Source organism: Rhinolophus sinicus, linkage group LG10 (assembly GCF_036562045.2).
Source record: "Rhinolophus sinicus isolate RSC01 linkage group LG10, ASM3656204v1, whole genome shotgun sequence".
Taxonomy (NCBI): Eukaryota; Metazoa; Chordata; class Mammalia; order Chiroptera; family Rhinolophidae; genus Rhinolophus; species Rhinolophus sinicus.
This window is the reverse complement of record NC_133759.1, coordinates 78,236,905-78,297,852: the sequence shown is the minus strand read 5'-3', so window position 1 is coordinate 78,297,852 and position 60,948 is coordinate 78,236,905. Positions and strand designations below refer to the sequence as shown.

The window sequence follows — 60,948 nt, the reverse complement described above, 5'->3', positions numbered from 1 at the left end:
TGTCCACAGTGCCTTCCCAGTACCAGTGAGGCTGAGTGGGCATGCAGACCCATGTCTCCTGTCAACAGAACCATCTCTAATACGGCTGAATGGAAGTAGCACTGGAGCCCCTCGAGGCTGTCCCCAACACCGAGGACAGCATCTGCCTAGAGTAGGTGCTCAGCAAATGTTTGATGACTGAAGAAATGAATGAATGCCCCACTGCCAGAGAGATGGAAAATTTAGACTGCAGCCTGTGGAGGTTCCCGGGGCACTTTGCAGTGGAGGGGCTGTGAGGCGGAGAGACCAGGAAGGCATACTGAGGGCTTATTTCAAGGAGAGAACCCCTTGTTACAGATAAGACTGAACGTTTTCAACTTCCCTGTGCCTGAGCAATGCTGTGTCTTTGTGCTGGGTCTGTCAGGGCAGGGGATTTTCAGACATACTCTGTATTATTCAAGGGGTGGGTACGAGGGAGGGGAGAAATCAAGGAAGACTCTTCCTTGGAGGACAAAAGAAGAAAAAAAGGAATCTAAGGATATTTTCCCCCACTGGGATTTAAGCCAGGAACGGTAAATCGATTCATCTGTATGTCAATTCTGAATGGCTGGTGGTAGCTATTCAGGCCACTGTGTTGAGAGGGATTCTGAAGCTGCTCATCAGGAAAGGGCTCTGTGATCAATTAGGGATGCCTGTTATGGGCACAGAAGTGGGAGTGGCCTGATGGACACACGCCACATAACAGCGGGAGAGCAATGACCTCCCCACATTGTTCTGGTGAGAAATAAAATTTAGAATCATGACATCATTCTAGAGAACAGACTGTGACCAAAGTATTTTATTTTGTTTTATTTTCTTCTCCATTGAAAAACAAGGCCCAGACAGCACCCACCCCACCCACACTCAGTGCCCACATCTGAGAAGCTCAATTAGTACGTGTGGCTGGCAGGGCAGGGGCGTGCCTACAGGACCTCCTCTGCCTCCACTGCCCTTTCATCCTCTGTGCCCTCCCTGCTCACCAGGCCCACAGCTGGGAAAAAGGAAGTGACACTGCCATCCTTAGTTTCTCTTCTCACTTGCATGGAGTGGGCTCCTGTCTGGGCTGGTGATATCGACAGGGGTCTAAACAGAGGGAAGGATGAGGGCAGCGGGTGTCTCTTGGAAGCCAGGCAGAAGCATCTGACACAGAAATGACCTGAAGCTGTTTTTTAATGTTTTTATTTGGCAACTTAAGAGACAACTGCAGTTCCTTGGTGATTTCCCAGTGAGTTGACAGTGGTCATGGGGGCAGGGTCTGCTTTGCCCCACCTTTTCCCAGGCGCCAGTGCAGATCTGAAACGGATGGTGACCGATCAGTGGTCCCTCCAAGGTGGCAGCTCAGTGAGTCCAGCTGGGAGGGGAGGAACAGGTTGCTCACAATTGAAAAGGAAGGGACTCTGAGGTCAGCAGGTTCTGGAGACACGGCTGTCAGCAGCAACCTGTAGTGGAGTGAGACCCTGGTTAGGTGACACCCTGGCCAGGTGACGCTGGCCCTGAGGAAAAAGGAGGAAAGATAACACTTTCATCTAAATGGGGTTATCAGTCAGCAAGACCCAGGAGTCAACCCATTTGTAACTGTTTCTGTGAAGCAACAACTTGCAAAATATCAGCGTGAGACAGACCGGTGAAAGGCTATGAGGTTGTCTGGGTGATTTGTAAATGTTCAAAACAAGACGTCACAGGAGGGAGACTATATCTCCTTTCCTTGAAAATAAATTTTTCCTGAAATTGAAAGTAGGCCATTGAGGTTTGGAGCATGAAAGCCATGGCAGGGGGCCAATCAGCATTACTGCAGGAAGGTTCTGGAGGCAGGGGATCTTGGTGGACAGGTAGGAATGGTGCAGTTGTAATCACGGGCCTCAGACAAGCCCCAGAGCTGACCACTGACCAGTGGTTGGGACCTCTCTTCTCTCACCAAAGGTCATCATCCTCGTATTTTCTGATTCTGATTTCTCCATATGAACAGATAAACTAACCACATCACAAAACAACAACCTCATGCAGTGTTTCCTTGGTTACAAACGGCCTTTGGGTCACTCATATATTGACCTGGGAGAGAAATAACTGAACAGATGAGTGAAAAGAAAGTGTTCTTCTTACGACGTCGTGGGAGTTGGGGGAGCTCTGTGTCTGGGTGTTGGAAGGAGGCTGCAGCTGCTGGGGCTGGACTCTCTCTTCTGCAGGAACTTGGAAACAGTTCAACATCATTCCCACCTCCTGTACCCAGGGACGCTTGAGATAGTCACCATCCTCTACCTCTTAGGGACTGCAGGCTCCCTAGTCCTCTAACACACATCATCTCACTGTCTTCAGTCTAGACTATGAGGGAGGCACTGGTTTCCATGTCGTCAACGAGTGGACGTCACCGCTGCCTGGATGCAGCATGACCTGCCTGAGATGTCAGAGCCACCTGGCAAGTTCAAATCCAGGACTTGTTAGAGAGCCTTGGTGTTCTTAGGTTAGAGCAGGAAGTTGAACTTCTTGGGTGAGGCTTGTTCAAGATGAGGCTCTAAAGAATCACCGGGAACCCCCTATTCCAGCTGGGGGGCACCAGCCTCCTCTCCATACAACAGAGGAAAGGCAGACAGATATCTGTGCCTCTTGTACTTTCAGAGCACTTTCAAAAGAAAAGCTTCCAGTTGGGGTGGTCACTGCCCTGAACGGCCAAATCCAGAACAATCAGGATTTGGCTTGCTAGAAACTTCTTTCTTCCTCCTCAAGTAGCCAATCACCAGGGTGGTCACAAGTGGCAGGGTACTCGGGCAAGTATCCAGCCACTCTGGGCTGTGCCAGGTCTTGGCAGTAAAACCACCTTGCAGCTGAAGATTTAAGGACATGGAAAAATGGTCCTGGACTATTAAATGGGAAGAGCAGATTATAAAACTCTGCGTAAAGTAGGCTCCCATTTGGGGGTACACATAAAAAACACTTGGGAGAATAATAACAAAGTCTTGGGATTATAGGTATTTTTATATTGTTCTTTCAGTTTATTTGTAATTTCTATTTTTCTACCATAAAAAATGCATTGATTTTATGATGTCACTTTCACCTCTGTATGGCCTGTGCCTCTCACGGAGCCCGGTAAGGCAGGGGTGAGGGTGGCAAATATCTGAGCATGTTTTTAAGAACTGGGCAACTACTCTTCCCTGCCCTAGACATAACCCCAATACAGTAACTTGTCACCTAAAATGTTTAATTATGCAAAATGCATTGCTACCCTTTTCCTTTTATAAGAGAGGGCAAAAAGCCAGGAAAGCTGTGAATGTGGGTGCTTTAGTAAAAAGCTGAAAGGGTTTGATTTAAAGCCAGCATCTAGGGCTGTCCTGGGTTCACTCTAGTCAGTGTGACCACCCTTTCCCTGGCTCCGGGGTCTGGCCCATCCAGGCGTCCTAGCAGAGCTCAGCTGCCTGGGGAAGTGAGGCGGGAAGTTTGCTAGACCTTCTTGACAAAGACCATTTTTCCTGAGAGAATTTGCAGTCACCACAACCAAAGCAAAATGATTTCTCGGTGACTAGAAAATTCAGTGACTCACCCCATTTTGTCTTCTGAGCTTTGCAAGTGACCTGTTTGGGGCCAGAGAAGGAGAAACAAGAGAGGAAAAGATGAGAAAGAACTGAGGGGATATTGGAGGGTGATCATCCAGCCATTCAACTATGTTTCCAAGTGGCCATTTGTGTGCCAGTCTCCGTGAGAGGCACAGGCCATACAGAGGTAAAATAATAGTCACAGCTCTCTGGGGACATTCTCGTTGGCTGGAGAATGAGGAAAATCATTATGATGCAGAGGGTTGTGGTAGAGGTTGAGCAGGGGCTGTGGGAGGGAGCCTACAGCAGGCACAACTCCTCCTGGCTGAGGCATCAGGGCGAGCTTCCTGGAGGAGGAGACTTCTAGATGAAGGCCTGGATGACAAAGAGGAGTTGATGAAACCAAGAACAAGGGGGAAGGTGTGAGAAGAGGGTGTCGGTCAGGGACAGCATGTGAAAAGACCCAGAGATGACAGTGAGGATGGTACGTATGTTTAGGAGGCGGGTGAAGACACGGCAAATAAGGACTGATGCTTTACCTAGAGGGCAATAGGGGGCCATTGAGGGCATTTGAGCAAGGGACTCTCTTGCTTGGATTTCTGTTCTTAGATCCCAGAGGCTGCAGTGATCTTTCTGCAGTGAAAAGGGGAGAAGGGGAGGGAGAGGATAGGGTCAGAGGCTGTCTCCCATGGCTCGGGGAGCCCATGGGTGGCTCTCAGAATCAGGCTCTGAGTTCGGTAGGGAGGTGGAGAGATTGTGTCCGTGTGACAGGGGTGGGCATCCTGGTTTGAGTCCTCACTTCTGAGCCTGGGTCACTAAATTTGTACAGTGAAACTACCCTTCTCTCCAAGGGCCGTCAAAGCTGCTGAATGAAAAACAGGTAGGTGAGCTCGCTGGAAACAGGTAAGTTCTGTGCTGATCTCAGTTACTGAGCCCTCGGCTCACCGCCAGTCACAGGTGGGCATTGGAGAAGGGCTTTTGGATGACGAGAAGAGTGGCAATCCTAGCCCTAGGATTAACACAGATTCGATAGGAAATGAATGACAGAGGAACATTTTCATGGCAAAGAGAGTTTCAAGATCCAGGACGCACACCTGGCTGGGCAGTAAGCACACTGACCTGGCACTCAGGGGCTGGTCACGGCGTGGCTCCCTCGGATGGCCTGCAGCGAGAGCTCATATCCAAGGAACATGGCCGCGCTCATGGGGAAACCCCGCACAGCGTTCACAGTGATGCCTCTGAAAAACACCTTTGGCAGGAGGTGACGTTATCACAGGGGACTGATCTACACCCTCTGCAGGGCCACCACCGAGGGGCAGAGAGAGGGCTGGCGGTGCTGCCCACTCAGGCCCCCTGTCCCAGGCTGGACCCCACAGAGCCCAAAGGACCACCTGAGACGGTGGAGACCTCAGGTGGAGTGGAGACCACCTGAGAAGCCCCAGCCACACCCGTGCCCTGACCCGGGTCACATCTGATGACACTTTGCCTCCCAGATCCTGGTCAACATGCACTAAATACTATGGGCAAGCTGTTGAGTCCTGCAAACACATATATGCTTGCTTAATCGCTGCTCTCTCTTGTGAATACACATACACATGCACATGTGTGTACATTCACATACATGATTCCAGGGAATCCAGGAGTCAGAGCGCTCCGCCCCACTCGCTTTGCAATGGTGGACAGAGCACCCAGCCATGACAGATGCTGTGGCAGGTGCTTCCCAGGACATCCCTAAGGGGTCGGCTGGGGGAGAGCTCAGGCTGTGCTTAAGATCATAGACAGAGTTGAGGCACAGCTTTGCCATGTCGTAGCTGCGTTACTTGGGCCAATGGCAACCTCTGGAACCTCAATCTCCCCAACTGTACAATGGGGGCAATAATACTATTGACCTGATGCAGCTGTTGAGGGAATAAATGAGGTGATGCTTTTAAGCACTTCCTCGGTGCCTGCCATGCAGTAAGTGCTCGTTAACTGCTGACCATCACAGCACCGTCCTTACGACCAACTCCTCAGAGTAGCACTCAACCTCGGTCATCGGTATGTGTGCCCAGGAGTAGCGGTCTGTCTTGTGAGCTGCTAAACTCAGCTTTTAATACAAGAAGACTGTATTTGTCCTTCATCACTAGGGAATATAAGATGCTTCCCTTTCTGAACTGCCCTGCCTGATACTGGGTAGAGACACTGTGATATAGCGTCAATGTGATGTAGTTCCAGCCCTCAGGAAGTTTATAACCTACTCGAGGAGCTAAGCCCCATTCAGGAATAACCACAATATCACCTAGAATGTGATGAGAACAGATAAGGGCTTTGGTGAGGGGTGGGGTGTGGTGGGGGGAGCTGTCCTCAAATGTCCTCTCTGGGAAGAGACAACACATCTAAAGGCAAGTGCCAAACCAAGCATAAGTGGCCTGAGCCCTGTCACGCATGAGAACCAAACCCGTTAACTGACTCCTGGATAATTTAGTAAGCTTATGAAATAGAACTGGTACTGTGATTTTAAGAAAGCAGAAATCCAACCCTTTGCATTTCCCCAGTTTCCTTGGTAGTCAGGGTAGGTGGAGGCCACTGTCATTGGCCAGGACATCAGGTGGCCTTCCTTCAGGAGACGTACCTGCACCTAGACGCTCTATGGCAGCCTGGGAGATGAAGCTTTATCAGGAAGGGGAGAGAAGGGCTTTGTGGACCTGGGCGGAAGCCTCGGCCCTGGGGAAGGGATCTGATGGACCAGGATCCCAGAGGTGAGTGAGCAAGTGGCTCCCCCAAACCCTGGAGCAATTCAGGTAGGGGGCAAGCGGGACCCTTGTAACCTTAGCACTCCTCTCTCGTGTCTAACCTTTCTGGAATTCCACCGGCTCACCCAGAGTGACTGAGGAACAGCAAGGAACTGGGTCAGGCTCCAAGAGGAAAATTCCACGCTAGGTACCCACAGAGGCTCCCCATGGCTCCAGGCTTGGCTCTGCAAGGCGAGGCGAGCCAGGCGGGACCCAGCATGGAGTGTGATCTTCCTTGAGCTGTGGGCCACTTCAGACCGAGATGTGACCCCCCTCCCCACCAGCTGTGGCTACTCTACTGTGAGGCCCAAAGGTGGCAAACAAAGCATAGGCCTCTGGCTTTTACCACGAGCTTTCAGAAAACAAAAAAACTAGACCGAGTCTCTCCTCGTGAAGCCTCAATGGCTCCCTACTGCCCAAGTTCAAGTCCACACCTTCCTTGGCCTGTCAGGACTGACATCCTCTGTTCCTATATGTTCTCTGGGCTGCCTCTTACACCCGACACTCTGGGCAGGTGAACACCCTGTCATTCCTCCTGCGAGACCAGCTCTTTCCCTCACTGGCTCTCTCCTGGCACGCTCCCCAGACCTGGCTGCACCTTCTCGTAGTTCTGCCAGGGCCACCCCAGTTGGATTATGGCCCATTGCCTTCTGTGCACTCCGTATTTCTGCCATCACACCACTTCTCACACCATCTTCCAGTTGCCCGAGGCTTGTGCAGCCTCTCATTAATAATAATCCCATTGAGGGTAGTGAGAGCAAGGCTGCGTGTGTAGCTTACCTCTGAATCCCCAGCACCTGCACTGTGCTTGGCCTAGAGGACCTCCATAAATCTTAATAAATGAATCGATGGATGGATGGATAAGTGAATGAATGAATGAATGAATGAATGAATGAATGAATGAATTCCTTGGTGCAGAAAAGAATGGTCTCTGAGCTTAAAGAGCCCTGGTGGTGGCTGTGATAAAGGGGTATTCCTGGAGTGCAGGGAGGGTTCCAGACCCCCGAACAGCAGAACCAAACAGCAATCACCCCTGGTGCCTCAGGAAGCTTCTCTACTACAAATGTTCCTCCCCATCTCGCCGTAGCGTCATCTAATCTCATCCCACTGTCATAAGGCCCTTCACACCAGTCACCTCTGTGGAGCTAACAGACACCAAGTCATTCCTCCAGCCTCCTTATTTCCGATGGCAACTCTCCAAGGATGAGCCACAGCCCAGTGGCCCATGCCGCCCCTCACAGCAAGCAGAGAATGGATCCCAAATGACCAGGCCTTTCTTCTGTTATGACTTGGGAATGCCCTGCAAGTCCATGGATGTCTGATTCCCTCTATCATGAAGGCTACTTTATGGGTAATCGTTAAGTGAGTTACAAAGGGCTACTAAGCATGGACATTATTTTACTCCTTTCCAATCAATTCTTTATTACCACTGAGTTCTTCTTCCCTGGGAAAGTGGCAACAAGTTGGCACAGGGCTTTGTACTCTGTCTCAGTGAGCTGCAGTAACACTTTGAGAATGGATACTCCATAAAGGCAACTGGGACTGGAGCCATCCCTTGGCCCTGGGAAACTGCGTTCCTCCTGCTGGGGATATGACTGGGAGACAACTCAACTTTCCAGGACTGGGCGGGATTTTTTTATGTTACTATTTATGTTTATATGCAAACACACGTATAAATGTACTTAAATATGCATACACACATATATGATTGCACGGGCTGTAAAGATTTTTGAAATATATCACAAGAAATAACAGTGATTGCCTTTGAGAAAGGACTGGTACCCACACAAGACACATTTAGATGGCAGACCCTCTTTTACGTTTTGAAGCTTTCTATGTTCATACACAATCCATTTTTATAACCCACTAATAAAAACAGTTAAAAATTAATCTCAGTCAATGAAGTGGTTAACGAAGCTGAATATTGCTGTCTCTGCTTAACATCTGTGTCTGACTATAAATTATGGATCAAATGTTATCAAGATTAAAAAATTGATCATCTGGCCTCGGTTGCCCTGTAGGACTTTTTTTCTTTTTTCTTTTTCTTTTTCTTTTTTTTTAACAGAACACAGTAATTTTTGGAGGAAATAATATCAGTAATATATTCTGCCTCTACAGACTTTTTTAGAATTGTGACACATTAATATTTTGGATAACAGACAAAAATATCTCATATTAAACGGAAGAGCTCATTTGAATCTCTCCTACATGTCCCTCTGTACTTATTGGTTGAATCACAAATTGTGCTTCTGCCAAAATAAACAAACAAACAAACAAATAAACAAAAAACGATGGCAGATACCAGGAATCCATCTCCCCACCTGGACAACAATTGTACTGGCAGAATCTGTCAGATGTAACTATTTTGGAATTCTAGAGTTTATTGAAGGCTTGCAACTTCCAGGGGAAGGTTTGGACAGTAAATCATGATTAAGTTCAGTCAATTTCAGCTCTTAGCACAACAGCAGTTACCCATCCCCTGCTCAACCCCTGTGCAGGAAGCGGTGCATGTGTTTCTGGAGCAATCTGCACAGTTTACAGGGGCCAGGATAGGCAATAAGGACCCTGTCCTCCCAATATTGGAGATCTGTTTCTGATCACTGATTGCTGTTTCTGATCACGGAGGTGCAAAGAGAAGGGTGGTCTTTGTTGTTTCGCCTGCCACCATTGATGCAAACCCCTCCCCCTCAGGCTGAAGTGACTTCCAGGGGATTTAAAGGGATAATGCCCTCCCTCTTCACTTTTCTCTTTTTTCCCATTTTGGAAAGAAGACATTAAAGACTAGGATAATCAAAAGCAATGACATGTTTGGGGAAAATTAGAAAGTGACTGTGCATGCCCAGGGAAAGGTGCAGGCTCAGAAAATACATAAAAGGACCTTACGTTCACACGTGATCCTTGGCACAGAGACAGCCTGCAACAAAAAATCTATCATTTGGCCTTAGTTGCCCTGTAGGACCCTTTTTTTTTTTTTTTTTTTTTAACAGAGCACAGTAATTTTTGGAGGAAATAATATCAGCAACATATTCTGCCTTTACAGACTCAGAAAAACAAAATAATAACAAAAAACACTAAACCCATGGAAAAAGAGAAGAATCTGATTTCCAGAGTAACCACATTATTAGATTCAAATGTCTAGTTTTCAACAAAAAAATCACAAGGCATACAAAGAAAGGGGAAAGTATGGTCCATTCAAAGAAAAAAAAAATAAATCAATAGAAACAGTCCCTAAAAAAGACCTGATAGCAGATATACTTGACAAAGACTTTATAACAACTGTCTTATAGATGCTTGAAGAACTAAAGGAAGATGTGCAGAGAGTGAAGAAAATGATACATGAACAAAATGGAAATATCAGTGAAGAAACAGAAAACTCAGGAAAAAATAAATTGAAATTCTGGAGCTGAAAAGTACAATAATTGAAACGAAACATTCACTGGAAGGATTCAGAGCCATATTTCAGCAGGAAGAAGAAAGAATCAGCAAACTTTAAGATAGGACAATGAAAATTACTGAGTTTGAGGAACAGAAAGAAAAAGATTGAAGAAAAGTGAACAGAACCTAAGGGACCTATGGGAAACTATGAAGTGGATCAACATATGCATTGAGGAAGTCCCAGAAGGAGAAGAGAGAGAGAATATTTGAAGTAATAATCGCTGGAAACTTCCCAAATTCAATGAAAGACATGAATATAAACATCAAAGAAGCTCACAGATTCCAAAAGATGAACTCAAAGAGACCCACACCAAGACACATTATAATAAACTTTCAAAAACAATGAGAGAATCTTGAAAGCAGCAAGAGAGAAGCGATTCATTACACAAAAATGGTCCTAAATAAGATTATCAGCAGATTACTTATCAGAAACTTTGGAGGCTAGAAGGCAATGGGCCAATATACTCAAAATGCTAAAAGAAAAAAATAATCAACCAAAAATCCTATATCCAGCAAAACTATGGAGTGAGGGAGAAATTAAGACATTCCCAGATAAACAAAAGCTGAGGAAGTTCATTATCACTAGATCTACTCTGCAAAAAAAATGGTCAAGGGAGTCCTGCAGGGTGAAATGAAATGACACTGGACAGTAACCTGAAGCTGTATGAAAAAAGAAAGATCTCAATAAAGGTAAATTCATAGGGAGAGTGACATCAGCATCATGACAGTACAAGATGTCCCCGTATTGTCCCCATCTCAATAACAAAAATTCTACGAACAAAAGTGCCTCTATGGGAGTTGTGAAATCTGGCACCATCTGCCAAGGGACCCAAGAGAAATGTCTCCCATTTGTATATCAGGTAATAGGCACAGACCTCAGTACTGGTGGTAGCCTGTAACTGGCTCCACCCCTCTTGGTCATGGTCCAGGAGCACCTGGAGAGCACTGCCTTGGGCAGTCACCCACAGATGACAGAGCCTTTGTGGAAGTCCAAGTTTCCAGAGGAAAAGTTTCAGCACTCCACTGGAGCAAAAAAAATGCAAGTTCAGATACATTGGAGTGGGCAGTTAATAAATACTGCAGATTTAGGACAAGGAAGGCACATGAGAAAAAGCCCAGAGCTGAGTAGTAACATTAACTCTGATAAAATTACTAACACTAATGCTGATGACCAATGGCTAACTCTTTCTAAATGTTCTCTATGTGTGATACACTAAGCTAAGCACTGTTTATATGTCTAATTTAATTTCACCCACAAATACCTCTGGTGTTCATGGTAGGGATGGTTATCCTTGGAGAAACGGAGCACCTGAGAGGTGAAGCAACTTGTCTGGATTCCTCCAGCTCACAAGTAGCCAGGCCTGGCTTTGAACTCAAGCCTGCTGACTCTAAGAGGCATGTCCAGAAAATTTGGGTGCAAGAAGGAGAAAAGAGAAGGGAGACAAGGCCAGGTTGGAGGCTGCCTCAATAGGTAAAAGCAGAGGTGATAGGGTCTGGACTTCCCTGGGTGGAAGAGCACATAACAGATGAAGGAACTGGAACTTTTCAGATGTGATGACTGAGGTGGTTCTGGGACTTCCCACTTAGAGAGAGGGCAAAGCTGAGGTACCGAGCATAGAGTGAGGAAGGACCTCCCAGCCTATCTTGATAAGAAGGCAAGGTTTGATGACACACAGACGTGGGTCCAGGTCCTAGCTCTGCCGTGTACTAGCTGTTTGACCTCAGGTGGGACGCACACCCACTTCCTCCACCAGCCTGGGGCAAGGACTGGATGAGACAAGTTTCTCTCACAAGGCTTGAAAAATAGTCACTGTCAGCACCTCAGTTTTCCTTCTCTATAATCTCACATCCCCTAAAATGCCTGAATCCCCACCCCTTCCAGGGACTGACACTGACCCTACATGACTACTGTCAGGCTTACTTTAAGACCGTCCTTCTGGTAACTCTGGGAGATACAGTCCAGGACACCTTTGTATTTGTTTAAATAAACTCCGTCAGCTTGGAGTCGACTTTTCACGACATCCATAGGAGTCGCTGTCCCCCAAGAAATTGCTCCTGTAAAGAGAGAGACAAACAGGAGTCAGGGGCTGGCTGATTGGGGTCTGGAGGGGACCCTGCAGATTCCCACCATTCAGAGGCTTAATAAGCTGCCAAGGGAAGTGGAAAAGCTCGGGGTTAGGACCTGTGAAGGCCATTCCTGATCCTCTTGCTGTGGGACTTTGCAGAGTTCTCCCACATCCACTAGGCCTTGGGGTTGTCCTCTTCATGGGGCTGTGAGGATAAATAAACGGATGCCTGTGAAGCATTAAGCACAGTGCCAGGTCCATAGCCAGTGCTTCATAAGCAGAAGCCTTGTATCCGCAGCTTTTATTGGAGAAACAGGAACAGGCCCCACCTGTACTTTGCAGCACCTTCCCAGGGCACCAGGGGAAAGAGCCCAGGGGAAGGCATGAGGCCGAAGGCTTGCCACTCCCCAGAGGCAGGATTTACGCTGCACATAAAGAAGCTAAACAAACACTTGCAGGTAGGTTGCTGGCTAAGGCAGGGCCAGCCTGGGGCTTGCAAGAAGAGCAGGAACAGGTCTTTAAAAATCTCTTCTCTTTTCCAGATATATGGAATAGGAGACTTGGGACCACATGCCCCTGGGTCATCCTTGTTGGATACGCTCGGGCACCCTAGTTTGAGCGCTTCTGTGACTTTAAGGGACTCCAGGACAACTCCACCAGGTTATTGTGTAAACACAAAAACTGGCACATTCTTGGATGGGGAGAGAAAAACAAACTGATGCAAAGTCCAAGGCAGCTGGTTTGGAAGGTTTTGTAATTGCTGTCCAGAGGCTTCTAAAAGAGGCCTTCACCTGCCCCAGGCCCTCCATCCTCCCAGCCTCCAGCCCCTGTGGTGTCCTGCCCATGGCCTTTGGGGAGCCCTCTGGACTTCTCCTCCCTCCTGCCTCCTGCCAGGATGATGCGCTGCCTCCCTGTCCCTCAGCTCACAGGCCAGGGTATTACAAATCGAGGTTTGCCTGCCAGGCCACTCACACCTGCTGTCACCAGAAATGAGACCAGATGGGGCCTTGTTTGTCCTATCTGCCAGCACGTACCTACTGTGCACTTACTAGGAGGTGACACAGGCCAGGCCTCAGACCCATGGGGGTGGAGGGAGAGCACTGGTGTTTGGAGGCTAAGATGTGGGCTCTGTTATGTGTTGGCTGAATTTCAAGCGTAGCTAATTATGATGATAAGGAGGAGAAGGAATGATAATTTTCTTCTCTCCATCGGATCTTTCCCATCAGCATGAAACTTGCCATGTTACCAGCCTCCTTAGAAAACAATCCTCCCTTGAATTCCATGCCCTCTCTGGCTATTGCTGCATTTCTCTCTGCCCCATTACAGCACAGCCAAACCCCTCAGAAGTGCTGTTCTCCAATTTCTTTCATCCTACTCTCTCCCTCGAGCCCACTCCAATCAGGCTTCCACACCCTTCTCTTCACCAAAATGGGTCTTGTCAGAGTTCCCAATGACCCATACATCACAGAGGCCCTGTGGTGGCAAAGAGACCCCTGTGGCTGGAGCAGAGCAAATCAGGGGACAGGAGCAGAAAATGAGCACAGATAGGTAACAGGAATCCAGGTCATACAGCAACTTGAAAACAACAGATTTCATTTTCAAAGCTCAGCGACAGGAAATGGGGATGCAGGATGGTTCTGAGTAGGGAGGTTAAGTAATCAGTCCATGGTCACAAAATGAGTAACTGTGGACTTGAACTTGGGTCTTTCTGACTGCAGAGTCCCAGCTATACTGTCTGCGCTAGCTGTATGACCTTGAGTGGGTCACTTCATCTCTCTGAACCTGAGCTTTCTAATCTGAAAAATGCGGAGACTGAGTCCTACCTCCTGAAGCTAAGGAAATCTCACATGAGGAAAGTTTGCAGTGTGCTGATAGTCAAAAAAGGTGAACCATGACAACAGATTTCATTTTCAAAGTCCAGCGATACTTGCAACAGAATAAGGTGCTCAAAATATGTCTTCCGACTGAAAGTTAAATGGGTCGAAATAGGGACTTGCCATCCCCAGAGGTCCAGAGGGAAGGGGATGGGAGAAAGAGGGGGGACTATTCTCTAGTCCTAGCCCTTCCTCTGCCTGACATAGTAGGTACTTAGCAAACAATTCTTGGGTAAATCGTGCCCTTCCCTGGGGCTGAGGAGGGCATGGTAGACTCCCCAGCTGTCCCACTGCCATGGCCAGCACAAGGACAGGAATCAGCGCTGCTGCCTTACCTGCCATACCACCTGCCAGCCACACGGCACAGGGGCTGGGGCCTGCAGAGGCCTCGGGTGTGATCCAGTCGTTCAGGAGCACATAGGGGATGAAGTAGAGGCAATAGCCTGGCACGTCCCTCAGCAGCATGGCGCTGGCTCCCCGGTACAGCCCTGCCAGGCCCTCAGTTCGCACGATGGTTGCAATGCAATGCACAGGTCCCTGGTAGGCTGGCTGCTCCCCAAGAGCTGCTGCCCTGGGCTTCAAACCAAGATTGGCTGCAAAGACAGCGGGGAGAAGATGACAAGTGACCCGGGGCAACAGAGCGGTCATTCTCTGGCACTGGAGCTAGCCCATGGACCGTTCCCACACATGGCCCATTGGTTTTTACCAAACCTTCTGACCTTCTTGGCGCTCAAACCAGGATTCTGAAATCCCAACATAGAGCACCTGCCAACATGTGTGACCAGAAGGGAGACAATCCTGGCCAGGTGATAAAGCACCAGTTGCCTTGAATGTCCAGAGGGTATCTGGTCAACCATTGTTATGCTTTCTGAGCAGATGTGACTGCAGAATGCCTAGGAGCAAATATGACAAGCTATACCGATTTCACACACTGTGTGTGTGTGTGTGTACACACTTGTGCACAGTGTGGTAAAACAGTATGTGAGATTTGGACCCAGACTGTCCTGGTTCCAAATCCTGGCCCCACCACTTACAAACTTTCTGTCCTTGGTAAGGTCACATTTTTCAGCCTTTTATTTAAAAAGAAGACAGGCCTATACTGTAGTGTATACTTGAAAGTTGCTGAGAGTAGATTTTTAAAGTTTTCACCACACCCACACTCACAAAATGGTAACTGTGTAGGTGATGGGTGTGTTAACTACCCTTATCTTGGTAATCAGTTTGCAATATACACATGTATCAAATCCTCACATCGTGTACCTTAAACTTACACAGTGTTCTATGTCAAATATATCTAAATAAAACTAGAAGAACATGTTTAAAAAACAAAAGGAGAGCAGGTTGTTGTGAGTATAAATACATCAATACCGACAAATGCTCCGTGTGGTTCTAGGAGCTTGGCAGGGATGCAAAAGGTATCCACAGATTATCAGTGAGACCAAGGCGACTGGCATGAGTCAGGGGCAGGATGCACTGGCTGCAGGGCTGGGCAAGTTCTCACTGACTCACTCCAGCCCCGGCCACACTGTGCCCTGAAATACCTGTCAGGCAACTCTGGTGCCATCGGCCCCTCAAAGTCCAAGTGCACAGCTACTGTCTCTGTCTGACCTTGGGGGTCTCTGCCGGCAGATCATGGGTTACGTCTGTAGCTTCTTCTAGGGGTGTAGGTCGCCAGCTGGCAGTGACTCTGTCTCTGGCATTTACTCCTTCCACGTGGCTGCCCCCGTCTCCCTCTCTGCTGCTCATCTCTGCTGTGGACCCGTTAGCATCGCTTTGACTTATGGGCAGAGAAAACTCCCAGTCCCCGTGCAGATAAAGCAGACTCTTATTCTCAACTTTTTCCCTTCTTGAAGAACTAACAGGACATGTCCAGGAAAGAGATAAAATGAAGCTTGCCTTTGACCACACTCTGCCAACAGAGACCCTAGCGGTCAGACCAGAAGACAGCAGTCCTGTGCCCCTGGACTTTGAGGGGCCCATAGCACCAGTGGTGACAGACAGGTGTTTCAGGGCACAGCCTGGCCAGGGCTGAAGTGAGTCAATGAGAACATGTCCAGCCCTCCAGCCAGTGCATCCTGCACCAGACTCATGCCAATCATCTTGGTCTCACTAATAATCTGTGGATACCGTTTGCATCCCTGCCAAGCTCCTAGAACCATGCTGAGCATGTGTAGGTATTATTGCAGGTTTAATTCCCAATATGTACTACCTCAATTCGTTTTTACACATGCTGGCAAAGAGGCAGATAGCTTTCACTACAGAGTTGAACTTCTAAATCCCCTATGGAGGTCCATCTTTATCAGAGGACACATTATGACAAAATATTCAGCTGCATGACTCCACAGTCCAAACTGGAGCTCTGGGAGTAAAGTACAGCCTGTCCTTTCACATATCCCAGAAGTAGCTGAGGTCGAGGGCGAGGTTTCTATTTGCCTAGGAAGTGTGCTTGAACAAACTAAGCCTGTATTTTCCTTTTGTGTGGGGACAAGAGAGTAATGAGTGCCATGTGCGTTAGGCCAACTGCAGTGCGGGCAGGAGAGGGAGTCCCATTCACTTCTATAGTGCATCCCACAGGAAGTGAGCAGGGGTGGTGGTCACTTAGGGGGGCGCAGGGCCCTCTGAGCTCAGAGCAAGATCAGACACTGTGGTGTTTGAAAGCCCACTGAGAGGTCACTGGGCACCCCTTCCTCTCCCAAATCCATTGTGATATTGCTACGGTCATCCCGGGGAATTTTGGCATTAGACAGAATAGATGTAATTGTTCTGACAGAAAAACTCTGCCTGGGCCATGCTCATGTCCAAGTGCAGTGGTCTGGCCCAGGAACCAAAGTTTTCAGGAATCAACTATGGGCACAACGTGGCTTTCAGAAATTACTGATTGAAGGAGTATGTCTGATAACATTCTGCTTGCTTGGATATAGCGATGTTGAACAAAGGACTTGCTCAACCGGCAACTAGTTATGTCAACAAAAAAACCTGAACTTGTTTCCTTTTGTTTCTGGGGTGAGCAATAAGGAAATTCTTTCACATTCTCCCAGGTTTGTTACATGAGCAATCTAGCTTTTATTGCTCAGGAATGATCCATTTACGAGTATTAAAGCAATACAATTGTCAGGGTGAGTACCATCGCCTGCAATACTGACACGAATCTGAGCTGGTGGCCAGTGCCTTCTGTGCACAAATTGATACTGCAAAGCCCTTGGAACTCCTTCTAACTCCCCCATCTTCAATATTTAAAAAAATAAACAAAAAAAACCTTATTTGGAAATAATTTCAAGTTTGAAAAAAATAACAAAAAACAAAAATTGTACAAAAAACACACCCTTATATACCCTTTAATCAAATTCACCTATTGTTAACATTCTACCTCATTAGTTTTATGGTTTGTGTGCTCTCCCCACCTACCCACCCACCCACCTGCTTCTCCCTCAAACATGTGCGTGCAGCTGAATAGAGCAGATACCACTGTCCCCACACATGAACTTGCCTGGCCCGTGTTCGTCTCCAGGCAACAGTGGCCTGACCTGGAGTCAACGTTTTTATGAGTCTGTTAGGGGTAGGACATGGCTTTCAGGAGTTACAGACAGAAGGACAGTTACTGATAAGGTCCTCCCAATCTGGAGGTGCCAATGCTGGGAAAACGCTTGCCAAACCTTGAACCAGCCTTATCAACAAGACCTAAACCACAACCAAATCTGCACTTTTTTTTCTTTTTTCCCAAAGTAAGCAATCAGGAAATTCTTTTGCACACACATACATATTTTTTTTCACACATACATACATAAGTTTATTTTCTGAACCATGTCGGGGTGAGTAACATGCAAACGTGGGTCTTTACCCCCAAATACTTCAGTATGTGTTTGCTAAGAATAGGGCTATTGTCTTCCCACAGTACAGTTATCGGCTCCATAACCTACTCTGACAATAGTTTTATCTAATGTACTGTCTACACGCTCATCGTCATTTGATCTCATAATGACTTTCATAACATTCTTCCCCCTCCCCAGGACACGATCCAGTCTAATCAGGTACTGCATTGAGTTGTCATGTCTCTGTTGCTTCCTTTACTCTGGAGCCTTTCCACAGCCTTTCTTTGTTTTTTTATGACACTGACCTTTTTAAGAGTACACTGCCTCCTTTCTTGTAAACAGAACTTTCCTCATTTGAGGTTTGTTTGATGTTTCCTTGTTATTACGTTGAGGTTATGCATTCGTGGCCGAACCTCCTCCCCATTTTCACCTCTTTCCCCATGAAGATCAATCACTTTCAAGAGCCCGTGGTCTTCTTCTCTGGCCTCCTGTCCTTGTTGTATAGTTTGTTTTTAAATCGAGGTATAATTTACATTCAATAAAAGGTGCAGCTTGTAAGTATACAGTTGGTGAATTTTGACAACTGCATGACCTCTGCTACCATATCCTACTGAGAAAATGACATCTTATGCTTGAAACAAACTGTTTTGGTCACAGCCCACTCAGGCAGAGCAAAGATTACAAGCCTACCTACCCTCTCCTGCCTTTCAAGGTGAAAGAACTCTGTGACCTCAATGATGTGTTGTTTAATGAGAAGCAAATCTTTCTTTTAGATGATGGTTGTTACATACGTTATGGCCATTTTTTTTTCATGTGTGTGCTATTGTGGGAAACACACAAAAAAATTTACTTACCTATTCTAATAACTCATAGTAGCTTCCTGTCATGTGTGTTTTCTAAATCCATGGACATGGAAAGGATAACTGCTGCTCTATGGGTTGGACCCATTTTCTGTATTAAAAAGGAACTTTTAGAGGAAGCGGGGGGCCCCCAACCCATTCCAGAAGCTGTACCCCTATTATGATTTATTCTGGTTACTGCCGTTTTCTGAGTGTGTGTTTTGCCCTAACTGATGCAGTGAATTTCCTGGTGGCAGGAAGCACACACGGTGGCATGTCCCAGGGCACTGTGCCCACATGGGCTGCACAACCACTCAGTGAACACCTGAGCTTCTCATCAGGCAGATCTCAGCACCGGCGCCTCCCAAAGCGTCAGCATTCACCCAAGCCTGGCCCTGTCTGGTCCTTGTGCCAGAGGCTGTAGATACTAAAAGAAACTCCCAAACCATGGTCCGCTACCTCTGGTCTGATAATCTGGAAGCATCCAGCAACTGGCATGTCCGTCCTCCAGCAGACAGTCTGGGTATAACCTCTGTGGTGTGGGTTTGAGCAGGCTGATGTAACCCTACATTCACTTTGCCAGGATATTAGCAACCGGAAAACTCTTGCCCACTTCCTGTTTCCAAAGGATCCAGCAGTTTCCTCGTGATCTGAAGGGTCCAAGGTATGCAGATGGTTTAGTAGAAAGAACTCCTAGATTAGGAGCAACTGGGATTTGCTTTGCTGCTCAGTGCTATGCAAAGGGCTCATCCACACTGAGGCTCAGTTTCCTCATCGCCTACAAACAGGGAAGAAAAAACGGCCTGTCCACCTCATCTGGCTTTTCTGAAAGCTAAGTGAGAATGTTGGCAAATGTACTTTACTAAAATGCGTGTTGTGCAAATGTACTTTACTCGAGGCAAATAGTTATCATTCCTAATTTTATTACCCTGTTCTGATGTGACCTAGGATTCCGGAAGTGCCGGACCTGCCAACCTCAGGCAGCTGTGGCCCGCTGCCAAGCCTACTGTGGGAGATTGTGAATGCCCGCACGGGGCCAAGAACTACCCATACTGGTGTCAAGTCCAGAAATCAGGACAATACTTGCTCTTGTCAATTGATTCAAAGAACAAACGAATGAGTCACCAATGCACGGAACTTGCACGAAGGTGTGCTATGGTGTGTGTCCTTTATTCATCTCTGGTAGCTACGTGAGACTGCAGTTTGAAAAAGACTCAGTCAAAAGGTCCAGAATTCAAGGACTCCTCCCGAACTGCATGGCTATATACCTGGCTGCTCCTCAAACCTTCTCCTTCCACTTTTGGGCTGCCATTGCACCAACCCTTACTCCCTATTGGCAGCCCACAGCCTACTTGAGAAGCAGGCCCAGGCTGTATGGTTCTGGATTGTCTGCAGTTTTTTATGCTTCTTGTCATGCTTCAAGGGTTCCTGTCTCCCTTTAGGCGTCCCCTCAGGGAACGTAGCATCAATATTTCCTGCTCTACACTAAGGAAGTCTTGGAAAATCCACTGTATTAGAAGGCTCCTCCTCCCCAAGGCCGATCTGCCTGGGGAAGAGTTTTTCTTGGCAGCCACACATCTTGATGATAACAATAAACTATGTAGCCAAAGGGATCGACTGATGTATTGAAGGCTCTGAGGCACAGTCGGTGACCTTCCCAGACAGACATTTCTGGCGAGTCAGGGAAACCGGACAAATGGTTTCGCCCCATTTGTCACCGTACGGATTCTTGGGTTCAAATGGGATTTCTGTTCTGGTGTGTATTCGATGATCTCGCCTGCCCAAATCCACCCCTCAGCTAACCTCTCTTCTATGACCATCTAGCCCAGCTTCTCTCCTCTTAGCATGTCCAAAAATTAGGACATTTTCCTCTTCAAATACTGGCCACACTCTCTCCCCTTCATTCAATTCAGATGATCTTGAACATGGTAGAGCCAGGCCTTCTGAGGCAAGCTCCTTCAACTTCCTTCCTCTTTCCCTCAAAATTCTCTCTGAATTGTCTTTCCTTCTGCTCTCCCAATATGGAAAAGAAAGGCTTTTTCCTTCTCCACCCCTTGGTCTTTATTCCCAGTGTCACCCCAACTTCTGCAATTCTCCCCCTTTCACTGAAATTCCTGCCCCTACTTTGGTGACAGGAGTCTCTCAGGACCCTGTTTCCAAGGGCAGTTGAATGAGCATAGACACATCACATAAGCTGAGCCTCAGTTTCCTCACCTATAAAGTACAGAGAATGAAAATGCCTACTTCATAGAGTTATGATGATTTAATCATGGAATGTGTGTCAGCGCAATGCACACTGTATGGGCTCAAAAATTGTTAACTACTTGGGCAGCTGGTTGGCTCAGTGGTTAGAGCGCAGTGCTCATAACACCAAGGTTGCCGGTTCAATTCCCACACGGGCCAGTAACCTGCGCCCTCCACAACTCGATTGAAAACGACCTGACTTGGAGCTGATGGGTCCTGGAAAAACACACTGTTCCCCAATTTAAAAAAAAAAAATTGTTAACTACAGCTGTGAGTGTCATTACAGTACTCTGCCCCTTCCCAAACTTTTTTTACAATTTTCCTGTCAGTGTCCACCCTCTTCTTTCTGGCAGCTCACCTGGCCTTTGCACCTAATGTCATGACTTCCACCGCTATTGCTATGTCTGCCTATCCCGTCTGCACCTCCAGCCCTGGCATTCCAGCTGCAGCCCAGGCACCTCACACAACACGTGCCGAGCTGAACTCATCATGTTCTCACTCGAGCCTGTCCCTTCAGCCCGGTTCCAAAGCAGCAGCAGAGTCACTAAGCATGTACTGATCACATATCCATGCCAAGCGCCGTCTCATACACTTCCTTTACTACCTAATTCCCTGTGTGTGGGGGGGTGCCAGCTGCCCCCCGCCCCGGTCATTCAGCTTTGAAATCTGGCTCATTTTTGACACTTCCTTCTCTCCTGCAAGGCCTGTTAGTTCTACAGCATCGGTGCCATTTTCCTCCCTTCCACAGCCCCGTGTCAGACTTCCTGGCCTGTCACCTGGTCTGTGGCAGCAGCCTCCAAATTCCCACCCCTATTCCCAATTCCGCCATTCCCACTTCTCCCACCTCTTCTGAAGACCAGATCCGTCTTCCCACCACACAGCTCTACTTGGGTCGTTCTGGTGTCCTGGACGCTTCACTGCCTGTCCAATGGCACCGAAGCCCATCCTCGGCTAAGAAAGCCATGCTCTTCACAACTCACCCGCACCTTCCCTCCCTGCGTGGCGTGTTGGCACTAACCTAACTGCTTCCACATCCTGCAACACGTTCGCCTTTCCTGCCACAGACTCCTTTCCTAGGCGGTTCCACAGTCTGAAATACCTGTCCATCCCCATAACCCCATCTCCAAATCCTGGCCAGTATTCAAAGACCTGGTCAATAGCCACTTCCTCTCTGGAGCCTTCCTGATCTGCACAGACGCTGAGGTTCCAGAGCCTTCCACAGGCCCTTTCCATTCTATACATCTGACTCCCCACCAGCTTGTGTGCTCCCTGAAGGCAGGAGCTGTAGTCTGAATACCTGATTTACCTGGTCTGCTTGGCTCAGGGCAGAGCTCAGGAAATGCTTGTGAATGAACGAGTCAGAGTGAATTCACACAGGGATAACAGTCAGCCCTGCGCCTCCAGCTGGGCCTGGTGAAGTTTCCAGGTTGGTCAGTAGAGTTAAGGCCCAGTCCTCTAACCCCCCTAACTCTGCCCTCTGGAGGTATGGAGGGCCTTGTGAGCTGCACATTAATTAGGCTCTTAATTGCAAACAGAGACCTGAAAGCTCCCAGATGGGGCAGCAGTGAGTATCATTGGCCATCGGCCCGCAGGATGTGACTTGACCCAGGCAGCAGAGGGACCACAGCCCTGACTTCCAGCTCTGGCCCAACAGGGCACCCAGTGGCGCTCATGTCTATGCAAAGGATAATGATGACTTTAAAAGGGAGGGTTTCTTCACAGGTGCCTTCCTATCAAGGTCACATCCAGCTGAACTCAGGCCAGCTTTTGGTTGTTTGCCAAGTGGCAGAGGACCCAGGAGAAAACCTCAGTTAAGGAGGAAGCGTTTACATGAGGGACAACAGCTGTTTCATATGCAATGGTAGTCAGAGACAAATGGAAATTCCCTCTCAATTTCAGCAACTCTCAATGTAGTTTGGTAAAACCCTTCTGTATAACAATTTCACAACATATTCCAAGAATCTTAAAAATGACCATTGCCTTTGACTCACTCGCGAATCAAAGAGCCCACACATTTAGGGAAATAATTCTAAATGAAGGCAACTCTTCATGGACAAATTTGCTGAGCACATCACTATTGTAAAAGAGGAAAAACTGTAAACAACCTACATGTCTCATCACTAGAATGGCTGTGAAAGAATAAGTTTCCTAACGTTATAGCTCACGTTGAGCTTGTGTTTCCAGCACGACCGGCACTGGGCTATGATCTCCCTGTGCAATACACCATCCTGCTCCATCCCAAGTATGGAGTAGCTACTGTTGTTCTACCTGCTTCTTAAATGAGTAAACTGAGGCTTGGCCACGTTAGGGGAGTCATCAGAGTTTCTTGACACTGGTGGAGGTAGGCTAGAAGCAGGTAGTTTAACTCCAGAAAAGGAATTCTTACCACATTGCATCATCATTCTCAGTGTGTGTGTGTGTGTGTGTGTGTGTGTGTGTGTGTGTACATGCAGGCATTTGATGGAACATTGAACATCTTTTATAAATATTACCCATCTACTTAAAATAATTTTATATGCTATTTTAATAATATAAAAAGGTGTCTGTTAAGCTGAGTTAAAAACAGGATATGAAACTGTCTATATAACGTGAGTACAACCTCCTGAAATACTTAATCTGTGTACATAGAAAAGGAAAAGGAGACACACTGATGTGTCACCAGTGACTGTGTTTGGCTGGGTGGGCATCTTCTCCCTCCACAGTCAACGTTCTGTATTTTGTACATTTTCCACCACGTGTCACCACTGATGGACCATCAGGATGAACTCACTGGCTTTAGATTTGCAAATCCCCAACCAGGTGAGCTGAGCTCTGCCCCCAACCTGCCAGTCCACCCGTCACTGTCCCAAAGGAAAGAAGCCAGAGGCTGCTGACACCCGGCTTCAGTGTGTGGGTGTAGTCGCTCATGGATCATTGTCATCACCCAGGAAGTGGACTGGTAATTCTGGGGTAAAGCCACAGCCATAAGCCATCCCACAAGCCCTGCTGAAATTTGCCTGGAAATGCCCATTCAGCCCACTCATCACACAGAATGGGCCTGACCCAGAGCAGCGACCACAGGCTTGCAGCCAGCCCCGGTCCCACCGTGCTTGGGGCTGCACGGTGTTACAATGGTTTGGTTGTGTTTGGCTTTGTTTTTCAACTGCATTACTTGACAATTTCCAATTGAAAGACTCCACAGAAAAATCTAGCTTTCTGCCTTCTCTTAAAAATCAAAAGATCCAGGCCACAGGGCAATAGTGAGCTGGAGCACAGTCACATCCTACAGACAGGATGTGGGCCCACCACTTCCTATGGCCTCCCAGGTGCCAAAGCTGACACATGTGCTTGAACTGCTGCTTTTCTAACAGGAGAGTGATGCGGAGAGTGAAATATGTACTATGTCCATGTTTCAATGAAAAGAAGAAAAATGAAACATAAGCTAGGAGGGCTGTGGGTATCAAAAACGTAGAAGAGGGTACAATTGCCAGGCACCTCTGTTCACTTCTGTTACCTCCCTGGTGCAGGTGAATCTTTGAATTGTCTACCTCTGGCCTAGAGGGTTCCTGAAGAATAAGTAAAAGGAAACCGCATCCTTCCTCATATTCTGAAGAGATTCCTGGCAGAAAGTACCGCCTGGTGACACAATGCCTGCCTCCCTGCCCCATCCCCAGTAGTTGACCCTGCCAAGTACCTGTAGTCACCAAAATCCCTCTCTCAAGCAGCTGGGGTTGGGGGAGGGGGTAAGGAAGAGTGGACCATGAAGAGAGGATCCGCCTAAAACCTCAGAATTCAGACCCATCCATCCCTTGGGACCCATAAGCTATGCCCATTACTTGAACAATGTCATTTTGGAAATGTGCTCCCAGCCCACATCCCCCTCGAAAGTCTGAAGCTGGTTTTGTGCATGGTGATCTTGTGCAAAGCCCAGGTGTTCCCAAAGTTGCCGAAGCCTCAGCTTCTACCAAATCCTGGGGGCAGAAGCAGAAACAACCTCAGTGCGCTCCGAGTCAGACTGGCTGGGTTCGTATCCCAGCACCACCTCCCACTAGGGGAGTGACCTCAGGAAGGGATGGAACCTCTCTGTGCCTCAGTCTCCCCTCCATAACTGTCTAGGAATTGGGTTGTTATGAAGATTACACACACACAAAGTTCTTAGCACAGTGCCTGGCACATAAGGGCTCAGTAAATGCTGGCTTCTGAGCTCCCACGCTGTGGCCAGTCTGGCTTAGCCCAGACCAGAGGCTTGAGGGGCACCGCTCAGGCAGACGCTCCAATCTTGGTTTCTACCTTCCCTCCACCCACTCAAGTAAACCATCCGTGTCTTTACACTGACAGCTAATCCCCTGTGACCAGGGACTAGTGACTTAGAGCTTTGCAGGGCTGAGCAACGTCTGCCTGCAGGAACCTTGTATTGGCCTCTTATTAAGAGCCTTCCTTGAGTGCCCAAAGTCCAGTTTCTGTCACACTGGGAAGGACAAAACAAACACATGTGCATTTACAGTTGCTGCCTCAAGGGGTCCCTGCCTTAAGTATAATAACCGCTTTCCTCTGGCACCATGAATGGATGAACGACAACCTGAGGTCATGGGCAGGATGCCACCCACACAGGAGAAGTGAGACACTGCAGATGGGTCCTATAGTGGAGAGGGACAGGGAGGGCACACAGGTCCCCATGCTTTCACTGCTCAGAGTGCTTATCCAGGAAGCGAGGTTGTAGAAGGGCCTGGACTCCCTGGATGGACCGTCTGGAGGGCCCCAGTTCTGACCTTTAGGTTCTCCTTCCAACCCTCCTACCACCTGCTCCAAAGCCCTTCCTGATCCCCAGCCTGGCTGAGAGCCCAGCCCACTCTCTCCCTCAACCACGTTTGAAGTGACCCAATTCCTGTCTGCTGGACAGAGCACTACAGAGAGACAGTATGGAGACTTTTGCTCACTGCTGTGTTCCTATCACCTAGCCTTGTGCCTGGCATACAGCAGGTGCATAACTATTGTGTGCTGGGTAAATGAATAGGGCTAACACTCAGACCAATCTCACACTGTCCTAGTGGGTATTAAATGAGATGATGCACATACAGCACTTAACACAGTGTCAGGCACATAGTGAATGCTTAACAACTTTGGCAGCTGCTAATGGTGGCTGCTCGACTCCCTAAAATGGAGGCTGCCACACACCCAGCTTTGGGGCCTTTCTTGGGTTGGGCTATTAGCTGGCTGCTCCCATCCTTCCTCCAGCCTCCAGACGCTTCTAGCCTGGCCACGGGACCCCTGTAGCTCAGGCCTTGGTCTGCCAAGGAAGCCACCATTCTAGCACCCTCCGCAGGGAAGGTGCGGGTGGGTGAGAGCAGGACAGAGGATGAAACCAAACACTGTCAAGAAAGCTCACCAGTTAATTTGCTGCAAAATGCCCGAGGCTTTCTGAAGGAAGTCACTATTTGAGAAACATCGCCTGTGGTGACCAGCCACACACATATACATGCACACCCGCCCCTATTTCCTCCCCTTCCAGAAACAAAGAGTTCAGGATATGAAGGAAGCTGGGCTGCCCCCAGGAGCTGAGGAGCCTTATCCCTGACACTCTTCCAATATCCGAACCCCAAAGAGCTTTAAGACTTATGGGGAGATTTCCTATGCACCGGAGACTAACAAGCTTTGCCGAAGTAGGCAGGATAGAAAGGAAGACAGCTGAGCGCCAGCCTCTGTGGACAGAGGTGTCACACACAGAAGGCTGCCAGGGGGAGGGGGCTTATCCAGGAGAGCTGTTGGCCATGATGGAATAGCTGAGATGACAGGAAGCATGGTGGATCCAGCCCTTCCATTGTACGGAAAAGGGGACTGAGGCCCAGGAAGGCAGTGTCTTCCCTGAGGAGACCCTAAAATTAGAGCCAAGAACCAAACTCCAAGGTACTGAAATTTGCCTTGTAAGGACCCCTCGCTTGTTCTCCTAGAGCTGGCACTTTCTACTCTGCACAGGAATTGCCTTCCCATTCTTTCCTTCCTCCTTTATCAGAACCACCCCCAGGAGAAGACATAGACGCGTCTTTCTCAGTGAGGAGGAAATGACAGGCGTAGCTTGTGATGCAGGAGTAGCTGCATAGCACACTAAGAAATGCAGCTGTAATTGGGGTGCCAAGGGCAAGGAGAGGGGCGCCCACTTCAAACCTGTGCAGCCCGTCTGGGTGTGAGACTCCCTGGCACATGGGGCAGGCATGGCTTTGAGACCTGCATCTCCACACTCGCTCCGATGCATGGCGGTGTGCTTTAAACATTCTTGAAACCAGTGTAACTTTATTAACAATTGTCACCCCAATAAACTTTAATTTAAAAAAATTCTTAATAATTTTTAACAGGGACCCCATGTTTTCATTTTTCACGGAGCACCATAAATTATGTAGCTCGTCCTCACCCACCAGTCATTGATTGTGTGTCCCTCAATTAGTACCATGTTTCCCCAAAAATAAGACCTAGCCGGACCATCAGCTCTAATGCATCTTTTGGAGCAAAAAAGTAAAATAAGACCGGGTCTTATATAATACGATATAACATAAGACCAGATCTTATATTAACTTTTGCTCCAAAAGATGCATTAGAGCTGATGGTCCGGCTAGGTCTTATTTTCGGGGAAACATGGTATCTTAACCTCTGGGAGCCTCAGTTTTCTCTTCTGTAAATGGAAATAGTGAGAGCTCCTGCCTCACAGAATGGCTAGAAAGACGAATGAAGAGAACACCCGCAGAGCTCTTAGCAGGAGCCCAGGAAACACTGAACCAATGAACGTTACTACTCTAGACCCAGTAACAACAATCACAGATGAATATGTCATCATGGAGATACCATGCTCAATAAAAAGGATGTTAAGCACCGCACCCCAGATCTGGCGAACCTGGAGAGGGTCACAGGTGCTCAGACATCAGGCACCCTCCTCCAGCCTCTTACCTTTCCGGAATGGCTGTGTTTGCATCTGCAGTCTGATCTTGATGAGGTCCACGGGCGTGCCCAGGCCGACGGAGACCACACCGGCCACCATGCTGGCCAGTAGCAGGTCTGACAGGCTGCGGGGTGTGCTGGCCCCGGGCTCCCTGCACCGGTGCTGGCTGAGGAACCTCTCTGTGTTACTAAAGACCCCAAACACCACGGAGTTGTAGACAGCGATGCTGGCCAGGGGGAAGGACATGCCCTTGAAGAAGCCAAACACCTGTGGGAAAATCCCAGGGGAGGAAGCATGATTGCCTGGGCCTGACTGCAGGCAGGTGCCAAGCTCCCCATGTTGTCCTGGGCACAGACCCTGCCCTCCTGCAGCCTGCAGGCTGGTAGCGAAACACTCCAGAAATAAAGCAATGTGCCAGGGAAGAAGATGAAAGAGGATGCTGATGTGATAGGAAATATGGGTGTGTGAGAACATTCCCGCCCTCAGGAGGAACCAGCTGCTCACGAGGTCTTGTTGGCTGAGCAGTGGGGTCCTGGGCCAGGAACCCGTATTTGCCACCAGAGTGGCAGTGCTCTTGGGCTGTGGCCGACGGGGAGCCTATGGAGCCCTGGTGAGGAGGGGGCTTGCCACACACCACATGTGCCCCCCTCATGTGCCACTCCAACAAAAGCATTCTCTGGCACTTGCCCTGTGCCCGGCCCTGGGGGACAACAATAAGAAAGAAACGCCCTCACTGAGCTCCCAGTCTGGGGGAGGGGAGAACCTGGCTGGACAAACTGACAGGCAACTAAAGTGGAATGTATTAAGCTTGTGGTGCGGGGCTAAGAACTGGGTCCCACGACCACCCAGGGGCACCTGGGCCAGTCTGTAGATGGGTGCCCTTGGGCATGGATGTCTCTTGGAAGAATAGCTGGAGGGAGGATCCCCAGAGGTACAGCACATACACAGGATGCAGGAGGCTGAGGAGAGGGTGCTGAGGCTGAGGTCAGGGGCCCGTCCACACTGCATTCTCAATGAACACCACAGGCACTCGCCTGAAACTGGAAAATTCCACAGGCCCTTGGAGGAGTCAGGGCAGCACACATGAGCTCCACGCCAAAGATGATAAAGTACTAGAAGCTGTCGTATAAAGTCCAGGCTGTATGCAAACCTGCTAATCCAGAATTGTGTGTGTGTGTATACCCCATTCGCCAGAGGCTGGACCACACACACACACACACACACACACACACACACACACACCCGCTTCAGGCTCTTCCTCAGGTAAACTGGGACAGCACTTAGCCCTGAGCTGCTATGTGTCTGAGGAACAGCCACAGTCCCCACAGAAGCTCCGGAGCGGGGACTTTGGCAGGCAGACACTGCGGGGAACGTGTGCCAACCTGGGAGAATCAACAGCCACCGTTCAGGGCACCGAGGAACCACACAACATCACCCTGGAACATCAGTCCTGGGTTGTTAGTGCTCGCCCTGATTTTAAAGCAGCCCATCAGAGAGTCAGAACCACACCCTGACACAAGACACAGGGTCTAAGGAGAAACTCCAGGTTTGACAGAGGCTCTGCAGCTCCAGGGCATGTCCTACACGAGCTGGGTGGAAACAGGGGTCAACAACCAGGCCACACTTCTGGTGAGTCAAGGAAGTGCCTTGGGCTGCCAGAGGGCTAACCTTTGCTTTAAATCTGCAGGTCATATCATCCTAAATTTTAATATTTATTTTAAACTCCCCAAAAAGGGGCCTTAGAAAGTCTCCCTAAAGCACACGGTAATTCTCAAGTAAGGCACTCGATACAGCTTCTATAAAATATGACTCAGGTTTTCCCCTTTGAAAAAACAAACAAAAACACGTTGGGACCCATGGTCTCAAGTGACCTGTGGTTCAAGCCTGCTCTGGGCGTATGCAGTCAGAGCTCACAGCTCCCACAGCGCCCGGATAAAGGGAAGCCTGTGGGCACACGGTTACCAGCCACTTATTCGGTTTTGAAAACCTGACAGGTCACCCTGTTTTTGCAGGAATTTTCCATACTGTGGTTCTAAATTCCTCCGAATTTCTCCAGAGAGGTTACACAAAACCACCCCCTTCCACACACAGCCCCCACCCCCCGCCCAATAACATCACATTAGGTGACAGAGTTAAGTTTAGGTAACATGTAATATTTGAGATGTGGTGTGAGATGATCTGGGAAAATTGAGCCAAATGTGACGAACGGGGATGAACAGGGCTCCTACGTGAGAGAGATGCTGGTGGGAGGGCTGGGGCCGCTCGGTCCCCAGGCCCAGTGGGCTCTGCCCTGTTTCATGGGACGCCCTGGCCACAAGGGCTCCAGCCACCCACCAGAGGGGCACTTACACTCTCCTTCCTGTACACGGTACGGATGCAGCTGAGGGTGTTCCCATAGCCGACGCCAGCCTGCAGGCGAGTCTGTGGAGAGAGGTAAGGGTGAGGCCCAGGCAGAGATGCTTCACCTCCCTGCTGCTCCCAGAATGCTGAGCTTCCAGTACCGAGACACAGACAGGGGAAGGCCCTGCCCAAAGTGACCCAGCCAGGAAGTAGGTCTGGGTGTCAGACCCAGCCAGGCTCGCTCTCTCTCCTCTACCTGCACTGCCTCCCTCAGTGTCCCATTCAGATCTCCCTAAATGCAGCAGAAGCCCCCTTGGTCTGAGAGAGGACCAAGGCCACTTTGTTGAGCAAAAACAATGCTTGTTTGGAGACGTGTGATCCCTGTCGCTTGAGCACAGAAAGCCAACCTGTAGCATGGCTCTACCCCGTCTGCTGTTCCTCACTCTGCCCTCCTAAATATTCCCAGGAGTGACCTGTTCTTCTTACCTCCAAAACCCCTTCACCCCTCACCTGGACAATGGCCTGGTATCTGGCTGGTACCAGTGACACAAGTGAGACTGATCTTTTCTAAACAACAGTCACTGCTGTTTAAAGCTCTCCAGTGGCCTCCTAGCAGCGTAGAATAAATTCCACATGCTGGGTGAGCACCTGAGCCCACCTCTCATCGCACCCTGCCATGTCCTCTACCTCCTGTGTCCACACCAGCCCTCGACCCTCGGCCTTCTCAGTCCCTCGAACATCAGCCGTTTCCTGCCTCCAGAACTTTCCACCTCTGTTCCTCTCCCAGAAATCTCTTCCTCCAGTTCTCGCTCATCTTTTGGGTCTGAGTTTAAATGTTACAATGGTGTCATCAGTTTGTCTGTTTGCTTAGGGTTTATTTGGGTGCCCCCGTTGGGGCAGGGCCGTCCCCTACTTCCCTCTTGTCCCGGGAGCCAAGTGGGGCCCTGGTACACGACTCCTGGCTGAATAAGGGGCTGGATGGTGGAGGCGTGCTGTCCTCAAATGGCTCTGGTGGCCAGGGGCATCGTGATAGCACAGAGGGTCTCAGTAAGCCCACAAAAGTGCCCAGGGCACCCTTTACCCTGGTCTCAGAGAGTTCCACTTCTTTTAAGATGTGCGGCCTATAATTCTCCATCAAAACACTTTCTCAGCACCCACAACATGCCACACTTGGTAGGAAGGAGCTGTGAGGGCCACAGAGGAGGAAATCTGGACCCTGCCCCCTGAACCCAGGGTCCCATGAGGAGCTAAGGCTCAGGGTGCAGACTAACACTTCACACTAACAGCTTGGGTTCAATCTGCACACAGGTGAGAAGACCCTGGAAGAACATATATCATAAAAGTGATGGTCTCTGAGGTAAAAATCATGGGTCACATTTTCCTGCATTGAACTTTTCTTCATTTTCCAACTTTCCTACCACAAGCAGGGCTTACTTTGATTCTTTTTAGCTTATGTAATTTAAAAACTAAGTATACAACGAATATGGGACTACGCTCTCTTAATAAAAAAAAATTCAACCTTACATATAAAGCTAAAGTCGCCTTTGGCCCACCCCTCTCTCTCACCCTACCCCTTCCCTGAGCACATAACCGTGGCTAATAGCCTAGCTGAGAGTCTGACAGGCATTCCTCTACGTAGTATTATACAGGTAGAGCCAGAGGAAATATGTAGTATTCCTACAAGGATGAGCCATTAATGGTACCACACTGTTCATAAATATTACTTTCCTAAGCAGAGAAATGTATTTATTGCCTGGCTTAATGAATACTTACCGAGTGTGTATTTTATAGCAGTCACTATTCCAATCTCAGGGCATTCAGCAGTAGAAAAAACAAACTCCCTGCCCTCATGGAACTTAAACCGAGTGAACTTAAACCGAGTGGAACTTAAACTAATTCCCAAGTAAATATATGTCAGATGGCAGGTGCCATGGAGACAAATAAACCAAGAATCAGAAGGGCTGCGTGGTGGGGAAGAGGTCCCAGAAGATGCAGCAAGGGGAGAACGGGGCCTCGGGGTCTCCTAGTTAAGCAGAACCACAGAGGTCTACCTTGGGCTGGGGTGTCCCCAACTAAGGCAGGGACGTGGGCCAGGGCAGGTGGGGGCACAGACCTCTGTCTGCCCCATTGAAGGCTGGCCTGAGGCTGACCGCTCTTCCCTGCTGGCCCCAGCCCTGTCAGGGCTGGCCCTGGGTAGTGAACCCATGAAATGGTTGAGCCCCAGGAGGGATCAAGGTCCCACTAAGAAGGTTGAGTGGTCGAGTCACTCAAGCAAATGGTACATGAGGGCACACAACCCAAAAGCCAAACCCGGATCACAGAGCAGGTTCAAAGCCACGGAGCAAAGGTCTGCCAGCTGTGCTGAGCGCTTGGGAGGCTGCCACCAAGGCCAGCACCACAGCTCAAGCCTCCAGGACCTCCAATTACAACAGAAGCTGGCATTTAGTGTGTACCAACTGCATACATGAGGAAGTCATCTCACTGAATCCTTTAAATGCTCTGCAGCCTGAATACTACCCCTGTCTTACAGACGAAGAAAGCCCACTCCCTGTATTAGTTGCCTGTTGCTGCTATAACAAATTACTCAGTGGCTTAAAACAATGCAAATTTATTCTCTCACAGTCTGCCAGCTGGTCTAAAGGCAACCGAGCCCTGATTAGAAAGCTGGTCACACTGCATCAGGCATAAACCCTGAAAGTACCAGTTGTGCCAGGAACTAGGTGAGAATCTTGACCCCAGCTCCACTGCCACCAAGCAGCCAGTGGTTGGCTCTGCCACTTCTGATGAGGCAGCTGCAGGCAGGGGAAGGAGTCTTTGCCCCAACTCAGTAAGCCAGGGCCTTGGAGCTTGGCTCTCCCGTGGGCCAGCCCGGGGGCCTCAGACATACCCTAGTGCGTGTGCTCACCAGGAAGGGAATGGCCCACTCATTGCTCTATCCTCAGTGCCACAGTGACAATCTTCACGACAGCCCTGCCAGGGTGGTGTTCTTTGTCCATTTTATAAACGGGGACACCAGGCTCAGGGAGGTTAAGTGCCATAGCCGGGTCAGTAGGTGGGGAGGCTAGGACTGGACTCCAGGTTATTCGGACTCTGAAGCTCTTGCCCGGACTTTCTCAGTGGACAGGGACTCTAGAGAAAATGCCAGCCAAGAGGGAGGGAGAAAGGAGGAGGTTCTGGGCAGAAATAAGGGCCCTGGGCCACACCCCTGGGCGCCACCAGGCTGTCCCCTCAGTGGGGAGGTTGTCAGGCTGAGCAGACTTGGATTTTATGTATCAGGAGGGTTCCCTCCAGAGGGGAGAGGAGGAGAGCTCCCGCCTTTTCAAGTGACATGTGACCAGACTTGCCTGGGCAAGGGGATGGTGTGACTCCAACAGGCTCCACCGGCCCCTCGCCAGGCTAGAGGCAAGGGAAGGACACTCTCCCAAGGAGACACAAAGGTCACCTGCATACAGAATGTGGCTGTCAGCCCCCCGGGGGCAGGAACTGCACTTGCTTTGTCCACCACCGATGCCTGGCCACCCTCATGGCGCCTGCACAGAGCAAGTGTCCAGTATGTGTTTGATATACGAGCAAAAGGCAGAGGGCCTGCATGGGGGACATGAGGAGCCGGGAAATATCTTCAACAATTTAAGACGAGTAGGCTGACCTCCCCATCAAAAAGAGAGCAGGCCTGGGCTCTGATCTAGGAGGGAGTCCAGTGTCACCCAGGGAGGAAAGCAGAGAAAGGAGATGACAACAGCTGTTTGAGAAAGGCCTCCAAGTTCCTCTTTGCGCAGATCTGGGCTGAGCTTTAGGCACAGATCTGGGAGTCACTATTTGGGGCCACGTTCTCGGGGGATAGCTCTGAGTCCTGCTCACCACTGGGGACAGGTGGCAGGGGTGGCGGTGGAGTCAGAGAATCTCACTCCTTGATGCTTTAGCTTGTTGTGTGACTGAGGCAAGCTGCTTCCCCTTTGTGAGCCAGTTTCTACATCTGGGGAACAAGGAACTGAATGAACCCATGCCAGATGGCCCTGCTGGCTCCAGAGTCCTCACACGCCATGGGCTGCATCACGTTGTAATGGCTCCCCAGCCCCAGCCCAGGGCCAGCCTCCTAACCTGACATCCAAGGACTCAGAGGTCTGAGTGCTGACCTGCCTTCCTTGGATTCTGATCCGTAGCTGCTGTCAGCAACCCGATGCATCAGGAAACTGGCCACGCTGGCCTCTCCCAAGCAGGCCCCACAAAGCGTCTCCATCTCAGTGCCTTTGCCCATGCTGTTCTCTGCATCTGAAATATCTTTTCTCATCACCTGAGACCCCACCTTAAATTTGGGCTCAGATGCCACCTCACACTGGAAGCCTTTCCTGGTTCCTTAGCTTCACAAGGATATACAGGAGGACACTCACCAGTGCCTTGGCCACCCACCCCCACCCCACACACACATACACACACATACTTCATGAGAATCTGGAGGCAGAGATGAGACATTCACAAAAACAAAATCACCGCCAAGTAATGAGGGCAGAGCCATTCCAAAGCAGGCCTCCTGGCACCACACACCCATGGGCTGGCAGAGAACCTGTCCTGCACTGGAGGCATCAGAAACAGCAGGCACACACCTAGAGGCAGACTCACTTCAGGACCCTTTCCAAGAGGTAATGACACACATGGCGACTGTACCTTGACTGTGTCCAGTGGGTAGCCGACAATGACACTGGCTGCACCTGTGGATTGAAGCAGAACACCTGGTCACTCAGCCTCAGGACTCCTAGCTTACACTGGCTGGCTCTTGGGACAGGACAGAGGGTTCAGGCACTTGTATTCACTTCCTCAGTCAATGCCCAGTTGCCAGAGAGGACCCCTAATATGCCAGGCTCTGAGCCAGGCATTGAGGAAGGCAGAGAAAATGGGGTCAAACCAGGGCTCTGCCTCAAGAAACAAGCACCCCAGCAAAGGGCAGTGAGTGTGCTGGGACAACTAGGTATCCACATGCAAAAGAATGAAGTTAGACCCCCTCCCCCAACACTTCATATCATGTACAAAAATTAACTCAAAATAGACCAAAGACCTAAATGGAAATACTAAAACTACAAAAATCATATCCTTAAAACATAGGGGAAAATCTTCATGTCCTCAGATTTGCAATAGATTCTTAGATATGACACCAAAAGCACAAGTAACGAATGAAAAAACAAACTGAACGTCATAAAAAATTAAAACTTATGCATCTATCAAGAAAGTGAAGACAACCTGCAGAATGGGGAGAAATATTTGCAAATCATATTTGACAAGGGTCTGAAACCCTTATACATTGCTGGTGGGAATGTAAAATGGTGCAGCCACTGTGGAAAACAGTTTGGCAGGTCCTCAAAAGTTACACATAGAATTACCATATGACTCAGCAATTCCACTCCTACGTGTATACCCAAAAGAAATGAAAACAGGCACTCAAACAAGTACCTGTACACACGTGTTCATAGCAGCACTACACACAATGGCCAAAAGGTGGGAACAGCCTAACTGTCCATTGTTGGGTGAATGGATAAAGAAAACGTGGTATACCATACCGTGGAATATTATTAGAAAAATAGGAATGAAGTATGGACTCAGGCAGCAGTGTAGATGAATGTTGAAAACATTATGTAAATGAAAGAGGCCAGACAAAAAAAGGCCACATATTGTACGATTCCATTTGTATGAATTATCCAGAATAGGTAAATCCAGAGACAAAGCAGATTAGGGTTGCCAGGGCTTGGGGGAGGGGAGATGGGAGTGACAGCTTCAAGGGTCCAGGGACTTCTTTGGGCATGAGGAAAATGATTTGGAACTAGACAGAGGTGATATTTGCACAACACTGTGAATGTACTAAATGCCACTGAACTGTACTCTTTAAAATAGTTACCTTTATGTTATGTGGATTTCACCTGAAAAAAGGGGAGAGCATGTGAAGAGAAAACCCAGAACATTTTCAGTTACCTCCAGGTTACAGGTAACTGAACTTTTCTATCCCTCACGTTTAGCATGTGTAGGAGGGAATAATACTAGCACCTATCTCACGGTTCCATTGTAAGAATGAAATGAGGTAATGAATGTAAAGTACTAGCAGAGAGCTAGGCGCTTATAGGGTGTTCAGAAAGGGATGCTATTGATTTTTTTGTTTGTTTGTTTTAAGAAGGTGTCTTTGAAAAGAACCTCACAGAAAAATGCCTGTCCCCACACACATTCACAAGGCCTGAACCATTTTGGAGGGAAGCAAGGCCACCCTGAGTCCACACAGATTAAAAAGCCCTAGTCGCAGAGTCAGTGACTGTGAGATTGAAACAGGAGTCATTCTTCTAAGACCAATTCCCCATCACCTGATGAGGAAGGGTCTCTGCTAGCAGGTAAGGGGTCCTAAAACATTAGATATTTCCAGGGGCTCAGAAACCAGCTAATCCCAGAGCAAATGTTTCCTTGGTCTAGAACCTCCAACCCCCTCTCAATCCCTGCTTCCCACACACCTGGGCAGAGGCAGAAAAGTGATGGGCACCGGGAAGCTGGAGCCTTCACTCCACAGGAACCCCTCCCGGCAGGGGAAGGAAGGAGTCTGGTCCTCAGGCTCCAGCTTCTCCCCCCTCCCTAGTGAGTGCATCCTTCCCTCTGGGCATCCCCCAGCCCAGGACAGAACCCCAGATCCAGCCTTGAGCTAGTAGCTCCCTGCTCACTCAGTAGCCCACCCATCCAAAAGCAGGGGGTACAATATAAGAAATCAGAATATCAGGTCAGTGGTTTCCAGACCTTGGGACTTCACAGACCAGTAAAATGTCAAACAAAATGTGAATGATGTAGTGGTGAAATTTTATTATGCAAGGTCAGTAAGAAAGGAAACAGCCGTAGATGAGTACAGGGGTTAAAATAGCCGTGGTACCAGATTGCCTGGGTTAGAATGCCAGCGCTCATGCTAGATGCATGGCCTTGGGCAAGTCATTGAATTCTGTGTACCCATTTCCTCATCTGTAAAATGGGAATGTAATAATAGCTACCTCATTGGGGTTATAAAGAAATATACATAAACAGACACAAGAGACCACCTATTTTATGATTCCATTTATATAAAATGCCCAGAAAAGGCTAATTTATAGAGGCAGACAGTAGATTAGTGGTTGCCCAGAGGGAGAAGGAGAGGACGGAGTTTAACTGTAGGTGGGCGTGAGGGATCTTACTGAGGGGTGAAAACGTTCCAAAACTGATTTATGGTAATAGTTGCACCACTTGGTACAGTTACTCAAAATCACTGAATTGTATACTTGAAGTGGGTGAATTTTATGATATGTAAAATAACCTTAATAAAGTTGGTTTAAAACTATATTTAGAGCACTTAAGCCGCACCTGGTACCAAGTATTCACTGTTACTATGCTCATCATCATTTCATGGAAGCAAAAAAGAAAAAGCTATGTTAACGTCATCAAAGTAAAGACAATTACAGAATACAGGACAAGCCACTACTTGCTGTGTGAATTGAGGAGGGTCTCCGTGTCATCAGAGACTTTGAGCTCCTCTGACAGCTTACCCTCCAGGGTGTTTCTTAAACCAAGCCACTGGCAGACCTACTGAAGTTGGTCTGGCTACTGAAGGAAACAGCCGAGGGAAGGCTCTCCCTTGGAATGGCTGAAGGGTTGTCCAAAGAGGGCCTGGATATGCCCAGTGGGCCTCCAGGCACAGCCCCTTGACTGGGAAAATTAGGAGGCAGGTCTCAGCCCAGCCCAGGAGAGCCTGTGCCAACAGGGATGCCTGCCAGGAAAGGAACCTACTCTGCTCAGGATGGTGAGAAGCAGGCACCCTGCAGCCACCCGTGGAGGGACAGACGTGGCCTCCTGTGAGAGGGGAGCGCCATAGGGGAAGAACCTGGGGTGCTACCTGGCTTGTCGATTTTTGTTGTTGTTTCCTTTCCCTACAAATTTCCTGGTCTCCTCCATACCTAGAACACTAGGTGGGGTCAGACATGCTATACGGAGTCTCGGCCTCAGCACCTCAATATTGTATTTTATCTTGGGGAGTGGCTGCATTTGCTAACACCTCTTTTCTGACGGTCCTCTTAGATGAGGGCCAAAAGAAAGATAATATTTTACAATAAGTAAAGTCCCTCAGACCCTCTCCCCATACCCCACCCATACTGCAAGAGGAGAGGTAGACCTATTGGGAAGAGAAGAATGGAGAAGCAAGGAAATGGATGAGACTCCTGACCAAGCAAACCCATCCCAGGCCCAGCAGGGAGAGGCTCCTGGAGCGGTACAGGGGACCCTAGTGCCTGGAGGAGGGGCCTGAAGTTGACAGCAGCTGAAGAAGGTAAAGGGTTCCTCCTATCCGCTCCCTCCAGCCTGGGCGCCTCTAGAAGCAGCCAGATTACCAAGACGAGCTCACCATCCCGCTCCGCTCATGGGGCCAGAGGACAAGAATCACCTTCACCCACAAGTCCCTGCAAGCCACCTCCCCAAATTCAGGTGGGCACCCGGTCACCGAAGGGTGTGTCCGCGCCGGGGCGCTCCATTGGCTGTCCCCTTGGACGGATGGCTTAATCATTACAGGATCAAGCTCCGGGGATCGTAAGTTGGAGGCAAATCGGCAGCTCAGGTGAACCTCTGTGAGGCTCGCAGAGTTTACGCGGGTAACCGCAAGACCCCCAGGCACCGGGCTCTCCCCGCAGCAGGCGGCGTGCGGCGCCAGCGGGAAGCATGGGTGCAGAGCTCCCCGCCCGGAGCCCCGGGTGTAAACTGGGCGCAGCGCCCAGCCGCCTCTCTCTCTCTATCTCTCCGGCACGGGGGTCTCCCGAAAGCACACCCACCTCTGGGGGGGTTCCCTCCCATCCGGGGTGGGCTCACCTCCGATCCAGCCCGCTACAAAGTCTTCCAGCTGGAAGCTGCCCGTGGCTGGGGCCGCGGCGCCCCGCCCGCCCGGAGCCGGGTCGGTGCCCATTCAGCATGTGCGGGGCATGGCCCGCAGCAGGGGCGCGCCAGGGAGGACAGCCTGAGACTCCGAGCGCTCGCAGGTGGGTCACCAAACCCAGTATCAGTCCCTTGCCGCGCGTGCGGCGGCCCTCCCCTCCCCTCCGGGCCGCCGGCAGCTGATAGCACGCCCCCAGCGGACCTTAAAGGCGAAGCAGGCAGGCGGGGCGACGGTGTGCCCTGGGGAGAGGTCAGGCCACCGGGGGGTATTCCCTGAGCCTCCCTTCTCCCGTCGACTGCTCCCTTGCCAACTGCAGCACCTCGGCGCTGTGAGGCAAAGTGCCCGCCCCTGCCTGTAACTGTTCACAGCGCTTCTGACACTGGAAGTGATTTCAGGGACATTTTTGCAAAGTTAATTACAAGAGGGAGGGCGAGGTGTTTCATCCAAGGTCAGGAAGTAGATTATTTACCTGTGAAGACAGGTCCTCTTTTAGGCTAAAACAACGCTGAAATAATTCTAACTGAATATCCAACTATCAGCTGAATCAGTTCTTCATTCTCTGAGGAGCTGGTTGAAAGCCATGGACAGTTTCGATATAGAATATACAGGACATGCAATTTTCCAGGCCAGTTTTAGAGGTTAGGGGCACTCGCCCAGGTCCCCATTCCCCCACACCTCCCCATAGCCCACAGGTTTTTAGGACATTATCTATTCACGAATAACTGTAATAATGTGTGGAAAGCATCCAATCCAGGGATAGGCTCCAAGTCAGCTCTAAATAAATATTAGCTATTAATAACATCCAACAATTCACAATCCCCTAAATCATGCCCCACTCACTGTACCTGGGCTTACTCTTCACAGCAACCCTGTGAGTTGGGTGTTATCATTATCCCCATTCCTAGGTGACAAAAATGCCTGTATGTTTAGTGTATATAAGGTGTGTGTGTGTGTGTGTGTGTGTGTGTGTGACATAGTTTGAATCTTTTAGAAAACTGATCAAAATTAGGAGATAAAACGTGTCACACCTGAGTTGTAGGCTGTGTAAAGACAGATTTGAGCTTAGTACCAAAGACCTGGCTGTCACAGTGGAGAGTCCAGGGGGGACCACACCCAGCGTTGAAGGTCTGCAGCAGCCTTGCTGAGGGCACACAGCCCCATGCTGAGGGCACACTGGCCAGGTGGGAATTTCCAGAGCCCTGAAAACTCTCAGCCTGTCTCTGGCCAGGGCTTCAGGAGGGCTGACGCTAGGCTGGAAATTTCCTCTGCGAGCTGCCTGGGCATGAGGTCCCAGTGGCCAGATAGCACACTGTGACTCTGGATGTGCCTGTCTTGCAGCTCCCAGAACCCACAGAGACTCCCTCCCCCCATCCTCCCAGGGCTCTCTGGGCCAACCCTTATCCCCACTCCCTGCAGACAAGCAGCCCCAAACCCCATCTGCCACCTTGGCTGAAACACTTCCTACCACCCTCAAATGCATACCCCTACCTCTCTCCCTGCATGCTCCAGGCAAGCAAATAGGCACTGGCGCTGCCTGGGCGTGAGGATATCTTCAGTCCCTGCAGAGGGCTTTACACGTGGTCCCACTTCCTTCTCACAGCAGCTGTGAGCAAGCAGCAGGGCCATCCCCACTGATGGTCAGTTTTACATGTCAACTTGGCTGGGCAACAGTCCCTGGTGATTCCATCAAACATGAATCTAGGTGCTGCTGTGAAGGTCTGTTGTAGATGTGGTTAGCATCTACAACCAGTTGACTTTAAGTAAGGGAGCTTATCTTGATAACCTGGTGAGCCTCATCCAATCAGTTGAAGGGCCTTAACAGCAAAATGGAGATTACCCAGAAGAAGGAGAAATTGCCTCTGTGGAATGTAGTGTCAGCTACTGCCTGCCAGTTTCCAGATTGCCAGCCTGCCCTCCAGATATCTCAGACTTACCCAGCCACACCCCACAATTCTCTTACACACACACCCATCCACCCACCCACCCACGCCCCAACACACACACCTTGGAGATATTGCGAGTTTGGTTCCAGACCACAGCAACAAAGCCAGTTGCAATCTTTTTGCCAGCGAAGGGTCTTGCCATCAGTTTGTAAAAAGTGCAACACCTGTGAAGAGCAATAAAGTGAAATACAATAAGACGAGGTATGCCTGTGTCTCCTACTGGTTGTTTCTCTGGTGCAAGCCTGTGTTCACCTGTAGAGATGAGGAGACGCGGGCTCCATGGGGTTAAATGAGATCCCATCAGCCAGGAAGTATCAGGCCCACAGCTGTGAGGTTGTGGGGGCATCCTAGGGACAACCTGGAGGTCGCTCTTGTTCCCTCTGACCTCTCCCCCGACGCCTCTCATCATCACCCCCCTTTCTTCTTCAGCCCCCTCTCCTGAAGTGGCACTTGGTGGGGTGTTTGCCTCTCCCTGGGCCTGTACAGACGGTGCTGATCCAGTCAGTCGTGGGCAGTGATGCTTCCTGCCACCCCAGCCATGTCCCACTTGGTACCCTGAGCCCGCAGCAAGTACCTGGCAGTGCAGGGTCATGTCTAGTTTTCAGGTACAGCTCTCCAGGGACCCAGCTCCCTCCAGGTCCAGGCTCAGCCTACATGGTCCACCCTCTGCCAATCCGGAAGTGGGGGTCCTCTCTCCCTCAAACTCCCTCTCTGTAGTAGGCAGGCCCTGCACCCAGCTGGAGGTCCATGCTCATGGGCACATATGGCCTGGCAATGGGGAGGTGCTTGGGGTCCCGTGGAAGCCCACTGGCTTCCTCTGAGAAGGAAGACAACTCGATGTCCTCCAGTGTCCTGCGAGTCTCCAGCAGGGACCCACGCTGGCACTTAGGATTTCAGAGAGTGGTGAGGCGGGTGGTCTGGAGGAAGGCGCCTCTGCTGGGCCTGCTCTGCTCCCACTGGCACACCCATGTCATGTCATCCAGGCCATCATGCAGGGGCAGCCAGCAGGCCTCCTTCCTCCAAAGCAAGGTGGAGTCTGACCACTGAGGCTTGCTCCTACAGGGCCGAGAGGCCTCTGTGGAGCTGTGGGGTCACCCTCAGTACCAGCCTCCAGGCTGTACCCTACCCTGCTCGGGATATGTGCTGGGACAGTTATGAGAAATGAGAGGTCCCCAAAGAGTGGCCTTTTTGTGAGTCCACCTCGCCTGCCTGCTTCGCCTTTAAGGCCCTTTAGTTGGAGCAAGTCCATAGGTGGAAAGCCAGCCAGTTCCCCACAGCTTTTGGAGGACCACCCAGCGGGTGCCAGGTGGATTGTCATCCCCTCAGTCCCGTGTCAGCACGGGACCAATCGGGAAGGTCCTGAGTTGGCAGGCAGTGGCCCTGGCAGTGCTGGGACAGCCTCCTGAGCCCAGAAAGCTGCTGCTTGTGCTGCTAATGAGCTGGAGCTGAGCAGGAGGAGCGGGCGCCTTTCCAGGATGAGCCACTGAGCTCCATTCCCAAGTGTGTGCCATGCATCTCCCCCTGAGACACATCACTGGAGGGAAGCCCACGGCTCCCTCTTCTTGCCTTTCTCAAGGCTAACTGCTACCTCAGGCCTAAGGTGAAACAGCCTTTGCACAGAGGACTCTCCAGACCCCTCGGCCGAGGCCAAGACCTCGCTGTCCCTCTCGAGGCGTCCCTGCTTCTCCCTCCAGCCCTCACCCCTCCAAGAATCCCTGGAGGCCGTTCTCAGCCTCCGTCACAGAGCAGATGAACAGTAATTACTGATGACTGAGTACAAATGAATGAATGAAGTGGGAAGACATCACGTGTCCTCTTTCTCCTTTGGGCATTTGTACCTGTGGCATCAACTCCTGTGCTGGCCTTCTCAGGTAATGGGAGCACTGTGGTCCCTTCCTTGAGTCCCAGGGGTAGGAAAGGGGCATATGGTGACTTTCAAGGTGCTATATGAGCCTCTCCTCTGGGGCAGGATTCCTTCCTTTATTGGATTTCTTCCTTTATTGACACTTCTTTGAGAAAGTCTATTCAGGGCACGTTCGGACTGTATTTGCTCCAGCACCTGCTCAATGTGACACTCCCAGTCAAGAAACAGACAGAGGCGAGTGGTGGTGAAGTGAGGGGGCAGAGCTGGCGCTGGGAGGCTGAGCTGCCTGGGCTGTGCTCCTGGTGCTGCCACTGACTCACTGGGCACCTTTGGTCCACACCTCAATTCCCCCCGTCCTTTGGAGGGTAGAGATGGGTCTCCTCTTAGACAGTGTCAACGAAGTCTGAAATTCTGGGCCATGGAGACACCAGCTGTGGGTGTCTTGTCAAGATTTGCCAGCAGAGGGCGCTGCTGCACAGCACTTGGGACTCTCAGGAGGAGAAGGCCACTTTGGCTGCCCCAAGAGGAGTTTTCTGGCCCAGCTTCCCCACACTGGCTGGCAGAGTCAGATCCAGTGTACACTTGGACAGTGAACGAGGTGCTGACCCAAAGGCTTACGAGGAGTCAGAGGGTACCGAAGTGGACCTCTGAGGGGCTTGATGAGGACCCATTTAAGGCTTCTTGGGAACTGTGTATTTAGAGAGCACCCCAGTTGAGAGTTCACACCCCCGATCTCTTCACCTGCTTTGATTTATCAAGGCCTCAAAAGTACCAGGCTCTTTTCCACCTCAGGGCACCAAGCTGGCCCAGTGCTACATGTTCTACCTATACCATCTCATAGAATTCTGGGAGGCAATTCCCCATTTTACAGATGAGAATAATGAGGCTCATGGAGGTTAAGCAATTTCTCCAAAGTCACACAACCCGTAAATGGAAGAGTACAGATTCACATGTGCTGTGTGTCTCCAGAGCCCAGATCTTAACCAAAGTGATGCTTTCTGGTCAAGACTCAAAGTGGAAGAGACTTTCCCAAAAGTCCTTACCCCCACCCCAACCCCTCTGCATAAGTGTCCTAACTTCTTGGCTTCAGTTTCACCATCAGTGACATAGTATTAATATTTGCTAACTACACTCATATGCTTAGGACTCCTAGAGCGGATGCCTCAGTAGTTAGGGGGAGTGCCCTGGGATGCCCTCTGTCCTTCCCTCCCCGACATGCTCCGCTGGGTCAGCTGGCTCTGTGCACATCTGAAAACAAGGAAGCTGGCCCTCCTTGGGCTTTTCTTCTCAGCTGATAGACATAAGTGGGCTGGTGCCAAGGACAAGGGGAGGTCATATGGGTCAGGGGACCAGGAAATTTGGCTGGGGAGATCTGGAATTGAGGGGTTTCTGTCAAAAAGGGGTGTGGGGGTGGGAGGTGGAGGGAGCCATTGTAACTGTCGAGATCACTTCTTGAAGCCCTGCCAAGGACCTACTGTGCGCTAAACTGCCCAGGATGCAGAGAGCTTGCAATGCTGACAGTGGGCGAGGAGTTTGTGTTCAGGAATGTCTGCTGCAGCTCTGCCTTGTGGAGGGTCTCCTCCATCCTGCACCAGGGCTCTGGGGGTTCAGGAAACCTCACACCTTCCTGGCCTGAAAAGAATAGTGGCAAGAAGGGACAGTAAAGTCTGGAGGGCAGCCAGGGGAACGAGGTGGCACTTAGGCTGGTCCTTAAAGACGAGCTGGATTTTGCCCAGTGGAAGGCGGGGAGGGCACTGTAGACAGAGGGGACAGCCTCTGACGCCAGGTGTGAGAAACCATGGCCAAAGCCTGCTGCTGTGGGAAAGGATGTTGGAGGTGTGGAGTCTGAGGGCGGAGGACCTCAGCTGACAAGGGGAGGGCTACGATGGGACTGCTGGCAGTGGCATCTGCTTGTTGTCAGCCGTCCTCAGTCCTCTGCTGCTCCCTGTGAGTGGATAGGCGACCCATCTCAGGACCCACTACCTCTCACCTGGACACACCTTCCTGGAGCCCGCTGAGGTGGGCTCAGGCTCCTTGCAAATCAGACTTTTCTCTCTGAGGGGACCTCAGGGGAAGCTGAGGCCTGTGCTGGTCCAGCCTCTCAGAAAGGCTGTGGTCTCCTTCCCCACACCTGCCTGATGACGGACGTCACCCTCACCCCAGTACACCCACACTTAGTGGTCTCTGCATGCCCTCTGTGTTAGGGTGGGGGATGGGACTGGGACATGGAGGTGGGGTGGGGGTCGGTGACTAGAACTATCAGTACATTTTGTTCCAAGGGACACAGAAATCAAGAAAGCAGTGACATGTGCTGCGTTACTGTCTTCAGCCTGCTGCTCCAAAGGGCAGGGGGCCAGGGAAGGGAAGAATAAGGAAGAGGAAGGTGGGATAAGTCCAGGGGAGCCTGGCGGGGAGCAGCTGGCTCTTTCCTTGCTGTGTGAAGACTCACTGAGAGGGGTGTATGGGGAAGTGCTTAAGCACTCGGGTCCGAGATCAGACAGACCTGGTGTGAATCTCAGCTCCAGTGTTTGTGAGCTGTGTGAGCTCAGGCACAGTGCCTAACCTCTTTGAGCCTGTTTCTTCATCTGCAGAAGGCAGATGGCACCAGGGTCTACCCCTAAGGATTATGGAGATGGTCTCTATAAGGTGCCTAGTACATAGCAAATGCTCAATAAATGGAAGCTGCAAGCATTATTCCATAGCATCAAGTTAGCGCACCGACTCCAACACTTGTAGTGAAATGATTTATTTCCAAAACCTGTTTCTGGTCTCTGCATCCCTTAGTGGTTCGGTGGATCCTGCTCCCTCCCTCTGGGCTTGGAACAGGCTACAATAGGACCAGCGGGAAGATGTGAGTGCTGGACCAGGCAGAATCCCCTTTATGGACACACTTTGGGGGCTGCTGCCCGTCATGTTTCATTAGGTGGGTTTTCTCGCTAGGAGAGTCAGATGGGAGCCGCCCAGGGTGGTGGGGTCACCTCCTGGGGTTGTGGCTGAATGCAGGCACAGGCTGAGCTGCGCCCCTCTGTTCCTTGAGGAGAAAGGGAAACCCCAGGTCTGCTGAGCCAGACACCAGCGTGGAGCCTCACCCTGCAGGGTGCAGGGTCATCTTGCCTGCCCAGGTCAGTGGACTGAGAGGGGACAGGAGAGCCTGCCCAACAGGTTGGGCTCCTCCTGCCAGCTCTGCAGCTTGTTGGCACTGAGGCAGGGGAATAAAGGCCTGAGGGCTCTGGTCCCAGGGCAAACCCAGCTATGGGAACTTTACCTATAGCAGCCCCCTTCACCCCTCGGTGATCAGTGAGTGCTGGGGGCCCGTTCTCTAGTGGCTCTTGCTGCTACCAGCTCTTGCTCCTTTCACAGTGTGGCAGCCGCCCTGTGGGCTCCTGGACCCCCCCAACGGACAAGCAGGAGGCCCAGGGCTAGTGTGTAGCCCCTCCTCGGGGGTTCTGTAGTAAGGCACATATCCTGAGGCAGATAGGCCACCGAGGGCAGCATCACTGCAGAGAGGGGCGTCCAGGCCACTGTCCTGGGAGTGCCCTGCTGAGACCAGCAGGATGGGGCAGCAGGTCAGTGAGGACGAAGAGACAAGGTCTGGGCCTGCTGAGGCAGCCTGGGTCAGGAGGAGACAGGCAGTCAGTCAGGCTCCCAGCTCCAGTCTAGACACCTGGAATTGGCCTGTGCCCACAAAACCCCGGTGGCACTAGGGGAAGAAGGCGGGGCCTGGGCTGCTCTGTACTCGGGGACACACTGCACACAATGTCACTCACCCCTCCAGGGCTCCCAGCTGGGAGAGGTGTGTCTGGGATTAGAAGCAACTCATCCTGCTTCTTCCACCTTTGCAGTCATGGGGCACGGAGCCCAACTTCATGCTACAGACAGTGGCTATTAGTAACATTACAGGGCATGGGTTTGGGGGCAGGTCTCTGGTTTGCTCTTGCTGGCGACCTGTCCTTGGCCAAGTCACTTAGCTTCTCTGAGACTCATTTTTCTCATCCATAAAATGGAAATAATAATCAGAACTATCTCATAGGACTATTATCAGGATAAATGAGATGATGCATGGGAAATATTTGTTGGGGTTCCTAGCAAGTCATAAGGATGAAACAGGAACACTAGGCTAAGCCTGGCGTAATAATCACATTATTGTATGTAATTCACACAGTGGCTCTAAGAGTAGCTACTACTAGTCTCTCTCTTTTATAAGGAAACGGAGGCTCGTGAAGCTTAAACACATTCCCCAGGCCACTCTCTTAGCAAGGCGCTGAGCTGGGATTGAGTGAGATAGTCTGCCTCCAGCCTCTGGGCAATTAAGCAAAGACTCAGCGCTCCAGGAGCTCCAGCAGACCCTGGGTGGTGGGGTGAACCGGCCTGGCCTACTGGGGTCTGGGGCCCTGGGACAGAGGTTGGAAGGAGGACCCGGGGCCCAGGGCTGCTTCCCGCACCCGTCTGTGGCCCCTCCATGCGGCCTTCCCCACTCACAGAGCTCCCAATGCTCTCTCTCCTCCTGCAGAAGCATCCAGCCTGCACCTCCTTCCTGGTGGGCGGGTCTTGGAAGCCCCCATGCAAAAGGCTGGGGAAATTCTCCTCCTTGGAGCGGTAGTAAGGGAAGTGCCCGCTGGGTGGTTCTAAGTCCTCCCAGAACTGTGCCCCTCTGACACCCCAGTTTCCTCCTTGGTCCCTGCAAACTTCCGGCTGCGGGGCCCACTCCTCCTCGGCCAGGAGCTGTCCATAGGTGCGGAAGAAGGGCACGTACAGGAAGAAGGGCATGTCCACCAGGGACCCAGGAGAGAGGTCACGGTTGCTGAGGGGCTCGTTGGCCCTTGAACTGGTGGCCTGTAGTTGCTGGGACAGGGGCCCCATGTCATCCTCCTCCAAGAAGCTCTGAGTGGACAAGACTCCAGGCTCATCCTCAGAGCTCTTCCGGGACGTCTGGGAAGAGAAGGCATTCCATCTGTTAGTTCACCCCAACTTCTCTGGCCACTCCAACTCAACCCCCCCATCCCGCCCGGCCCCCATTCCTGCCTACATTGGAGGCCAGAGGGGTCTTTCCATAGTGCAAACCTGAGTGTGGCTCTCTCCTCCGTTAAAACCCAGCAATGGCTCCCGTGGTTAGGTTACCCATGAGCCTTGGCAGACCTGCCCCTGCCAGCACCTGCAACCTCATCTTGCGTCCTTCCCCCCCTGCTTGCTCCACTCCGTACATGCTGGCCTTGTTACCTCTCCTCAGTCACACCAAGCTGCTCCTGCTTTACAGCCTGGGCCCATAGCTGTTCTTCCACTCTTAGCTCAGAAGAGCCTTCCAGCCCCCTCCTCCCCCACCCCACCCCGTGACTATGGATCACTTTGCCCTTCACTTTTCCTACACTGGAATGTTCTCGGTCGGTGGTCATGCCACTCTGTGTACATGGTGCTCCTGGCTCACTGTAGGCGTTCAACTGATATGATGCCAACAAATGATTGGCCTAATCTGCTGACTCCCAGCCCATCGCCTATTCCCTTTACTCTGTTCAATCCGGCCACACAGACCTCCTCTCAGTCCTTCAAGCAAATTCCTGCCACAGGGCCTTTGCATGTGCTCCTGCCTGGAACCTCTTCCCTCTCCTTTTTCTTTCATGACTTCTTTAGCTCTTGACTCAAGGTCACTTCCCTTACCTCCCTGGCTTAGTAGCATCACTCTATTATTGCTTCCACTGCCCTGATACCCCTCAGAGCACCCGTTCCTCCAGTGTGAAACCTTCATCTGCATGATTATTTGATGAAATATCTCTCGTCCCACTAGTTCTAAATTCCACCAGGGCCAAGTCCATCTGTCTGCTGTATCCTCAGTGCTCACAACATCCCTGGCATACAGCAGATACCAAATATTGGAAGAAAGGAAAGGAAGGTAAGAGGGAGGAAAGAAAGGAAGAAGATTGAAAGAGAATATCAAAGTGTGCTTGGCCAGGAACCAAGTCCTTGCCAGACTCAACGTCCACAGGAGGGAGAAGCCATGTCTTTGGGGGAGCGGCGAGAGGGGAAGATGGGAATGAGGGGACATAGAAGCCCAGAGCACCTGTTAGGGAAAAGTCAGCCAATTCTCCACCTTCGCCTGTCAGCGCCAGGCCCAGAGCCCATGGGGTGGACTCTTTGTCCCAGAGGAAAGACCTATTGTGGTCTACCCCCTGGCTTCTCAGTCCCTGCTGGGGCCTCTGGGCCTGAATTCCCCTCCCCCACCATACATCCTGTGGGGTCCAGGCCTGTGCTCACTCCTTGACTGCAGCTGGATCACTGCAGTCCCAATCATAAGTTTTAACCTGTGGTCCGCACCTGCTGTCCCACAGGTGAACTCCTGGAAAGCAGGGACCAGCCCCCCACCTGGAGTCCCGGGGCCCAGCTTGGGCTATCTTTGCTGGGTTTCTACCACTGCCCCAGACACTACCGGGCAGTCTGCAGTGTTCTCTCAGGTTATCCTCAGGTGACCCCTGAGGACAGGCTTGCCTTTCCAACTTCGCTGTGCCGAGGAAACAGGACAGTGAGTGGCAGTGCTGGGGTCGGAGCCCAAGTCTGCCCTGCTCCAAAGCCTGTGCGCGCCTTTCACTGTGAGCTATGTAGTAGTGTGGGGTGAATTGTGTCTTCCATAAGATTTGTCCATTCCTAACCCCTGGTCCCTGTGAATGTGACCTTATCTGGAGATGGGCCCTTTGCAGATATAATTAAGTTAAGACAAGGTCACGCTGGATTAGAGTGGGACTTAATCCGTGACTGCTTGTGCTTGTAAGACCAGGGAAATCTGGACACAGACACAGGGAGAATGTCACGTGGCAATGGAGGCAGACATTGGAGTGATGCTGCCACAAGCCAAGCAACGCCAACGGTGCCAGCAACCACCACAAGCCAGGAGAGAGACAAGGAACAGATTTACCCTCTGAGGCCCCAAGAAGGAACCCCGCCTTGATTTTGTACTTTTGGCCTTCAGAACTGTAAGGGTAAATCTGTGTTGTGTGAAGCCACCCCTTTCATGGGGATTTGTTACAGGAGACCTAGGGCACTACGTCACACAGGTCGGTCGGGTGGCTGGTTGAGTGGATGGAAGGATTCGGCACAAGAATGAAGGCTGTCGGCCTCTCCCAGCACTACCTGGTGAACCGCTTGTGTGGAGAAGCCCATCGCCATGACTGCGGTCCCCTCCGTGGGCTGGGGCACCTCGGCCTTACCCTTCCTGCCATCCTGTGGTGCTGGCAGATCTCCCTGAGGTGGGCCAGTGGCTCTGCCACACCTCAATTCTTCCCGCCTGAGCCCTGGCTCCACTTCACCAGCGAGTCCTAACTGAAGGAGGCCAGATGTGCCCACCCACTCCCCAGAGGTCCTCAGCAGAATGGCACATGCATAGTGCCGCCTGTGCTGGCCCTCAGACACCCGTTCCAGAGTCAGCAGAAGCCCCGTGTTGACATGATCAAGCCTGATCTTCTAACTCGGGCTGAATAGACAAAGCCTCCTTGGGCAGGTCCCATCCTCCTGGCCTGCTCTTCCCCTGGCAAATCGCCCTCTGCCTGTCAGAGAAGATTCCACCATGAAGTCACAAGGCCTGGTGCCAGGCAAGAAAGCCAGATGGCTCTGTTACCATGGAGACCTCCGTCCACGTGCCCAACACCTGTGAGCATCACCTGCCTCTTAATTCAGCTTAATCCAGATCCCCCAGAGACTCGGGGAGCAAAGGGGAGGCAGACATTGCCTGGAATCAGGTCAGCTCTCTGACGGGGCCCGTGAGCTGTCCCTGGGGACCTGTGCCCAGACACTGGCAGAGTGCCCCAGGGCCTCCAGTGGAAGGTGAGAGGGGACGTCAAGGATCCCTTTAACCCCCCCGGGGCTGTGACCTCTCCTTACCTGGGTCCTCAGTGTTCTCCGGGCTGGGTCTCTACTCCTGCCACTCGATGCCAGCTGCCTCTCCTCTGTGGTTCTTCCCCAGTCACCCGTGACCCCAGAGTGAGACAATCACAGAAGAGCTGGTTCTGTTGAATGTCTGCTTTCTCCCACAAAGCCACCATCCCCAGCTTCTCTCCCAAGTCTGTGGCTCCTGCTAGAGGGAAGAGACTGGCAATGGTTGTCATCTGCCAAGTGTCAGCTAAGGCGCTGGGCAAGTGCCCCCCACCCCCGTGCGGTCCTCACTGCAGACTTCCAAGTTTACCACTGTCACGCCATTTTATAGACTGGAGAGGTGAGCCTGGGGGAGAGGGCTGAGAGTGAGTCTTCAGCCTTGGGCCTTGAGGTTGTCTCCCTATGTGAAGAGAAGGAAGTGAGGTGTAAAAAGGTTAAGGATTTATTGAGTAATAAATGGCCAGTAGTAAAACGGCAGAGCTGGAATTCAAATTTAGGCAGTTAGACTCTGAAGCTAAAGTACTTAATCACTTTGCCGTTGAAAAGTGATTTTAGGTGACACACAGGTGAACAGTTTTTAACAGCAAATATATTTAATTTAATGTGTATCAGAAAGAAAATATAATGGTCACATCAAAGCCATGATTTTGCAGATATTTTTGCTTAGGACAAGAGTACATTTTTTTTTTTTTTTAATCAAAAGATGTGTCCATTTAAATATCTACCACGAGGTGTAGCTGGCTATGGCAAGGTCATGCAGATGACACAAGAACACATGACCACAGAATGCAGGTCTGGTGACTATGGTTCCAGGCGGGTCCCTGCGGGGGTGTGTATTGGTGACTACACTGAATTTTACGTAAAGAGAGTCATGCATTGCAACTTGCTCTCTTTACTCCATAGCATGTGCTAGATTTTGTCCTCAAATAATAAAGGCTAAAGCCAGTCCCTCAAGCCTTTCTATGGGGCTCATCGTCTCCTTCACCTGCCAGAAGTTTCAGGTGACTTTCAGAGAGCTGCCTCCTCAGGGGACCCCAGTGAAAGTCCAGGGTCCCGGGGGCTTCCTACCAAGCCCTCCGTTATCCCAGCCAGCGCAGAGCCCTGGAGGAAATGCGCCCCGTTTGCCTGTCAGCAGGAGCTTCCACACACTGGAGCCCAAGCGTTTGGCCCGACAGAACTGCTACCACTGTGGGCTGGTCCCCACGGACTGCTGCCAGTTCACGAGGCATCGGCCTATTGTGGCTTCACCCAATCCTCACTGATCCTCACACTCGTGGACCCAAGGGCGTGATCGGGCCCAGAGATGGGGGCTGATGTATCCAGGGTTATAGAATGTGGAGCCAGGACGTGGCACCAGGACCCTGTAAACGTGTCCTCGCATGTCATCCTCACAGGCCCTGGGGCAGGGATTCAGACCGCCATTCTGGAGATGCGGCTCTCGAGGTCAAGGTGGCTAAACTAAGCCTCTGGTCCCAGGTCCCTGGCTCTCGAGCCTGTGCTCTGAGCCGCTGCTGTGCAGGAGGAGTGTGCTGTCTACGCCGACAGACCACCATCTGGGTGGGGAAGGACACCAGCCCTCCCATGCCTCACACCTCACCTGTGTAACAGGGACCACCTGTCTGGCCTGAAAGGAGCATGCTAAGGCAGTGTGCGTGGAGGTTTGAAATTCAGACTGTCCTGGACTTCCGGGGACATGTGCTCCCTGCGCTGCCGAGTACAGCTGGAGTTTAGAGAAAGCAGAGACTCTAGAAGGCTGGGGCGGTCAGGGACGGTTGTCTGCAGGAGGCAGGAGGGTCCAAACTGCAACCACAGTGCGTCCACTCCAAGGAATGTATCTGGGACAAATGACCCCAAAAGGCAGCAGGGTGGTTGTCGGGAGCACATATCTGAAAGTTGGAGTCAGCTGACACAGGCTGCAGTTGTGCAGGATCAGAGTTTTAAGGCTCAGACTGTGTGTGTGTGTGTGTGTGTGTGTGTGTGTGTGTGTGTGTCCTAACCTCCGCCTTTTATAAGACACCAGTCATATTAGATTAGGGCTCATCCTGACAACTTCATTTTACATTAATTACTGCTTTAAAGACACTTTATCTCCAAATAGGGTTGTACTCTGAGGTTCTTAGGGTTAGCACTCCAACATAGGAATTTGGGGGACACGATTCAGCTCATAACAGGTGCTCAGACTTCTTCTGTCCCCCTTTCTCAGACTGTGTTACAGAGAGAATGGCTGTGGCCTCCTGGCAGCAGGAACAAGGCCCCTGCTCCCCGTGTGCCCTGTGCCACTGTGGTGGTTGTGTCCCTGTCCCCTCCCAGGGAGTCTGCCTCCAGCGCTCTGGGAGCACCGAGCACAGGGCTCCAGGGTCAGGCAGGCCTTCCTTCAGATCCCAGCTGCCACTTCCCAGCAGGGTGACTCTGAGGAAGACGGCCCCTCAGAATCTCAGATTCCTCAGCTATAACCTGGGATCATAACTGCATATGCTTGTTATGAGAATTGATTTAGGGCACAGACATAAGGCGTAAGAACAGTGCCTGGAATATAGTAACCTCCCCCAAATGACAGTGATCATTATTCTTACCTCTGCTGTGAGCCCCAAGCTCCTCACCATGCACTCTTGGCGTACCCCAAACCTCTCAGTTTACAGGACACGGTCAGGAACGTGAAGACTAACTTATCTGACAGGTTGCCATTGCTCTGGAGATGTGGGACAGGAAACTCAAATTTTATATATATATCTCACACTACCTTGTGTACTTAGTTTTTTGTATGTTCTATTTTAAAATACCAGTCATAAAGCCAAATCAGCTATTATAGAGATATTGTTACTTTAACACAAATTTTACATTGAGTACTTACTATTACTTTTAAATGAGAAGGAAAATGTCATATACTCTACAGTTCCTTCAGAACTCTTACCTGTAACTTGTATTGGGTGAAACAGGTACTTTTGTAAGGGTGAAATTCAGGAAATCAATGACGCAGTTAAACTTAGCTAGTTTACAGCTTAACTAACCACATAGCTCGCTATCTAGCCACCTGTAATAGACTTTGTTTGCTATTTGATCCATCCAGATATTCATCTGATTTCTCTTTGTTTCTCCCCTCACTGATTAACTGAAGAACCCTGTTCCCTTTCTCAAGGCTATCCATACCTCATTAACAAAATCCTAAGCTGGAAAGGGCAATTTCTTCATCCTCAGGTGCCCACACACTGGAATACACATGAAGCCCCAGGCCAGGGTCCGGGGTCCGGAGATAACATTATCTTAAAGCAGACCAGACCCCAGGAAGCATGTCAGCCCTGGGACCTGCCTGACCGACTCACCCTTTCCTTTGTTCTTCTTGTGCACCTATAAAACCTGACCTGTCCAGGAACGGGGGGATGGACTTTGGACAGGAGTCACCATTCTCCCAGAATGCTGACATTCTGAATAAACCTACTTTTCTTTCCACCAACCTTGTCTCTGGATGTTTAACTTTTGCAAGCGGCAAGCAGCCGGACTTTAGCATGGTATCACTTTCCTAGTTATCCACAAGGGGGAAGACTGATTCCATTTCTTCTGGAAGGTACCATTTCGATCATCGTTAAAGATCATCTAAAACTGATATAAAGAAATAAAATTTCCCTATTCAGGGCAGATGCCATTTTTCTTAAGCTGACGACTTACAGATGGCCATTGGTTTAAAAACATTTCAGAATCATTTACACACACATTCTCCCTGCAGTCAATCATTGGGGATCCTAACAAATGCCACATCCAGAATCTAAGAACACTGTGGTTTTTCCACTAGAAAGTCATGCAAATTATTTAAGTTCACAGGGGAAAAAAATCATCTTTTCTCAACATCAGAAAGAAAACATTCTCTCTTTGAAAATGTAAATCCCTTAAACATATTCAAGAATTTTAACAAGCATCCCAGAAACTATCCTATTACTCTTTGAAGTCCTTAAAGATTTTCCTTTAAAAAGTTACATGCTATTCAGGATGAGGGAGAAACTCTTTTAAGTAACAATGGAGGTAGAAGAGCCCATGAATTTCTGGTCCCCTTCTTCCAGAAAGGAAGAACAGAGATCGTTAGGCAAATGGAGGGATGTGGGGGAAATCTAAGCGTAAGGCACGGCATCCATTTCCCATCTGTTTTATATCTGGGGTTAGGAATAGGACACACAGCTCCGAACCACAGTGGGAGCCTCAAAGACGACATGAAGAACAGAGCTGTGGAGAACCTGGATCTCTCATCTGCCTGATCTCCCATCTAAGCCTCGGGCAGGGTGGGGGTGGAGGTGGGGGGTGGGGGTAGAAGTGGGGGTGGGGGTGGAGGGCATTCCAAGAGGAAACCCAGGTGGTAGGTAAGCCAGAGGTAAAAAGTGGGTTCATGCTCAGTCCTCTTTTGAGCGAATAACCAAACATTATCTTCAGTTAAGGAATTAAATTTCCATCTGAGGTCAGAAAAACAAAAGAATCAAGAAGCTACCAGCTATTTGACTCACAGGAGTTTTTCCAGAGGAAATATTTGAAGATATTTACAGAGATGTGGCTTTAAGATATTTGTCACAGTGTTGTTTATAACAAGGAAAAATAAATAAATGAACAAACAATTTTAAAGGAAAACCCCTAAACTAGCTAACAATGGGGGACTGGTCAAATAAATAATGCTGTCTCCACACAGGTAAATATTATGAAATAATTTAAAATTATAACATAGAAATGTGTTTATTGCCATGGAAAAAGTGTCAATACATAAAAAGAGTCAATAAGACAGCTGGTTATGAAACAGTCTATATAGGATACATATATTGTGGCAGATTTGCAAATGGTCTCTCTCTTTTTGCTAAATTTATTTTCAACTAATTAAAAATAATATGTGAAACACATGCTAGCTGTAGAAAAGTTACATTACAAAAAAGACAGAACTCAAAATTACTATCAAAATCCCACCAAGATATTTTGTGATATAGGCAAGACTATTGTACAATTTATATGGAAAGACAAAGGAATTAGAATAGCTAAAAGAATTTTAAAAAAGAATAAAATGGGAAGAACCATTTCCCCTGATTTCAAGATTCACTACGTACCTACAGCAAACAAGATTGTATGATATTGGTAGAGACACATACAGGTCAATGAAACAGAAGCCAGAGCCAGAAATAGATCCATATGAGTGTGTTCATCTGATTTTTGACAAAAGCAAATCAATAGAGGGACGATGGTCTTTTCAACAAATGATGTTGGAACAATTGGACATCTGTGGGGAAAAAAGGAAAAAAAAAGTGAACCTCAACCTCAGTCTCACATCTTATATGAAAATTGACTAAAAATAGATCACAAACTTAAATGCAAAACTATAACATTTTAGGGAAAAAAAATAGAAAAACTTCAGGGCCAGGAAATAGTTCTTAGACATAACATCAAAAGCACAACCCATAAAAGGAAATATTGATAAATTGGATTTCATTAAAAATAAAAATTTTGCTCTGAAAAAGACCCTGTTAAGAGGAGGAAAAACAAGCTACAGTGTGTGAAAAAATATTTGCAAGCCACATATCTGACAAAGGACTAGTATCTAGACTATGTAAATAACCTATAAAACCAAACAATAAAAAACAACAACAACAAACAAAACAACAGTCCAATTCGAAAATGGACAAAAGACAACAAAAGACATGTCACCCAACAGGATATACAGGTGACCAATAAAACACACGAAAAGATGTTCAACATCATTAGCCACTAGGGAAATGCAAATTAAAACCACAGCGAAGTATCATTACACACCTATGAGAACGGCTAACATAAAAATCAGTGACACCACCAGATGCTGGGGAAGATATACAGAGACTGGATCACTCATGCATTGCTGGTAAGAGCATAAAATAGGAAAGCCACTCAGGAAAAGAGTTTCTTAAAAACCGAAATAGGCCATGACTATAGAAGCCAGCAATTGTACTTCTGGGCCTTTAGACTAGAGAGATGAAGACTTATGTTCACACCCAAATCTATACATGAACATATTTAACAGTTTTATTCATAGCCCTAAACTGGAAAGAACCTAGATGTCCTTCCATGGGTAAAGAGTAAACAGACAGTGGTACATCCGTACCGTGGACTTCTTACTACTCAACAGTAAAAAAGAAGGAATTATTGATACAACAGCATGGATGATTCTCCAGAGAAATATGCCAAGTGAACAAAGCCAATCACAAAAATGTACACACTATATTGATGGAGGAATATTTTTCCTGTGATTCCCCAAATGATGTAGATGATGTTGGATCTGCTGGCAGTTTCTGGGTGTAGGCAGGGAGCATGTCTCGTGAGACCGAAGAATGGAAACATGGACCCAGGAGAGGCAAAGAGTTTTAAAAGCAGGATAGTCTATTGAAAGCAAAGAGTCAAAGCTTGGGAGCAGGAGGGGGTCCTGACTGGGGGTGCCCCCATGACTGAGGCAAAAGCTCTTACTTTTATACCTTCCCTTGCCTGTTTGGGGAAGGGGAGCTGTTTGAAGAAGGGAACAGGCGCCTTCTAATGAAATTCGTCTACCAGGTTTGTTCTGCTTGCCCATCCTAAAGGAATTAGCAAAGTAACCTACTCTTATCTATCAGATCAGCTCCATTTGTCAGGCCAAAAGGAATTTTATGATTAACCTCAAAGCCTTGTTACATTATGTCCGGGAGTGAAGGAGTGATTTCATAACCTGGAGTTTTAGGATATGGCTGTCCTTGTTTATTCCACCAGGGACCTCCCTGTCTACCTAGGGACATGCTAACTATGCTGTCTCAGTACGATTTCATCTATATAACATTCTTGAAATGACAAAATTAAAGACACGGAAAAGCGTTTAGTGGTTACCAATGGTTCAGGAGGGGTGGAGGGGAGAGGGAGAGGGGCGTGGCTGTACAAGGACACGTGAGGGGTCCTTACGGTGATGGAAGTGCCTGTATTTTGACCATCAAGGTCAACATCCTGGTCGTGATGGTGTACTATAGTTTTGTGAGACGTTACCATGAGAGGAAGCTGGGTGGACTCTCTGTGTTATTTCTTACAACTGTATGTGATCTACAATTATCTCAAAAGAAAAAGTCTTATTAGAATGAAAAGGACAGAGATGAGCCTGTCCCTGGAAAACGGCAGATGTGGCCTGTGTACTGCGCTGCTCTGGGCTTCACCACAGGTCTCGCATCCCACAGGGGACCCAGATGGGACATACTGTGTACGCCAGGGAGTGCCTCAGCATTGAGGTGGCACCTGAGTAGCAGGAGCCAGGGCCGCGGGGGGTCCCCACCAGCCTGATAGTCCCCTCCCCGTGCCCTGTTGGCAGCCCTCGGGAATGGGAGGGGAGGAGACAGGATGGCAGGGGCTGACCCATGAACTCTGAGCCCCAGGGCAGAGCCAGCCGGACCGGCTGTTATGGCAGGGCAGTGCACACTGGAGCAACCCTGCCCACAGGCAGGATGAATAGTGACATTGTCTCCTCCAAGGTGAGATCTGGGAGCCAGTCAGTGTCCATCAGCATCCAGCAAATGAGTAGGCATGGCTTGTTCAGGGCTGCCTCTCCCCGAGCTAATGGCGTGTTTAGCTAAGAATCCTTAACAAGAGCAGCTTTCTGTAATGAAATAACCGCAGGCAGGTTTTCTTGCAAACCCTAGCACTCCACCTAGAAACCAGAAGGTAAACATAACACGATTTATTACTTTACAAGGTCCAAGAAATGCTACCTGGATCTGTTAACTGTCTCTAATGAGGACACAGCCACCAGAGATGTAAACATCAGAGGAGGGTACTGAGAGCTTAGGGGAAGCACCAGCCACACTCGATGCTCCCAGTAGCAGGTGCTATGAGGGGACAATCACAATGACTTACAGAGACAAAAGAGGAATACAGCCCAAGGGGATGATGTGAGGAAAGGGAGGCAAGACATTTGAATGATGCAGGCCAGGAATCCCAGTGGTCTCTTTGCTTTAAACAGCACTAATGCTGAACCTAAATTAAAATCCATTCCCATTGGCCTTCTTTCTGTCCCTGCAACTCACCTAGCTGTTTCCTACCCCAGGGCCTTTGCACTTGCAGTACCCACAGCGTGAGTGCTCTGTCTCCAGATCTGGGCAGATTTCTAGGGCTGCACTTCACGGCCTCTCCCTCAGAAGGGCCATTCCTAGCAACTCCAAGTTGCTTTCCTGTCCCCACCTCTACCCACAGGGTCTACCACATCTCTGTCTCCTTCATAGCATTTATCTTCGGGAAGTATCTTGGTTCCTGGTTTATTATCTCCACCAAAGTGGAAGTTTCATAAAGAGAGGAAGCTTGTCTGTCTTATTCCTCCAGTTATCCCCATTAATGGGACCCAGAAAGTGTCAATAAATGCCTGTTGAAAGAAGCAGTGAATGAAGCTGTCTCTCTTCCTGCAGCAGCTTTAATTCTGCCCAGGGAGGCTGTGATCACTATAAAGGTCCCTCTCATGTGGTTTTGCTGCCTATAGGAGGCTCAAAAGGGCAAAGAGCCCCCATCCTGTGGGAAATCCCTTTGGTAGGAGCTTTTGTGATGTGTCTGACAAGTCCAGTCAGCCGGCTGAGGCCGGGCTCAGAGCCCCCAGGACGGTGGTTCTTACATAGCTGAGTCTGTGCTGTTGGCTCGGGTCTCTACCCACCAGGCTGGGCGCAGTCACTGCCTTCTCTCCTGTTTCTGCCCAGTGCTGTCTGACTATGTGACAGCACCAGCGTCTTGTAAGAACAGAACAGTTGGATAATTCTAAAGCCTCTCCTGCAATTTCAGATGTGGTCTGTTGAAATCGCTTCCCAGTGAGAAGGACAGAGCCCCGGTCACAAGTCAAGAGACCCAACTCTAGCCTGGCTGTGCCAGTGGCTCACGCCATGACCTTGGGTGAGGCCCGTCGTGTCTCTGGACCCCGATCTCTTAAAGGACACGTGGACTCTCAGCTCCCATCTGAGCCTGGCACATTCCATCCTGCCCAGGGTTCCTGTGGGGCAGGGGAAGGAAGAACTCCTTCACCCCTAGAGGAAGACCACTAGGTTAAGCACCATGGGCTGAATATTTGTGTCCCCAAACCTCTTGTGTTGAAACCTAATGCCCAATGTGACGGTATTTGGAAGCGGTGTCTTTGGGAGGTGATTCGGTCATTAGGGTGGAGCCCTCATGAATGGAATTCGTGTCCTTATAAATGGGACCTCAGAGAACTCCCTTTTCCTTCTACCATGTAAGGTGACAGAAAGCAGACCCTCACCAAACACTAAGTCTGCCAGCACTTTGATCTTGGACTTCCCAGCCTCCAGAAATGGGAGACATAAATGCTGTTGTTTATGAGCCACTCGGGCTCCGGGATTCTGTTGTGGCAACACAAACGGACTAAGCCAGCAAGGCTCTTTGCGCCCAGCAGCCCTCCTAGGAGCTTGAGGCCAAACTCTGCCCTGGAGGAGAGGCCCTCACGTGAGGATCTACCCCTGCAAAGGCTCACCACCCTGGGGGGCTGGCTCCCAGGGACTGTGGGGCCAGAGAGGGCAGGCAGCCTCTGACACTGAGAGCTATGAGACTTCCTACAAGCCACTGCAGCATCCTGGGCCTCAGTTTCCTCATCTGTAACTGAGGATAACAACAGTAGTCACTGATGGGATTAAACAAAACAATGGTACAGGCCTGGAACAGGGTAAATACTCAATAAATGTCAGCTCTTAGGAAGATGATGACAATGGTGGAAGAGGAGGAGTTGAAGAAGATGAATTCACACTGAGAAAAGCTGGGGAAGGAACCATCTCTGGCTGTGCTGTTGATAGATGAAAGTGTGTGTGCAAGGCGTCTGGGCTTGAGCCTCCTTGGAAAACGGAAAATGAAAACATTAATTCGCACATGAGACATGGAGAAGAGCTCTAGTCCTGCAACAGTAACACGTCTTCCCTAGGAAGCCTTTTAATGCCAGATATTTCTAGAGTTCAATAACATGGAGAAATTATAGACATAACCCATACGCTTGTTTCCCAGCTAATTGGGCTCTTACAAGTAAGGATGTGGTCATGGTAAGTAAGGGGAATGGTAAGTAATTCAAGGGGAATGGTAAGTAATTTCCAGAAGTCCCAATTGATAAGCCATTAAAAACGATACTGATGAAGCCTGTCTAGCAATATGAGGCAGGGTTTCGGAAATAAGGAGAAATGCCGAATGCAAAATTGTGTTCCAGTTACAGCTGTTTAGAAATCTGCTATAGACAAGCGCTGAAGGGAAGGCGAAAAAGAGTTGATTTGCTTGAGTGATGGGATTAGGAGTGATTAAAGCAACATTTTTGGTGTGGTTATACTGTGGCTTGTGGCATTTCTTAAGTAAAAGAGAGTGAGGAGTGCAAGGGCGTGTGTGTCCCTCAGGGGTCCCTGGTGCTGTGCCCGGGTCCCTCCCCCCCCATATTCTCTCTCTCTCTCTCTCTCTCCAAGGTACTGGCATTCAAAATGGCTCCAGTCCCATAGGAGCCATTGAAGCGTTGAAGAGAGATTTTTGCAAATTTACAGCAGCTGAAAGAAAGGCAAATCAATTAGCCAATGATAAAAACATCGCTGAG

At 49.8% G+C, this 60,948-nt stretch overlaps 1 protein-coding gene across 6 annotated transcripts; it reads right to left on the bottom strand.

The window, feature by feature from the left end:
* Positions 1–1,181: 1,181 nt before the first annotated feature.
* On the bottom strand, positions 1,182–39,097 carry SLC25A48 (solute carrier family 25 member 48). 6 transcript variants are annotated; one of them, XM_019740362.2, is made up of 8 exons: positions 38,669–39,094; positions 34,490–34,533; positions 29,837–29,908; positions 27,496–27,754; positions 14,024–14,281; positions 11,670–11,803; positions 4,662–4,791; positions 1,182–1,457 (listed from the first exon to the last, which is right to left on the bottom strand). In XM_019740362.2, the coding sequence occupies exons 1-7, from the start codon at positions 38,760–38,762 to the stop codon at positions 4,669–4,671; spliced, it is 984 nt and encodes a 327-aa protein (XP_019595921.1). In that variant the 5' UTR covers positions 38,763–39,094; the 3' UTR covers positions 1,182–1,457; positions 4,662–4,668. The 6 variants fall into 6 exon arrangements, 3 of the variants coding, with proteins under 3 accessions (XP_019595921.1, XP_019595922.1, XP_074169641.1); XM_019740363.2 differs by lacking the exon at positions 1,182–1,457 and adding an exon at positions 1,464–2,837 and having other exon boundaries at positions 38,669–39,096; XM_074313540.1 differs by lacking the exon at positions 1,182–1,457 and adding an exon at positions 3,606–3,917 and having other exon boundaries at positions 38,669–39,096.
* Between the last annotated feature and the right edge of the window lie 21,851 nt (positions 39,098–60,948).

What these genes read in the sequence shown, in the direction of transcription:
- SLC25A48 (XM_019740363.2), bottom strand. Translation starts at nt 38,762, where the DNA reads ATGGGCACCGACCCGGCTCCGGGCGGGCGGGGCGCCGCGGCCCCAGCC. An exon ending in CCGTGTACAGGAAGGAGAGT is followed by an intron (nt 27,755 to 29,836) that starts GTAAGTGCCCCT and finishes ATTTTCCCACAG; the next exon opens with GTGTTTGGCTTCTTCAAGGG. An exon ending in GCTGGCAGGTGGTATGGCAG is followed by an intron (nt 11,804 to 14,023) that starts GTAAGGCAGCAG and finishes CTCTCTTTACAG; the next exon opens with GAGCAATTTCTTGGGGGACA.